This window comes from Quercus lobata, chromosome 11 (assembly GCF_001633185.2).
Source record: "Quercus lobata isolate SW786 chromosome 11, ValleyOak3.0 Primary Assembly, whole genome shotgun sequence".
NCBI classification, from domain to species: Eukaryota; Viridiplantae; Streptophyta; class Magnoliopsida; order Fagales; family Fagaceae; genus Quercus; species Quercus lobata.
Window position 1 is genome coordinate 17,859,844 of NC_044914.1, and position 63,545 is coordinate 17,923,388.

Below are 63,545 nucleotides of genomic sequence, written 5' to 3' on the forward strand. Positions count from 1 at the left end.
TCATATGGCCCAAACAGTATTTGGTTTGCTCACATGTACCGATGTAACAATCTATGTGTCACATTCCATCGGGTGGATCAATTTATGCTTAGCCCAAATAATTATACGTCAAAGGACCCCAAATATGACCCAATAACAAGAAGGCCCGGCAAACTCAGCCCAAAGTCTCACAAGCTTATCTAGATGTGATCATGTGGACAGATTCATCTGTCTATATTATCTAGGCTAAAATGGCCCATTAGCATTAATTTTTGAAATATTTAGCAACAGAGCACTGTTTCGGAAATAATTAGGGAAATACCACTTTTTCGGGCCCTATAGCGGCGTTTTCCTGCAAAATTTTTTTATAAGTCCCATAACAGGTTCAAGGGGCCCTATAGTGGCATTTTTAATCCCTATAGTGACGTTTTTGGGCCCTATAGCGGCGTTTTCCTGCAAAAATTTTTTTATAAGTCTCATAACAGGTTCAAGGGGCCCTATAGTGGCGTTTTTAAGCCCTATAGTGACGTTTTTGGGCCCTATAGCGGCGTTTTCCTGCAAAATTTTTTTATAAGTCCCCATAACAGGTTCAAGGGGCCCTATAGTGGCGTTTTTTAAGCCCTATAGTGACGTTTTTGGGCCCTATAGCGGCGTTTTCGGAAAAAGTGGTATTTCCCTAATTATTTCTGAAACAGTGCTCTGTTGCTAAATATTTTAAAAATTAATGCTAATGGGCCATTTTGGCCATATTATCTATGTGAACTATACTTTTCTGATAAAGTAAAATTAAATTATCTTTTTTTTTTTTTTTTTTTTTTTTTTGAGAATGAAAATTAAATTATCTTGGTTTCAAGCGGAAGCAATAAACTTGGTCTCTATAAGATTCCAATTTTCACCATATACATTAATAGGAATTGAGTAAGCAGGAAAAACTTGAAAAGGATTCATAGAAATGAACATCTAAATAAATATAGATTTGCTTTAATAAGTAAAATAAGCACATATTGTTAGCCACAATATTTTAAAAAAAATAGCAATATAAATCAGGAATTAACAAAAAAGTAGTGCTTATATAATTAAATAACTGAATGAAATAACATTTAAAGTAAAAAAAAAAAAAAAAAAAAACCGTTGTTACTCATGGATTTGATTGAATAGAACATATCACTTATTTCAATCCACTTAGGTCCATTTTGGTCTATTTTAGTTCACTCGGTTCATTTCAATGCACTTACTTGAGAATGAGAAAAGATAGAGTCGCGTTGAGACTTGAGAGTACCTACTCTAAATTCAAATTCTAATAAAAAAATATAAATCTGAAACTGGTTCCAAATTCTATTAAATTTTAGCAATTTAATCTCATATTTGTTCCACATATATTTATGAATCAAAACTCATTTCAAACTCATTTTTTTATTTTTTATTTTTTATTTTTTTGCTTTAAAAGAGACAATTTAATATTACTTATTGTTTAAGTTCTAAAACACTATTAGATCACATTCAAACCTTAGAATCACTAAATTTAGTCCTAAGACCTAACATATATTGCTTGATACTAATCTATAATTATTTGTTGAACATTATGTGGTTGTGTCTATCAATTACTATTACAATTAGTAATATTTAAACCATCTATAATATTAATAATCCAAAGAACATTCCGATCATACCTCAAAGACTAAGAGAGAAATAAAGAAATGGTAGATAAAGTTTGTCATAAATAAATTATAATAAGGTGAAATACCTAATAACATGTTATAATCAACCCTTAAATAATTGTACTCACTTAATAAAATAAAATAACTGTAATTCATGTATTTATTTATTAAGTATTAGTCAAAACTAATATCATTTTGCAAGGTTAACGTATACACTCGAGAAACACAACGTTATCAATTCTTCACTAATTTCACTACAATGGCAGACAATGACATGTGTGCCCAAAGCCTATTCGTAGAGCCTAAATGTGGATAAATTGAATATGTCTTGGGGGTGGATAATGAATGTCGTACAATTTCGTCTATTAGTTTTAATTTGATCAAATTTGTTATTTATGAGTTCTTGATAGTTTAACTTGTAATACCCTGCATATTACAACTTGAGAGTTTCACACACATATACACTTAAATTAAATTAGAGTAAAATCTTTATTTTGTATAACAAAATATTACTATTGTTTGAATCTTGAAGTTATATATATATATATATATATATATATCACTTTGAATAGAGGTTTGTGTATAGGGTAATATTCAGATAAGGACCCGATGAGTGTAATCTTGAGTTTAAGATAGTTTTGTATATTATATTGTTTGCCCATTGAATTGAAGATCTTGGGTCTAAGAAAGGTTGATATATAATAGATTTTAATTCAAAAGTAGGTGCAATGATTACGTCAAGTTGCCTGCAAATTTCATTCAAATATAAAGTTTAACTTAGGGCTGTCCAGTGACCCAGACAATTCGACCTACCCAATCGTACCCGCCCGACTCGAAGGTCCGCGGGCAGCTCTGAATGCAAAGCTTGGTCTGTCACGGGTTGTATTTTAAGAATAACTAAATAATCGGTTCAAGTTTTGGATTATAAAATATTTCACCCAAATAACTCGAACCGACCTAATTATGAATGATTATGTGGCTTCGGTAATTAGGTAACATAAAGCATGAGCAAAAATAAGTTCTGACTTTTTTGGCACAAGTTCCCAATTTTCAAATACAACGTTTAAATCAAATCAAGATTCAAAATCTACGGTCACAGTTACACTCTACAAACTCATTTGAGTCATATCAATAGACTCTAGTACAGACTTATATCAGTGATTCAGGGGCACAAATACCAAATTTACAAATCGACTATTAAAATCAAAATTAATAACTAAATCAAACGGTCACAATTAGAGCTCAATCTTTTGATCTGATATCTCATATCTCTCAGACTCACTCTCTCTAATCTCTTCACTAGTTTACTACGAAATCTTCACTCTTCACTCTTTAAGCTTTGGTCTTCTCACCAATGAATAGACTAGACTCTCAAACTCTCAATTCTCACTTTGCCTCTCTCTACCCCAAAGTCCAAACCCTACCTTCTCACTACAAGTTCAAACCTAGTCGCTGCCGCCACCAACACCCACTCCTCTCCCTACCGCCGGTCTATATGGGTTGAAGAAATCGTCCTTGTTTTTCCACCCAACTTAGTTCTTACTCCAAACTGTTTAAGGTAAATATTCTCCTTTTCTCATCTCTTTTTTTTTTTTTTTTTTTTTTTTTTTTTTTTTTTCTCTCATTAATTTGATTTGTTATGGAAATCTATTGTTAAAATCAAATAAACCCAAAGTTTTATAATTTGAAACCCTAACTAAAAAAAAATTGAAACCCTAACCATTTTACTTTTGTTCTTTGTTCATTTGTTTGATTAATTTTGTTCCTATTTTAATTTTATTTAGGAATTGATAGTTGTCCAAGTGGGGTTTTCAGTCTTCAAATTTAAGACTCTAACACCTGCAATTTCTTTATGGTATGATTTTTTTTCCCTTTGTGTTTTGTGTTCAAAGTTGAGATTGTGTTCTTTTTTTTTTTTTTTGGTTAGAGTTGATGCATGTTATTTATGCTGTTGTGATGGTTGTTGTTATCATTTTGCTGTTGTTGTATAATTAATTTTGAGCATCAATGTTTTTGCTTTTATTATTTAATAAAATTTCAAGCATCATATTGTTTGTATCTGGGTTCTGTTTAATTTCGTGTTTTATGTTTTGTGTTGTGTTGTGTTTTTTTTTTTCTTTTTTGCATATGTAGGATATTGTTTTTCCTTTTAGGTTTGTGTGGTTATTATAATTATTAATTGTGCTTGTTGTTCTAGTTTGCTAATATTTATATTTGATTTTTTTAGGTCATGGAACCCTCCACTAATGTACCCTCTATCCAAACATCAGTTGCTACACAAGCTAATGGTTCTACTGCCACCCAGGCTGATGATGCTACTGCCACCCAAGAGGTTGCTGTTGCTACCCAAGCTGAAGCTGCTGATGCTAAGTTGCCCACAGTTCCACCTAGCAAAGTGAGTAAGACTACTACTGATAATGGTGGGAAAAAGTCTGTAGTTTGGAATCATTTTGAAAAAATAAAGGTAGAAAAGGGTGTCACTAAGGTTATATGTAATTATTGTCAAAAATCATATCATGTTGATAGTAAGAGTTGTGGTACTAGTAATTTGCTAGCTCATATGCCAAATTGTCCCAAGAACCCTAATAGAAAAGATCTAGTTAAAGAGCAAAAAACCTTAGCTTTTGAAACCAAAAAGAATGGAGAGGAAGAGTTCCAACTTGTGTCAACAACCTTTACTAATGAGGCTTCTAGAAAGGCACTTGTTGAAATGATTATAATTGATGAGTTACCTTTTAGGTGCATTGAGGGGTATGGGTTTAAGAAATTTGTAACGACGTTGCAACCTAAGCTCCGTCTAAAGGATATTCCATCTCATCAAACTATGGCTAGAGATGTGATTGACATTTATAATAACGAGAGAGAGAAGCTAAGGAAATCCTTGAAGGGTTGTAGAATGTCTTACTACAGACACGTGGACTTCTATTCAAAATTTGAATTATATGTGTCTCACATGTCACTTTATTGATGATGCTTGGAAGTTGCATAAGAGAATTTTAAATTTTTGTCAAGTTGAAAACCACAAAAGGGAGACTATATGTAGAAAGATTGAGATGTCTTTGTGTGAGTAGGGTATTAATGGCATATTCACTTTGACAGTGGATAAAGTTAGCTCAAATTTAACCACAATTAAATTTTTGGAATGAGATAATTTTAGAAAATGAGTTCTTGCAGATGAGATGTTGTGCGCCCATATCCTAAATCTCATTGTGGGGGAGGATTTGAAAGAAATTGATGCATCTGTTGCTAAGGTGCGTGAAGCTGTGAGGTACGTGAAGTCCTCACCCCATAGAAATCAAACTTTTAGCAGTTTTATGGAAAAGTTAGGTATAGAGACTAAGAGTCTTCTTTGTCTAGATGTACCTACTAGGTGGAACTCAACTTACTTCGTGTTAGAAACTGCTGAAAATTTTGAGAAAGTGTTCCTTAGAATGGACTTGAAGATAATGGTTATTCGTTGTACTTTAGGACCAAGAAAGATAGTAGTGGTTTGGGATCTCCATGTATGAGTGATTTCCAAAATTTTAGGGCATTTGTAACTTTTTTGAGGCCTTGTATATTACTTCAGTTGCCTTCTTTGATGAGATCTTTGTTATTCAGGAGAGTATTTCTCATTTAGTTAAATCTCAAAACTCCCTCTTGAAAAACACAGCCACAAACATGCAAACTAAATTTAAGAAGTATTGGGAAGAAGGTGATAAAATTAATCATTTTTTGTATGTGGCTGTGGTTCTTGATCCATGAAAAAAATTGAGGTTTTTGAAGTTTTCTTTTTCTAAAATTTATGGGAATGCAGTGGGGAAAGTGATAGTTGATAAGATGAAAGATCTTTTAATTAAGTTGTATAATTTTTAGTCTTCTATTCATTCACCAAATGTGCAAGAACCAAGTAAAAGCGAGAGGACATAAATGGAAGGTGATGCTAGTGATCCATATGTGATGGTTTACTCTCGATGTGAGCATTTCTTGGAAACTGAGCAATCTGTAAGTTGTATTAATGAGGTTGAAAAGTATTTAGTTGAAAATTGTGATGGTAGAAATGATGTGAATTTTGAGATATTGGAGTGGTAGAAGGACAATTCTAGTAGGTACCAAGTGTTGTCCAAAGTGGCTAAGAATGTGCTGGTTGTATCAATTTTTATTGTTGCATCTGAGTTAGCATTTAGCACCGGAGGCCCCATTGTTGATCAATTTCGAAATTCTCTCTCCTCTCATGGTTCAAAACCTTGTATGTGCACAAAATTGGCTTCAAGCCACAATTCCGATTTCTTATCGCCAATCAAGGGATGTGGTAGAGGCATTGGAGGAGGAATTTCATGATTTAAGTAATATGTTTAAATTCTAAAACTTTTTGTCTATTAATTCTTATTGAATGTCTCATGTATTCAAACAAAATTTAATCTATTGTATTTATTTCCTTTGTTTTTCTAGTTTTAAATCAACAATCAATATCAAATGCAACAGCAAGTACTAGCTCAAGCAAGGGTTCTAGCTCAGGCAAACGACTCTTAATTAGTATTGATGATTGATAATTGACTTGGTATGTTACTGCATTTGGCCCCTTACTGTTATAAACTTGTTGTCATTTCTAGTTGGTCTTGTATTTGATACTAATGTATTATTTGTTAAATATTTTTGTTTATTATAGGAGGAATCATTTATTTTGCAAAGGAGGCAGCCTTTTGGGAACATTTTGGAAGCTCTTTTGGATGTTGTTTTTCTAACAATACTCAAATCTTAATGCTTATTGAAAAGAAATCTTAGTCCATAGGTTTTCTTTTGGTGAAAACCACATTTTCATCCCTAAATTTTCACACAATTCCCACTTTGGTCATTATCTTTTATTTTCACTGCTTTTACTCCCTATCTTGAAAAATGCGTCTCGTTTTTGTCCCTACCATTACATCAAAGACGAAAAATACACATGTGGCAAACGGCATAAGTTAAAAATATTGAAATAATGTCCACAAGTCTCCACGTGGCTTTCCTGCCCTTCAGTTAGTCACATGGCACTCATGTGACATTCTTTCTAAACCAAAAAACCCCAATCAACTAACAACTTTACCCTAACCTCTTACCTGTCGCTCAAATCACCATAAACCACAAAAAAAAATAAAAATAAAAATAAAAATAAAAAACCCAAATCAGCAAGCATAATCACTAACCTCTTACCCAAATAGTTTTAGAATGATTGTAGCAACTCTATGTTTGTGAAAGGCACGTTGCAAAGGTTCTATCTCTATCTCTCTCTCTCTCTCTCTCTCTCTCGTTATAGTCATGAATTCTGACTATAAGAGTGAGGAGCTGCTTAGCCTTGATGAGAGTTCATCAAGCAGTGAGCATTCTAATGATTCAAGTGATGGTGAAACCCCTACTGCTGAGGTTGACAATTTTATTAGGAGGAGCAGATATCCAATCTTTAGGCCAGTAGCCAAAGCTGAGAACTTTAGGCTTGAGAAGGATATGTTGTTCCTCTCACCTAAACAATTTAAAGATGCTATGATTGATTATGCAGTCCATGGTGGGTAGGGTATAAAATTTGTGAAAAATGACTTGGTGAGAGTAAGAGTCCGATGCCAGTCAGGGTGCAAGTTTGTTGCCTACCTTGCAAATGTGCCAAGGGAGAAGAGTTTTAGATTGAAAACATTGAACATGGAACACACATGCAGTAGAAGTTATAGAAACCTAAGGTGCATAGCATCATACATTGAGAGGAAGTTAATAAAGAGCGTTAGGAGACAGCTTGACATAAGGCTCAAGGACATTCAGGATGCTATGCATAAGAAGTATGTGGTTGACATAAGTGTAGGCAAGACAAGTAGGGCTAGAGAGGAAACTTAATATGCTGTTGATAGGGCCCACATTGCACAGTTCAACCAGCTGTGGGAGTATTGTGATGAGTTGAGAAGGTGCAGTTGGAGCACAGTATTGATGAATGTGCATACTTATAATGATGGTAATTTGGCAACTGAACATGACCTGGCAACTAGGCTGCCATATTTTGAAAGAATCTACATCTACCTGGAGGATTGCAAGAAGGGCTTCTTGGCAGGGTGCAGGCCAATCATTGGTCTAGATGCATGCCATCTGAAAACCAAGACAGGTGGTCAGCTGATGTGTGCTGTTGGCAGAGATCCTAATGATGAGTACTTCCCCTTTGCATATGCAGTAGTCAAGGTTGAAACCAAGGACTCTTGGACCTAGTTTCTTAATTTATTACTTGCTGACATAAGAGATGGCAAAAGATGGGTGTTCATATCTGATCAGCAGAAGGTCTGGTTTCTTAATATTTATTGCTTGCTAAGTTAATATTTATTGCTTGCTGAATTAATATCTATTGCTTTACAGGGGTTGGTGAATGCCTTTGTTAACAATTGACCACAGTACGAGCATAGGATCTGTTGCAGACATTTATACAATAACTTGAGGAAGAATCATCCTGGTGTCCTTATTAGAGACCTTTTTTGGAAAGCAACCAAGGCTACCTATCAGCAAGCATGGGAGAGGGCAATGAATGAGCTAAAGGATGTGGTTGAAGATGCATTCAAATGGCTGCAGTCTCATTCAACAACTATTTGGGCTAGGAGCATGTTCAAAAGTGATGGCTAGAGTGACACAGTCCTGAACAACATATGTGAAAGTTTCAACAACAGGATACTTAAGTTTAGGAGCAAACCTATAATCACCATGGTAGGCAATCTACTTAGCTTCAACACTTTCTCTTATGATCTATAGACCTGTGTGATTCATGAATGATTAATTCTCTCTTTCTCTCTATGTGCTTGCAGCTTGAGTGTATTAAGTTATATCTGATGACTAGATTTCAAGCAAACAGGCAAATGATTATGAAGGAGGAATTTGAGTTGTGTCCTAAGATAAGAAAGAGATTGTATAAGGAAAAGTTGGCATGCAGCAAGTGGCTAGCATTTTGGGCTAGTTGTACCAAGTTTGAAGTGAAGAATGGGCTGGAGAGTTTCACTGTGGACTTGGAAAAGAAGAGGTGCAGCTGTAGGAAGTGGGATATAACTGGCATACCATGTTACCATGCCATTTTCTATATATTTTTCAACAAGGAAGATTTTGAAAAGTATGTCAATGCTTGCTATAAAAAGACTACCTACATTGATTGCTATGACCCCATTATAGAGCTCATCAATGGCCAGAATATGTGGAGACCTAGTGGACTGCCACCTATACAACCCCCTATCAGGAGAAGACCTCCTAGCAGGACTAAGAAGAAGAGGGCATTGGAGCCTGATGAACCTAGAAGTCATAGAAAAAACAGAAGTGTGGGCATCTCAAAACAATGCAAGGCATATGGGAAATTAGGCCACAACAGGAGGAGCTACAAGGGAGAAGTAGGAGGGAACTCCTCCCTGCCTGGGAGTGCATCCCAAGTCAGCAGGACCACTAAGAGGGTAAGTATACTACTTTGACTTAGATATCTGTGTTATTTTGTTTTTCAGTTGGCAGCTTATTAATTGTTATTATGCTAGTGTTTGTGCTTGTGCTTGTGCTTACAGGCAGGCAAACAGCCCAGCCGTAGGCAGTGCACAACCAGGCTCCAATGCTCAACCAACTGTACATAGGGCACAACCAAGCTCTACTGATGATGTGACCACAACTGCACCTCCACCACCCACGGATAACTAGTCCAATCCAAGACCAAAAAGACAGAGAAAGAGAAGTGCATTCACCACTGAGACCTTGAATGCATCTAGGAATGCAACAAGGTATATGGCAGCAATGAGATCTGCTGGAAGATAGCAAGCTGAAGCAGGACCTTTTTTTTGCTATAAGTTGATATTGTTATGTAACTGCCAGGACAATTGGCATTTTGGTATACTTATATAATGACTGACAAAATCCTTTTTTTGTATGAATGTGCTGGGTAGAGTTTGTCCCATATTTTGTAATTATTGGTACACCAAAAACTGTCATTGGTGTTAATTAGTGATCATTAGTATTTATAGGTGGATATACTTGGTGTCAATTGATGTTAATTATTGTCTATTTATTGGTGTTAATTAGTTCATTAATATTTACCTTTCTCCCGTTGTTGTGATGAATATTTAATTCATGTACAGTTGAAGCCAGATTTGTTTGACTGGCATTGGGGGGCTATTTTGTTTTTAATGCTATTTTGCAGGTGCCCTTATATGATTCAACTATGCAGGTCTATGATTATGTCAACAGTAAGAGAGAGCTTTGTTTATTTGGTCTATCAGATATGACTTTTTTTTTTTTGGTTTTCAGCTTCATATGCAGAGTAATATTGAGTGCACACAAGGCGCAAACAATTCACAACAATGCAATAAATTGGTATACAAGTTATACATTAATTAAAAAGTGATGTTCCATTGCTAAAGTTTCGGATTACAGAGAGAATTACACCAAAATTTATACTTTTTTCCCACTAATACATACTAACACATACCAACACAAATTCAGGCCAACACATACCAACACAAAAATTCTACCAAAACCTACCAACATACACCAAAATTATGGCATTTTTACACTAATACCTACCCACCTAATGACCCATTTTCCCCCCACCTATTTCGCCAACCAAAAGAAGCATCAAGCAGAGTAGCATCTCACTTATCACCAGAGACAGCCCCAGGTAGATGAGCAGCCTCTTCTCTCTCTTCTTGTAGCTTGCAATGTCAGCTTCAAGGGTTAAAATTTTGCCTCTACTCCGAAATCAGCACCTTGCCATGCTCGCAGATTTCATCATCACGCCATTGAAAAAATTTACACTTGCGTCCAACCTGACACCCAGGAGCCAAATAAAACCCATTATATATTCAACCAAAATCATGAAAAACAACAACAAATAGTATTGGCAAAATTTGGTCACAGCCAATCCAACACTTGTATTAGCAAAATACTAAAATCCTTGAAACTGAAAAAGACCCACTAAAGAAAATAGCTATAAAATAAGAACCCAATAACATAATCCAATAAATGTTCCATAAAAACAACATCTTTACAGTCAACAAAGCCCACAAAAAGTTCCTCTTTCTCACTCTGTTTTTTTCCCCACCCAGAAAATCAATAGAAATTTAAAAAGTGTACAGAGATAGATTGTGTATGATTGGAAAAAAGAGAGATAGTGTATTATATAGATACTAACTTACCCAGTAATTTGGACACCCGTAGAACCTTCTTCTAGGGTTCTCAAGTGTCCACAAAACAACCAAAACGGATTTCTCAGAGCAAAAACATTAGGTTGGGCCCCTTTTCCTTAAGCTTCCACTCGATGACATCGAGCTTGATTCCATAAGAGCAGTTGTGAGCGAGGAGCTAAGTTTGTGGCGAGGAGATGAGTTTGTGGTGAGGAGCTTAATTTGGGGGTTAGGGATTTCTAAATTTGGGGGTTAGTTTGTGGAGGAGCAGTTGATTATAAAGTCACGTGAGGGCCACGTGACCTCCTATAGGTGGGAATCAGGCTAACTAAAGGGCGGGAAAGCCATGTGGAGACTTGTGGACATTATTTTAATATTTTTAACTTATACTGTTTGCCACATGTGCATTTTCCGTCTCTGATGTAATGGCAGGGACAAAAATGAGACGTGTTTTTCAAGATAGGGAGTAAAAGCAGTAAAAATAAAATATAGAGACCAAAGTGGGAATCGCGTGAAAATATAGGGGCGAAAATGTAGTTTTCGTCTTTTCTTTTCTATAAGTTCTAGACTTATTAACTATAGAGTATTTGTCATTTAATACTTTGGAAAAACTATTTTTTGGAAATACCTGTGGTATTTCATAATTTTAACTAATTATATTGATAGGAACATTATATAGCCAGCAAGCTTGCTACCTTATTGTTTACTGCCTTAAAAACTTGCAGTAATCTAATTGTCTTCTCTGCCTCTATGGGTTACTAAGTATATATCCATTTATATATAGATGGAAATATTGCAGTGTACTCTTATCTGTTGCTTATGCTAGCTATGGTTGACTTATTTGCTGCTAGAAATATTACTTATTGTGTGGTTGGCAGGTTTAACATAGGTGTTAAGATTGGCTTTTATGCCTCTGGGTTTTCTTGAATATATATGACTTGTTGTATTGAGCTACTGGCTTACTGCCCAAGTGCTTGTATTGTGTGGATGTTTAACAAATCATAGATGGTAAAAGTAGGCATGTTTGTGTGTTGTTATGTTTTGCTATTTTGTCCAGTTATACATTCTATTTTGTTGTGTTTATTTTTTGGTAGTCAATGTGTGGCTATTTAACTGGTCACACTTCACAGGTGGTAAAAATAGGATTTTGTGTGTGTTGTTAGTTGTGTTATGCTATTTTGTCTAGGTTTTACAACCTATTTTGTTGTGTTTATTTTTCGTAGTTAATGTGTAGATGCTTAACAGATCACAAGTGGTAAAAGTAGGCTTATTTTGTGTGTGGTGTTGTTAGGAATCCGGTGGTTCCTAATGAAAATGGATAGGAATTGTAGGGAAATTGATTTAATTCGAGGTAGTTACCCTTCATAGAGAAATATTGAGAGAGAGATTAAGAAAGAGAGATATTAAAAGAGAGAGAGAGAGAGAGAGAGAGAGAGAGAGATACACTAATACACTAAGCAATTGGTTTATTTTTCCATGATGAAAACGTGATTACAAGGAGGTATTTATAGAACCATAAAACTATTCTATTGGCCCACATGACCTTATCCTAATGGTCCTATTATTCCCCATGTACGTTAATAATTCCAACATGTGCTAAATGTAATTAACATGCTTGGAATTGTAACTAACTAACTAAATCTACAACAATTATTATCCATATACTTATAGCATTCCTAACATTTCCCTTCCCTTGAAAACACCTTGCCCACAAGGTGTTGTTGTGAAATAGCATCTTCATCAAAGAGGATCTTCCAATGGACCAATAACTTAGTGACATTTTGATTACCATATTCATACATTTCTCTTTGGCAAGCAGTCCCATGCACATGAAGATTTCTTCTTCGTAGATCTTCAAACTTTACTCGAATTCTTAAGCCTTCAATGGTTCTTCAATCTTCAAGGTCTCATTGGTTCTTTGAACCTTGGAATGTTCTTGTATCCTCAAGATCTCATTTGATTCTAGAACCACTAAAATTGTTAGCGCTTGCATCTTGGATTCTTAGATCACCGACACTTGGATTGACAATTCTAAAATCATAGACTCTTGAATGGAAGCCTCCATTGGTGCATCAAGAATTGGTTTTGGGAAGATCATCATCACCTTCTTTATTGGTTCTTTGGACTGAACTTCAAGGGCAGCATATACATGCATATCATCATCCACTTTGACAAAAAAATCAACATTCCAGCTTGCAACAACAGCAGTAAATTCTTAGAACTTGATTTGTTCTTCAAGTTCCATTGAATCAAGAGATTGTAACTTCTCATTTGTCATATTCTCAAGACCCTCTTGTAATCTTGAGACCTCTTCAACTATGGCCTTGTTAGATTTAGCCAAGGCCTTGACCTTCTCTAAAATGGCATTGTGAAATTCATACAAAACCTTGACATTCTCTGAAACTTTATTCACCATTTGCTGTAATTCTTTCCAAAGTCCTCTTCGGTCACATTCGTTCGTATCATGATCGACGGCTCTGATACCAATTGTTAGGAACCCAGGGGTTCCTAATGAAGATGGATAGGAATTATAGGAAAATTGACTTAATTCGAGGTAATCATCATCCATAGAGAAATATTGAGAGAGAGATTAAGAAAGAAAAAGATTAAATGAGAGATAGAGATGCACTAATGCACTAAGCAATTGGTTTATTCTTCCATGATGGAAATGTGATTATAAGTAGGTATTTATAGAACCATAAAATTATTCTATTGGCCCACATGACCTTATCCTAATGGTCCTATTATTCCCCATGTGCATTAATAATTCCAACATGTGCTAAATGTTATTAACATGCTTGGAATTGTAACTAACTAACTAACTAAATCTACAACAGTTATTATCCATATACTTAGAGCATCCACAGCAGTGGAGCTAAATTTTTAGCAATTTAGCTCCACCAAAAGTTACTTTATCTATTTTACCTACACACATACTGCAGCAGTGGATCTATTTTAGCTTTCAGCATAATAAAATAATATAAACATCACAATAAAATATTATAACTACTACAATAAAATAATATATTCCACTACCAAAAAAATATTACACCACCAACCTCAACCACCTCTACCATCAACCACAGGCACAACCACCACCAACACCACCACCACCACCACTACCACTACCGGCAGTCCACAGCAAAAAAAAAAAAAAAAAAAAAAAAAAAAAAAAAAAAACCACAACGAGCACAAGCCCACGGCCACAAACACAAACACAAGTCCACTTGCCCACAACAGATTGGAAAACATAAACACAAACCCACATCGGCGCTAGGCCTCGTAGAGAGAGGGTGGAGCTCGGAGGTTCGGCCTTTGAGGTGGTCGGCGCTGGGCTGGGCTTCGATCAGCGATCGGTGCTGAGGAGTGGTTGACGTTGGGCTGGGCTTCAATCGGCGATCGGCGCTGGGCAGCGAGGAGTGGTCGGCGCTGGGATGGACTTCGATCGGCGATCGGCGCTGGGCAGTGAGGAGTGGTTGGCACTGGGCTTTGGAGCAACGGACTGAGCAGAGAGGTCGGTTTGATTAAAATGGAGGACTGGAAGAGGAAGAAAGTGGAGACACCGGAGAGAGAGAAAGAAAAAGAAAAAGGAAAAAATATTTTTTTAATAAAAGAGGAGAGAGGAATTTAATAAAATAATATTTTTCTTTTAGATGTTATGAACAGTGCACATCTATTTATAGATGTGCACTGTAGTAATGGAGCTAAATTTTTTAGATTTAGCTTCACTGCTGCAGCAAGGTTTTTGGGTTTGAGAAGCTAAATTTTAGTATTATAGCATTATAACTACACTGCTGCAAATGCTCTTATAACATTCCTAACATGTGTTGAGCTATTTTGTTTAGGATGTTTATGTCCTAGAGGGGCAATGGATTTATAAGTAGTGTAGTTGCTTAATATAAGTTTAGCTTGAAGGCCCACTAAAAAAAAATTATAAGGGAGGCCCAATCTATTTTATATGAAAATTTAAAAAATATGACATCCAAGTAATTTATAAAACTACTAAAGTCCTTAATTTGGGCTAAAAAAAGCCGAAAAAATTAAACTAAAATAAATTTCAATGAAGTCTAGAAAATTGGCCCAATCTGTGGCCTAGACTTGGCTAACCGACAACTCTGACTTGCCCAACCGATGACTCGAAACATTGGGTCCAAACCGACTATTTAGTCAAATACAGGTCCAAAATCCAACCACTCGACCCAATCAGGTTGAGTTTGGTTTAGGCTCAAACCCGAACTGGCCTAACCTGTGGACAGGCCTAGTTTGACTCTAAAGGTGGCCATGTACATGGCCTTACGTTTTCAATGGGGATATAAAATCCTAGGCCTAGAATATATTGGCTTCTGCCTTTCTCATAGCTATATGAGTTTAGACCTATACAAGGAAACATTATTGCTTAGAGAAACTTTGCATCAGTGACAAAATGTTATTAGTTTACCAAGTATAATTCTCTTGAATTAGTTTGTCATAATTTGATAAGCTTTATCTGGGAAAGGTATTAAGTAATTTCCATGGTTGATTTTAGGTCCTATTCAAGAGTGTTTTGAAACTATTTGGAAGGTCTTTCAGCTGAACTCTCAAAGAGATTCAAATGTTGTAAGTAATTATGCATGACATGCACAAATTTTGTTCATTAAATTCTTAAAAGTTAGTTTTTTTATTTTATTTATGTTTTAAGCTTATGTTTTCAAAAGTTTATCAAAAGCATTTTTATACTATTAAATGAGGAAATTCGACTTTTAAATAAGATCTTGAACCTTTGTCACTTATTTTAAAAATTGCTTTTAAACAAAATTATTTTTAGAAACAACTGAATTTTTAATCTTCCTTTTTAAAAATAGGTTTTTATTTTTTAAAAATCTATTTAAAATCAAGTGATTTTCAAATTTTGTTCCTATTTCTCCAGAAGGTATTTAAAATGTTTTTTTTAGCCAATCGAGTTTACAAACTTATGAATTGTAAAATAATTTTATAAACTCTTCAATCGTTATACATTCCCTAAAGAGTCAAGCATCTCATGATTTATGCTCAATTTGACATTGTGATCTACCATATGTTAGTGTGTTTTGGAATGACCGTTAATATTATGCAAAATATTTTAGTTTTGCATAAACTTTACTATAGTGATATGTGAACCGTTGAGTGTTTTTAAACTTGATCAGATATATGTGTGAACTCAATCACAGGGTTATTTGTGAGATTATGTAATGAACCCTCGCCAACAAGGGTTAGATATTGGTGTCCACTTACTAGATATGTGGCTCTTCCCATCCTTTAGAATTTTTATATTAAAGTTTTGTAAAGAATGGTATCAATAGAGGGCTTGGTAAAGTGCAATATAGGACTTGGAGTTCTTAAGCAACTTTATTAAGGATTGACATTATTTATAGGTTTTTAAATATCTCAATTCTATTTTAGATAGTTATGAGTCTTATGACATTTAGTGTTTATTTTTGTTTGTCCAAATTTATGAATTGTAAGTTGTAAGAGGTTTATTCGAGAGTTTATTCATTTGGAGTTTTTTTTTTTGTTTTTTTTTTTGGCTTTATTCATTGGGAGTTTTATTATATTTGAAGTCAGTTACTTTTAAAAGAAAAAGTAATTTTTATGAGGTGGCGATATCCTATTGGCGGTTGAGATAGCAACAACAATAAATAAACAAAATGGGTCTTATCCAGATTCACGATGATACCGTATTTGTTTCGAAGAGTTTCGATAATCCGTGAAAGCCTTTGCCACTTTGCTGTAACCTTTCGCCACCTCCACCTTTACCTTTTCAACAAAACTCTGTCAAAACTTTAAGGTTTAGGGATTTCATTTCCTAAGAATTGAATTCTCAACCCAAAAAAGAAAAGAAAAGCAAAAGCTTTGAAATCTAAAAAAAAGGAGGGGTTTGAATTTGATTTGATTGGGTATGGCGGTGCTATTGGAGGAAATCGTGCAATCGGTGGAGATGTGGCTGAGCCTTCTGAGGAGGGAGAAGGCGGAGCAGTATGTGGACCCGAATCTCGACCCGGTTCTGTTGGTTCCGGGTATCGCCGGTTCGATCATGAAAGCGGTTGATTCCGGCAACGGTAAGGAGGAGCGGGTTTGGGTTCGGATTCTCGGAGCCGATTACAAGTGCCGCTCCAAGCTCTGGTCTCGCTACGATCCCTCTACTGGTAATAATCTATATATAATCCTTTCTTTAAATGTATTTATTTATTTGCATAGATTGATAGATTTTTCATTGTTTGTGGACTCTGATGTTGGCATTTCGAGCTCAGATAAATTGAATTTCACAAGACCTAGAAACCCTAAATTGAATGTTGTGAAAATTCATGATTTTCACAACATTCTCTGTTAGACAACTTTTGAGTTTATTATTAGGGAATAAATGCGATTGCTTTAAGTTAAAAGCAATTACTTTAAGTTTGTTAGGGAAAAAAACGAGATCGCTTTTAAGTTTTTTAGGGACTAAAAGTGATCAATTTTAAGTTTTTTAGGTACTAAAAGCGATCACTTTAAACTTCAGGACTAAAATCACTTATGGGCTAAAGTTTAGGGACCGTGTATTTTAGACTTAAAAAGATATATTTTATTTCATGTTCATAGCACATGTATTGGAATTGGTGCATTGGGTGCGATGGCAAGTGCGCTCTGTCCAAGCAATGTGTTGTGAATTTAAAGTGAGGAGTCAACCTCAACAAAAATTGGGGACACATTTCCTAAACAATGCAAAAATGGAAGCCTTTGTGTACTGAGTATGGACTTTTTGTTTTTAATAGCAAGTGTATACCTCCTAGAATGCTGTCTACTGCTAATTGCTAAGTAAGTCGACAAATGGTTGTACGCACCTGCACACAAATATTCAGTACCGTATTATAGATGTTTATTGTGCTTTGCATTGCTGCAATTGCTTTTATACTTCGTAAATTTTTTATATGAAACAAGTAAAACTGTGTCTTTTCTAGATTTTCTTACTTTAAAATTTCTGGTGGTTTTGGATAATGATGTTTATTATATGAAACAGGTAAAACTGTGTCTTTGGATCCGAATTCAACTATTGTGGTTCCTGAAGACAGATTCGGACTGTATGCAATTGATTTATTAGACCCTGACTTGGTGCGTTATGTATCATGACTTTGTATTACATTTACATTTAGTAAAACAAAAAGGCTTTACAGTCGAATAGCTTACTGTCTCTAACAATGTTAACCTTTATTAAAACCTTGAAGTAATAGCTAATAAGTGTTATTTATGTACGCTGAATTGAAAAGTAAAACAGTTGGTAAAATTTTTACTATGGTGGGATGTTTCTGTTTTATTAACCAAGTATGCTGTAACTGATGAAAAAGTGAACTACTTATGGATTTATTATAGTGTTTTGTTTGATGCAGATCATTGGGCGTGATTGTGTTTATTATTACCATGACATGATTGTTGAAATGATCAAGTGGGGTTTTCAAGAGGGAAAAACACTTTTTGGATTTGGGTATGATTTCCGCCAAAGCAACAGGTACCTGCTAAACTGCTTGATAGATGTAGTCTTTATAATTCTTAGTGCTGTTATTGTTCTCATGCCCCCTCAGTACATGTCCTATGTGCTTTGGCCTCTATAAGTTTTCTTTCAATGAAGTTTATTACTGATAAAAAAAAACAGGAGCCTGCTATACTGCAAATTTAGTTGAATGCAACAATGTTACGAATTTTATGCACTCTTACAACCTGTTTCATACTTCATGACTTGAAGTTTCTATTGTTATCGGATCTTCTTTGATCAAAAGTTCTGAGAGGTCTAGCTGGCCTATCACAACCTTTTCTTTTCAATATTTTGCTTTTGCACCCATGAAAAGAGGGGGGAGGGGGTTATTTAGCTAAGAAAGACAAGGAAAAATTCTAAGGAATATTTCTTCCTACTGGCAGAGGAAACTGATAAACTATCATTTATCCCATAAGCTTAAGCTAATAGGAAAGGGTGGATAGAATCACTTAACTATTGTTCTAATACTCACATGTCCAGATTTAACATCCTGTGTCACTCATCATCAATTCTTGCTTCCTTGTACTGCCATTGATAGCCATCAACTTCACAAGTGGATTAGTTCCACCAAGTGGTGAACGTTGCCAGTTATGGATGATGAAGGCAACAATAGATTTATTTCCATTGTCTCTAATTGATACATCAAACTTGAGTTTTCAATATGCTTAAGGAAAAGGATTCTTTCATCCTTGGAACTCCACTTTCTTTTGTGTTTGCTCTTCTTCAGGACCTGTAAAGAAAGATATATTATTTACTTAAAAGTTGATGTTCTATGTGCTGTTTCTCCCACGATAGGATATGATTATGAGTGTCTATGTTGAAGACAAGTTAAATACTATGATCCCAAATTCTGTCTTTGTTGAAGCCAAGTTAAATTCTATGATCCCAAATTCTTCAACATCAAACAAGAGGTTTTTTGCATTACCTTAGTGTATCAGCTGTACTAAGTTTTTGCTGCAATCGACTTACGTCCTGTCTCAATGTTCTTGCACCCAATTAACAAAGTTCTTGTACGAACGTGATAGAGTTGGACCCATGTGCTTCTCTCTTTTGAAAACTCTGAAAAATTATAATCCTAAACATCTGAAGGATTCTTCCTCCCCTGCACAAAATGGGAACTCCACAGGAACATTTCCCTTTAAATAACTTCAGCTTCTAGTTGTGATAAAGACTTCAAAACAATCAAACAAAATTAAACACATGTAAACCACAACTACCATGTAATGCCAAAGTTGTGATTCTTGTGAAAAGCAAGAAACATAGAGACTGATGGTAGTTCATTATATACACACTGGATGGAGCATTCTACTAATGAAAAAAATGAAATATTAAAATGTTCACATGTCTTGCACAGTTGTACATATAGATATTGAATTGAGGTGGACTTTAAATTGTTTTCATCTTTTATTTTTATTATTATTATTATTTTTAATTGTGAGACCTTTTTGTAGAGTAATCTCGTATCTGTCTGTAATTAGGCTGGATTCCTGATGCATGAAGATCTTTTTCTATTCTTGTGAGTTCATGTCTTTAACTTGTCTATGCTTTGTTTTTGTTATAGGTTGCCAGAAACACTGGAGCGGTTAGCTGCAAAACTAGAGTTAGTATATAATGCTTCTGGAGGGAAAAAGATAAGCATCATAAGTCATTCTATGGGGGGTCTTCTGGTGAAATGTTTCATGTCCCTGCATAGCGATGTAAGAATCAACATTCCTTTTCTTGAATTATTCTTATTTCTTTTCTCCCTTTCCATCCTATCTCTATCTTTCTCTTTCAAGTTTTGGTTATTTCTTTCTTAGCTGGTTGCTTTAGTTTTGCTGCAAGGTAAACTCTCCCAATCTTACGCACTTTGTTTTGCAGATTTTTGAGAAATATGTGAAGAATTGGATTGCAATTGCTGCACCATTTCAGGGTAAGTGATCCTATATAACTTGAACGCATTGGAGTTTTGGAGCATATTTATAGTAGCTATGAGACTATAACTCCTAGCTCCTTGATACATGCAGAAATCGGGAACTTTGTTCTGTTAAAATTAAAATTTGAACACTTGATATTCTCTTCTCTGTAAGGAAATGGCTTGACTTTCCTCCACTTTCTTGGCATGTATTGCCTAAATTTCAAATTCTAAGAGTCAAGCCATTCTTAAAATATATATATTTATTAAAGATGTGGAACCTCACCAAGGCAGGGCCCTTTGGACCCACCTCTTGGGGAGTAAACCACGAATAAACGACCCCACTAGCCAAAACCGTGCATTAGGTAATCCAGCAAAATTTCTAGTGGGGATCGAACCCAGACATCTACTGCTCATCCCAAGCCTCCATCTACTAGGCTGCATCCTGATGGATCAACCCAGACATACCACTAGTAGCTACATGACTAATAGCTGACTTTGGAGGATCACCTTGGAATCGTTTGTAGGACCATTTGCTGAAAGTTTTAACTTTATTAGCATGGTTTAATCTTCTAAAATCTTCAATCAATTTGTTAGTCAAGGTTGAGCTTCTAAAAACTCCTTGTAGTTTCGTTATAATTGTTGGTGTTAATTTTCATCCCTACTTCAATGGTGTCAGAAAATATACCAAAGAGTTGATTTTAAATTAAGAACTTTATCAGTCCCATTAAAGCATTGTGTGAAATTGTCCAACAGGTGCACCTGGATATGTTACGTCTACCTTTTTGAATGGAATGTCATTTGTTGAAGGATGGGAACAGAATTTTTTTATATCCAAATGGAGCATGCACCAGCTGGTATGAGCCCCTTACTTTTGGTATTTCGAATTACAACTATGTTGGGACTTCCGGTTTTGTTTGCGTTATTGGGATATTTTGATTTATGACTGCTTATTGAACTTTACATTGGCTACTTTCGTGTTAGTGTTGAATATTGTGCAATAATCTCTCACTAATTCTCTCCTTTTGAATCCTTTTATTTGTTTTTATATATATATATATATATATATATATATATATATAGGAATGGGTTCAAGTTACACCTGAGATATCTCTAAGCAATGTTACACCATCTAATTAACTTGGTATTGAATTCATATTTTGGAAATCGAACCGTTGAATTACATGTTCTATATGTTTTTAACATGCATGCCAATTTTCAAGCCAATCAAATGTAATTTATCATTTGATCCATAAGCTCATCTTTTATAAATTATTATAAATTACAAAAACTTGAATTTAAACAATTGATTGATGACATGGCTATTGATTTTTGATCATCTTTAAATTTTATAAGCATGGAGAATATACAAAGATAATGTAATCCAGCAGTAGATTTATCAAAATTCACATTTAATTAAAAAATATTGGATGGTGTAACATTACTTAAAGTTACACCAGGTGTAACTTGAACTTAATCCATATATATATATATATATATATATATTACTTGGTGTCCTTGTTTTCATCTCTACATGACAACAGAAATTAAGTTAGAATGTGTGAATCGTTAGGATTGTCTAGTAGGCCCTCCTAAAGCATCATTATCTCCAAGACTTCAAAGAGTCCAAATGATCTTAATCTCCAAAACTCTTGATCCTCAACTCCATTATATGGGAAATTAGAATTCTACAAATCAAGAAAGTTATTCAAAGTTTCCAATTTCCAATCTCAAGTAAATTGAGGATTTCAGTACCGCTCTCCTCTATCAATTAAGAGGCAACTGAATCATTATTTCCACAACCATGGTAAAAAGATCAGGGAAGAGGTATTTCAGTGAAGAATCAACTACACCATAAGTCGTATAAAAGATGAACCAGTGTGCCATCTCCAATAAAAATATTTTTTTTCTTATTGTGGGATGTGAAAGGTCTATTCTAGGTCCTTTTCCACCCTATTAGATTTGATTGATCATTGTACTTCTTAAGAGTTTTATACAGAGCAAATATGCTATATGTTCCTTGCTTTTGTATTAGTTTAAATTAGGGAGCGTGTATTGGACACTTACATTTTTATTTACAAAATAACACATTAAATCGCCCCTTTAAAAGTAGGATCTTCTAAGGTGGAGAAACAATTTAGGACAGTGGGAGCATTTGTTTATAACCATGTGCTTCTCAGTCCCTGAAATCTGCTCTATCACACCCTAAGCTTTTTCAGTCACTAAATGCTGTAAAATATGAGTCATTCTCTGGCATGCGTGGGCCTGCAGGGTTACCTATATTTTGAGGTTTTAGTTTTGCTATTCATTTTGTTTTCTCTAGAGCATTATATTGTAATTTTTGTAGGAACATTTAAACATTTGGTGATAATATTCATTCAGTTTTTCTGATTTTGAGTTTTTGACTGCATTAGTTGCACTTTTTTTTCTTCTTTTTTTTTCCTTTTTCTATAATGGTGGCTTTGAAAGGTGCGCGCGCACACACACACACACACATATATATGTTTGCAATCACCGAGGTTCTTCAGATTATATATTAACATGTTGCAATTTTGTCAGCTGATTGAATGCCCATCAATATACGAACTGATGGGTTGTCTGGATTTTCATTGGCAACATGTTCCTGCTTTAGAGATCTGGAGAGAGAAGCTAGACAGTGATGGGAACTCTCATCTTATCCTAGAATCTTATTCCCCAAAAGAAAGTATAGAAATTTTTAAGGAAGCTCTTTCGAGAAACAATGTAAGCCCTGAACTCTTGTTGTGCCAAGTACAGATTAGTGAAGTTTGTGGTAACTTTAATGTGGATTATTTTACTTTCTCATGGTTTAATGAAAAATGAAACTTGTCATGTTTGGACTTTGGAATATTTTTCAATTTTTAAAATTGTAAGTCAATATTTTAGTTGAGACATTTCTTTAGATCCATGTTCATAAAAGGTGAGCATTACAATGGCAGTCACTCATCGTAACCCTCTTTTTATTTGAGCTTTTATCCAGTTGTGCAAAATGATTGACAATTTTTAGAGAGCTAACTATGGCCCTAGATAGCACCAAGTGGAATTAAGGGTTAAGGTTGAGTTGAGAATTTTTAGTTGTCACATTCTTATAAACTCTTTATGTTTTCTGTTATGTCAAGTTGTCAACAAATTATTGTAACATATGTAATTTCAGGGTTTTCTTGTGATTAAGAATTGGACTTGGAGCTATGGTTGCCACTATGTATCTCCACACAGTTTGCTTTGTGCTTTCTATATATTTGTTGTTTGTATTTTCACCAAGGAAAATAAAATAATGATGAGCTTTGCATTAACCATCATGTTGTAGAAATGCCACCTGTGGAATATTATGATTGTTTTTTTTTTTTTTCCTGTTCTTATTTAACATTATGCTGAAACTAGATGAAAAGAACTGATATTGCTTACTGGACTTTATGCATTTCTCCAGGTCAATTATGATGGCAAAAGTATTCCCCTACCATTCAATTTGGAGATCTTGAAATGGGCTAATGAAACACGAGAAGTTTTATCTTCTGCTAAAGTTCCTTCTCAAGTTAAATTCTACAACATATATGGGACCAATCTTGAGACACCCCATAGTGTCTGGTAATATCTCCACTAAATGAAGTGTTATGGGTTTATTGCAGTCAGAAACTATGGTTATTGAGAAATTTATTGTGGAATAGAATCTTATACTAAAACTAAAATACTAATATGCTGCTATGTTCTTTTGATACTGAGTTTGGTTCATTTGATCTCTAAAAGTTATTTACGATGCAGCTATGGAAGCGAGGAAACTCCTGTTACTGATTTACAAGAACTACCATTTTGCCAGGTCATTATCTACAACAAAATTTAATCCGTGTTGTTATTTGATTTCCTCTTTTGCTGCAAGTTACTGTTTGTGTAAGAAAGCTAACTTGTGTTTGCATAATTTCAGCCTTCATATGTATGTGTGGATGGTGATGGGACAGTTCCAACAGAGTCAGCCAAGGTATGCCAGATTTTCTATTTGATCTGTTATGATTTCATGCCATAGATGATCCTTTTAACACAGCTTTAACAGTTGGTATTCACTGAAGTATCTCATTTATGATTTGTGGTGGCTGCATTTTTTGTTGTTGTTGTTGTTGAATTTCCAATGCAGTGAGGGAAAGCACGTATCCTTTTTACTCTGTTAATTCTGTTTCATAGGGTTAAACATTTATGCACTGACTTTGAAATGGTGGGAGTGAAATTAGCTAAATTATTTAGCCAAAATAAAAGCTACAAATAATAAGTGATTATACCTCTTCTTTGCTGGTCCAAAGAAAGGGATTATTTTAATTTAGAGAAGAGAATAGAAAAAAGCTGGGTGGGTGGGGAGGGGAGGAAAAAAAATTGTTTGGACCTCCACATGGCATAAAGAACAAATTGAAATGAAAAGAGATGAACAGGGAAACTTACACCTTGTTAAAGGAAAATATACATTAATTGAGTATGAGCTAGGATCATGATCAAGCTCTTAGATATAATGCTTGGATAATGAAATCTTTCTGATTTCTGTAGCAACGTTTTCATTACCTGGAGTGTTAACCATATAATAAATTGGATCAAAAATCTGAGAGTGATAAAAAGCTGGATGAATAAAAAAGGAAATTCCTTGAAAGTATTTATGATTAATAAATGAAACACAAAAATAGAAAACTAAAGCTGACATTTCATTAGTAAACATTTTGAAATGAAGAAACCAAGCTGGCATATCATTATTCGCCTATTACATAGGTTTGTGTTATATGCATGCAGGATACTAATTGGTTTCACAGTTCAGACAATATATCAGATGATTTGACCAACTTATTAAAAAAAAAAAAAAAAGTAGATTAGACCATTGGTTTAGCTTTTATGATTTCCAGGAGCAGTAAAACGTGGAGAAAAAAAACAAGGAAAGTCTTTGAATTTGATGATTTGTACGAATGTAAGATTCTCTTAAGGACAATATGACAAACTTAACTTGATCTTCCATTGCCTTATAATAATTTGAAAAGGAGAAATGCAGCTATAGTCTCAACTCTCAACTATGGCCTTTTCCTGATAAATTTTAGATTGACAATTGTGAATTATGAATTGGCGATCTATATAACCTGCTTTTTCTTCCCTTATAGGCAGATGGGCTTAATGCAGAAGCAAGGATTGGAGTCCCTGGTGAGCATCGAGGAATTCTCTGTGACCATCATGTATTTCGGATTCTTAAGCACTGGCTGAAGGCAGATTCAGACCCTTACTACAACCCTATCAATGATTATGTGATATTACCCACTGCATTTGAAATGGAAAGCCACAAGGAAAAAGGCTTACAAGTAACTTCTCTTAAAGAAGAATGGGAAATCATCTCAGAAGACCAAGTCGACCAAGACAATATGGCTGATACAAAGCCTATGGTGAGTTCCATATCTGTTTCTCAAGTGGGAGATAATCATTCTCCACGGGCTGAGGCTTGTGCTACTGTTATTGTTCATCCTCAAAATGAGGGCAAGCAGCATGTTGAGCTGAATGCCGTAAGTGTGTCAGTTGATGCATAAATTGGTTCCCATTGAACCATTTTATTGAACCGCAAAAGGTGAAAGTCTCCTGTATAGTCATCTGTGAGGTTAAACTCTTGTATATCAGGAATCTATATGTAATATATGTGTGTGATATGTAAATATATATGTACAGACTAACAAGATTAAAATTCATTGAACTTTCTTATCGGTTTATTGAAGTTGTTGAACTGGACATGTTTGGGTGTGAACCAGGAAGGTGGTTTACACGAATTAAAAGACATGAAGTTCAATGTTGTGAAGGTCTTATTCTAGGCCCCTTTTCATGCAAGTTCTTGTAGTTCTGATGTCTCTTATTTTCTCCACACCTGCTTTCTATTTTAAGGCACTCGACCTTTTCGAAGGCCATGGTGAGGCAGTTAATTTTGGAGTGTGAAGTGGGAACATAATTGGATTGATTTGGATGTTCAATGTGGCTGTCTAAGCACGAGAAAAATATTTGGACACACCCACAGGAACACAACTTTGTTAGGCTGTTATACTGAAAAATGTTGTAAAAACATTTGACGTCAGCGGTTGTTAAAAAGTTGTGAAATTGTTGTCCAAGAAACTTTTTTTTTCTCGTGCACTATTTTTTGTTCCCGTGGGTGTGTCCAAATGTTGTAAAACTATTTTCAGTGGGTGTCAACAAGGACATCGATTTTCACTACCGACATTTATTTATTTATTTATGGTTGAAGCTTGTATTTAATGTATTTTTTAACTGAACACGATATGATTTGGATAGGTATCTAAAACTAGGTGTCTAGTTTTGGACAAATATTCGTATCGTATCATGTCCGGTGCAAAAATGCACTGGACACAAGCCACTGTATCTTTGTTTAATAATTGTTGGTCCAACATTCTAGTATACCTAAATAAAAAAAAGAGGGTGAAGAAGAGGAATGGAGATATGGTCAGGTGAGATTGGCGGCCGCTACATGTGGCCATTCAGCCATAAGTCTTTGGTCGATTTAGGGTTCCGAGAAAAACAAAGGTGGAGTAGGAGGATGAGAGGGGCTTGGCTGTGTGGGATGAGAGGGGCTTGGCCACTATATCTTTGTTTAATAATTGTTTGTCGAACATCCTAGTATACCTAAATAAAATAAAAAAAGAGGGTGAAGGGGATGAAGAGGAGGAATGGAGATATGGTCAAGTGAGATTGGTGGCCGCTGCATGTGGCTATTCAACCATAAGTCTCTGGCCGATTTAGGGTTCTGAGAAAAACAGAGGTGGAGGAGGAGGATGAGAGGGGCTTGGTTGTGTGTCGTCTGGGTTAGATTGAAATAGAGAGGTGATGTTCTTGCTAGTTTGAGGTTGCTAAGGAAAACAGAGGTGGAGGATGAGAGAGAGGAGAGAGGCCATCTGGTTTAGATAAAAGAGACGCTGTTAACATTAGATGAAAGAGACTCTTGCATATGTGTTTCTTTATCTATTTGACACCTGTCCCTATTTGCAGTAGTCGCTACAAGCTCGTTTGGAGAAAATCCCTATCTATAATGAAATGGTGTTATAAGTGTGAGGCGTGCCTTTCTTGGATGCATCAACAACAACAACAACGTGAAAGAGAGGAATAATCCTCCATATTAAGAAAAGCACCCATATTCCAAATGGATGGTCAATTGTATTTTCTTCTACACAAAACATTCTTCAGATAATACATAAACAACAATTTTGAACTAAATTACTTGCAGCTCAACTGGCACCTCCTGGTATTTCTAGTTTTTAAAAAAAAGGAGTTGATATATATTAAAGCAAAGAATGCACACTAGTAGCCTTCAAAATTGTGATGTTGACTATATCAATATATTATTTCTTATGAAAGTCGAAGGGGATAATCAAAGTTGATTTAGTTGGCCTACCATCTGCTAAACCAGAAAGAAAAGTATCAATTAAACAAAGTTAATTATGTAATCAACTTAATCATACAGACAGCCAAGGGAAAGTGATGAGCAAGTGGCCTCAAAAATATATATTGAACAATGAGTGCTGGAAATGGGATAAATTTCATCTTAGAAGTTTTAAGGAATGGCCAATTACCAAAAAAGGCCTCCACTAGTATATAGTATAAACAAGCCTTAAATAAACACAAAATGTTAAACAATAACCATAAAATATTTGCAGAAAGAACAATGATCTAGACATTCATTCTCTTTCTATTTAATCCGTAAAATAATCTCTAAGATTTCAACTTTATCACAACATTGTAGATATCACTAGGTCCACTTAATCAAATGAAAATTTTTGAACATACAGATAGGATCCCATCTATATCAGAGATTCAGAATATGAAATTTTCATTTGTGCTGGAAAATGATTTCACATGTAAGCTGTGATTTCTTAAAAATTTATGGAGCATGCAGCTATGAACAATCAGATGATAACAGAGTCAATGTTTGCTACACATTTCTTCATATACTATATATCACCAGGAAGACGAATTAATTGGTAAACGGGATTAATTTTAGTTCAAGGAAACATGAGAAAGTACGAACGTCCACCTAGAGGCAAGGAGGTAGCATTTCCTTTTGTGTGTGTGTGTGAGTGTGGTGATGAAAACCAACACCTAGCAAATCTCAGTATCCACAAATCAAGAAGGGAAAACATCTCCTCAGTGAGCCCATAAACATGGAGCTTAACAGTGCAGACAAATAAAAAAAAGATAACATCATCATAAATCTAGACCTCATCAAAGCTCAAAGCATTAACAAATCAAGTAAGGAATCCCATTCAACATCTATTTAAGGATATCCATGTGAACATGGATCTTAACAATATATTTAACTTGAAGGCAACTCAGAATTTCAAAAGTTTCTAGTGTTCTCTGCAGCACCAAAAGGGGGAAAAGGGAAGCAGATCATGAACCTAGTTAGGAAATGTTACTGGTCCCTCAACACTGTTATTCATAAAATGAACGCATTACTTCCATTACCAAAAAGTAGAAACATTATCTTCTTGATTTTACTCTTCAATTGACAATCATTTAACAACCATATAATACCAAATTACAGCCTAGCTTAAATTTGCTTCCGTTGCAGCATGGCTCCACTTGGAATGTTGCATATTATGATATTAATCAAATAATGCATCCAAATAAAGCCTCACTTGGGAAAAATAGTTGAAAGTGGTAATGTCAACCATAAGATTGTAGCTTCTCATAAATATTTCATAAATTTTTTGATAATTTGATAGTTACAAGAGGGAATGGCGGTTTTAAATCCTGACTGTCTCAGTTGGACATGCTAAGAAGTGTTAGCTAAACTACGAGGCTCTTGATACTTTATTAATAAACCACGAAGCAAAGCTTAACAAATTCTATTCATGTACAGGAACAATGCTTAATCAAGCAAGAAGTGAGCTGATTCGTGATTAACCAAAAAGAACAAGAGGCAAACACCAACCACAAAAAGGCCACCATTTTTAATCTGTTTCTAGGAAAGGAGGCACTTAAACCCTTTTTTTAAAGAAAGTAATTAACTCTGTCAAAAAAAGAGAAGTAATTAACCAATGATTAAGATTAAGAGTAACATTTTAGAGGAAAGAATAATGAAAGAGGTTCACCAAGATGAACCCATTCAACGCAAGCAACAAATGTTAAAAAAGCCCTAAAGGATTCACTAGGTTGAAGGTCCAATGGACATCCAGTACATCTGCCAGCGATAATAATCAGAGATGAAGAAAACAATGACCCGCCTGAAGAATCAAAGACCCACGTCCCTAAAAACTCTTATAAAATTAAATAAAAAATATTGTTAAACCAACAAATTTTCCACTATTAAATAAAAAAGAGTATAAGTTCATGGGCCATCAAAATTCAAAAGTCTGCTCATCTTGAACATATTGCAAATTTTGAAGCAACTAAAGTAAGATTCTCAATACAATAGGAGTGGAGCAACTCCACATATTAGCATAAACTGATCCAATCCCATGCTTAAATATAAAATTTGAGCTGATGACAATAGAAAAAAGCAGGAACAGCTATGACAAGTCACACTTCTTAACTAGTCTCATTGCATAATTCCACAAAAATATACCATGGGTGCTAAAATAAGATCTATTAACAATGTGATTTAACCAGAAATCACTTGCACAATGTTCTCATCAGTTTTTTTTTTTTTTTTTGGGTCAATATGATTCCCGTCAATATGGGATTAAAACATTATGTCACCACCACCTTAGGAAAGGAGATACCATTTGTTCTAAAGACAATGAATCACAATAGACCAGAGCTCCAATAAGCATAAGAAGTGTAACAAATTAATGATCTAAAGTTCTAATAAGTTGTCATAACTCATGTGCAAGTCCATGACAATAGAAAAAGGAACCAGGACAAACATGCTTAGCAGAGCTGGAATTTATCAAAGCTGGACAAATGCAGCATATTTGTGCTCAACTGCAAAGGATAGGATCAAGTCATCGTATAAAGAAGGCAAGCACAGTGGAAGATCATAAACATCATATATGAAAATCAGAAGAAAGGTCAAAAGAAACCTCTTAACAGGAAAAATTGCAAGGCTAGTTCCAGGCAATTGATATTTCAAAGAATCTATTTCAAACTTCAGATACGTAATGTTAATGAACCCAGGACATGAACTCCCCTAGCCCATTTAAGAAAATTGGAAATCTTTAATCTCATCAATAATCTAGTCAATCACTAAGCACTTGATGTGTCACAATAAGAGTTGTACTGAACCAATGAGACAAATTCGATAAAGAGAAAAATGTCAGGAAAGTCAAATAACCATATATTTTATTAGCCACAAAAAGCTTATGATGCCACAATAGTCAATAATTTTGGATGAAAGAGAACAAAATATGCATACCAAAATTTCTTGAAGAAATATCATAATACATTAATCAGACATGAAACAAAAGGAAAAACAGCCAAAAAGCCTATGCAGCCACATTAGTGGCAGAAGAACCTTTTCTAGATTTCATGGAATAAAAGAGATTCAAGACATCAGCATGGTTACGAATGTAGACTGGGCATTTGGAAAGGAAATTTTGAGCTTCAAAATGCCTTCCAGCCTTGAAGAAGGCTTCAAATGTACGGAGAAACATGGATGTCGCTGGAAACCTCTTTGAAGTCATTTCCTTCAAAAAGTTGATAGCATCATCACCAGTTCCAGACTTCGATACATACTCAATAAATGGATCCACAAAGGGTGGGAACCCTTGATTTTTCATCAAAACCAAAAGACTTAAAGCATTTTGAAACCCACCCTGAACCAACAACTTACTTATCAATTCTTTATATGTAGTATGCCAGGGCTTCAACTGTTCAACATTCACCAGCCCAACAAGAAGCGTGCATGCCTCTATTGCCCTGTTTTTTTGGCAATAAGCGTTTACCAAAATGTGGAATGCATAACCAGCAGAAGAAACTCCCTCTTTTTCAACCATCTGTTTGAAACAATCAGAAGCCTTGTCAAAATCCCCAGCTACACAATGCCCCTCAATGAAAGATGCCCATGTCCTATGATCTAGAGTGGACCCAGATGCTTCCACATTCTCCATAAGTTCACTTGCCTCATCCTTTTTACCAGTGCTACTAAGCTGAAATGCAATTTTACTCTGTAAATGACCATTAGCCACAAACCCACCTTCTTTCATTGCTTTCAAAACCTTATTGCACTCTCCAAGTCTACCAACACTGGTTAATGACTTAAAAACTGCACCAAGCATAGAATTTGTCAACAAATTCCCGCTCTTGGTAAAAATCCTCACAACCCTCGAAAAAAGACCCATATCCAATTGTTTACCAACTGCTACTTTCCTCAATAGAAAGACACAACAATCCTCGGAAGGCTGATTTGCACCAGCCATGGAAAAATCATACAAATCCACAGCATCCTTAATCATTTTCCTCTTACAAAACCGCCCCAACACCTTAACAAATGTCTCCTCCTCCATATCATACCCATTGCTTCTCATCTCATCAACAACTTTCCAAAACCTATCGATACAATCTTCCCGCCCCAACACCTTGGCCATAGCATTATAAGTCCGCTCATCGTGCTTAAACAACCCACTCTCCTCCACCCATCTAAAGAAAATCAATGCTTTAGTTGGCTCCACACCAACATTTTCCAATACCATCTTAACCAGATCGCTTGAATACTCAATACCTAATTCCCGTATCTGCCTTTCAACATCATCACTCCACACTTCACTCCTAACTATCTTACACAACTTGGAACAAACCTTCTCCGCCGAATTATCCACTGATCCAGAGGCATACACAGCCCTCAATTTTTCAACATCACCACCCAACCCATCCTTTTGGAACCTCTCCAAGACCTTATTTTGCACGCCCTTGGATATCCCATACCCCTTTTTGTTCATAACCCCAACCAAATCCCAAAACTCCTTAACAAACCCATTAACACCCAGAATCCCCAGCATCAAATTATATGATTTAGAGCTGAGTTTCTGACCATAACTCTCCAAAACCCAATCGAAAAACCGCTTCGCCACATTGGGGCTCGATTCGAGGTTCCCCAGAACCCTCAACACCAATTCATGACTAATCACAATACTGTTCAGCTCTAACTCTTTCCTAATATCATCCACACCCACAGTAGGTTTCGCAAAAATATCAGCTACAACTATGTGAGTGTGATCCGTGTCTTTCTCTTCAATGGCTTGTTCAGGCTCAGACGAGAACCTACGAGAAACGGCGTCTCTATGGTTTATGAATTGGGGTTTTTGTGAAACAGTGGTGTGAAAGAGTGAAGTGAGAGAACGAAATGGTGGAAGATTGAGATTGGGATTGGAGAGTACCTGGAAATGCGAGGACGAGTGAGTGGTATTGTGAAGCTGAGATCGGAGAATGTGGTGAGGTCGTAGAAGCAAGCGCCATTGGTGTCGCATGGTTGCTTTTTAGGGTTAGAGAGAGAGAGAGAGCGAAGTGTTAGGGTTTAAGAAAGATTGGATTGGGTTTTGGTTCGCGAGCTACAGTTGCTAAATTTAAGTGCGGGGAGTTAAAAGTGCAAGCTAATAGCCAAGACAAGTCATGGTGGTGTGTGTTACAATGCGTTTTTCGCTTGTGCCAGACTGCGAGTCAGGAGGGGTATAAGATTTTTTAAAAATAAAAATAAAAATCCCTATTCTATAAACATTTTTTTTTTTTTTTTTTTTGAGAATGTTCTATAAACAAATTAGTAGACTATATAGTCTACTAATTTGTTTATAGAATATTGAGATTAAAGTGGAATTGGATAGAGCAGGTGAGTTTTTTTCTTTTTCTTTTTCTTTTTTCCTCTAATTTATTTTTTATTTCTTTAAGTCATAGCTCCAGATTTTTAAAATTTCTTTTTTGTAAGCAAGATATTTTAGGTTTTAAAGTTAATTGAATAAATTTCTTTGAACCCTAAAATATTCCTTCACTAAGAAGAGCACATCCATGCAAGAGGTAGTTTTTCTTTTCCTTTTTCTGTGATCTTTTCTATTAGTTCTACTTGATGGTGCGTGATTAGATTTAGGATGTTTTTTAATTTCAATTTATGATGTTATTGCTAAGAGTTGCATAAACTTAGTTAAAATATGTATTTAAATAATTCTCTTGTTGTTATGATTTTTCTTTTGAGTTTCAAAAATCTGCTCATTAATGAATCTTTTTTTTTTAACTAAAAACAAATCTGTATTTTCATTAAATACAGATCTGAATTTTTTACACTTCAAAACTGATCTATATTTTCATTAAATACATATCTGAATTATTTTTACACTTCAAAACTGATCTGTATTTTCATTAAATATAGATCTAAATTTTTTACACCTTAAAACAAATCTGTATTTAAAAATTAATACGTTGAAATTAAAATTTCTATATTTTACAATGCTTCTATTTAAATAAATAATAAAAAAAACATATGTTTGTGCGTTCAAATGAAAAAAATTACTTATTTTTATGTTTATGTTTATTTGTGGATTATCAAAAAAAAAAAAAATGAGGAACTCGAAAGAAAAAAAGAGCATTACGCTCAAGTTTAGTATTTACAAAGAACTCAAGCTTGGTAAGCTCAAGTATTGTGTTCCATGGAACTCGAGTTTACCAAGCTCGAGTTCCATGTGGCATTTCTTCAATCAAAAAATCCATGTTAACACAAATTTTTTTTATGAAACTCAAGTATTTAAAACTTGATTTACAAAGCAAATTCGAGTTTCAAAAAAAGTAGTATATTGCTACTTATTTTGTAAACAATGGTATGTTACTAATAATTTCCGCGAAAAGTGATAAATGGCCAATTTGGCCATAATAGATGTCTTTGTGTGGCCAAGATTTAACTTCCTCCTAGCAGTTGAACACTTGTTCGTAATTCCCAACAAGATAAACATAGAGATCCTCTTGAAAGTACGGAAAATGCTAAAGGAATACAATATACAAAGCGGCGTCCTACATGGAGTATATCACACCAGCAAATTAAAAAATAAGTACATTTCTGACTTCTATTTCCAAAATTTAAAAATTCATTATTTCATAAAAATTTGAAGTAAAATTAAAATTTTGATTAAATTAAAAATCATTACATCTCCATCTTCTATCTCATCTTCATCAACTCTTGGTAATACCCAGAATGAACCCCATTCAAGCACAATAGTGGAGTTGGAGACGAACCAGTTGTCCAAAGCCTTGATCTCCCCATGGCCTCTCTCCTAGAATATAATAATTTGGTTTTGTCTAGTCCAGAATAGGTTTATCATATCAAAATATGCCTAAAAATTACTTTGTAAGAGGCTAACATCTGTGATTTGCACAACATCCATAAGTCAAGACATGCAAAAATTCAAACATTCATTGATTAAATGGATTGATTAAATGGAGGAAGAATATCCCCTTGATAATTTTGTTAGGATTGATAGGCTTGAGAATGTTCTTATGAAGGAGAAGAATGTTCTTAAGCCAAACCTTCACAATTTTAAGAAATATACTTTTAGATCTTGATATTTATGTTTTTGTTATGTTTTTTTTGTGTTTTTAACGGTGGAAATACAAAGGTGGGTAACAGGAGCCTAATAGAGTAAACCTCAGATGGACAAAATGCCAACTTTTAAATTACAGGTAGGCAACTTAAAATTTGGTCGAACCACATATAGGTAAGTTGTAATTTATCCTTAAAAATTTATTACTTTTACAGTCTTTTACTGTTGAAACATGGCATGGATTGATTGGTTTTTTAGATTTCCTTTAGATTGCTTATCGGGCTAAGGTTGGGATCAACCCACTACTCGACTCGACCCTCACCTCTTCGTTGGCGAACTCTCCCACACACTACCAATTGATTTTTTTTTGGGAGAAACGCACTATCAATTGATTGATTAGCTAAAATCGTCTACACCTCACATTCAAGTGGACAGTCGAACATCATACGAGTCCCTAGATCTGACACTTTAATAGATTTGCACATCCAAACTCCAAAGTAAAAAATACACATCATAAATCCAAATTTGCACACCTAATGACAAATGACAAAATCTAGATTTACACATCATTCTTATCATAAAGTAAAACACAAAAAAGATGAGAACACAACCGCAAAGGACCTAGCAAAACGCAAAAAACCAATAACCCACACCAACCTTCAAATCTTTACTATTCTCATTGTTTACTTGTATAATGCATGTAATATGTAGTTACATCACCATCACCAATTGTGCATTCCCTTAACAGAGAACTATAGGTACCATCACAACTGCACTTGGATATGAGTTCATGGAATTTCCATGTGGTTCTAATAATCACAAGAACAAAGTGTGGCTCCCAACTTGGTGGATCTTTTTTTCTTTTTTTTGAGAAGGAACTTAGTTGAATCCTTAAGCTACAACCCACGATAGGAAGATGATGTGTATCTGTCATGTGCAACGCACATGACTTACTTAACCACACTTAAAGTAATTGTGCACAATCATTTTAAATGAGTCATGTGCATCACACATGATTAGGACTCATCTTCCTATTGTAGATTGAAGCCTAAGGCTTCAACCAAGTTTGTAGTTAAACTGTTAACGGATTATGATCCTTGGAGAGCTAGTTGGAGGTCGTTTTGGTCGTGTTAAAGAGAGATAAAGCTGCGGAACTCAAATATACACAACATCCCAGCAACGCATAACCATTAGCAAAAAAATTGAGGCATTTACAATGTGGAAGCAATGCATACATAGTCAGTGTACCAATCATATGATGTTGTGCCGTATGTAGATTCTATGGTTATACTCTACAAAGATGATACTTCGATTTATGCCTCTAACATGAGCATGTAAGGATCTTGACCTCCACTGAACTTCATTAACACGCTTCCAGAACTACTACAGACTCTAATTTGTCAAAATCTGGAGGTATTATTTCGAACCCCGAGCTGTAGAGCATTAAAGTCTTGAACATCCACAGCTACATCATCTTTCTCTAGATCATCGGGTCACAAGCCAACCCGGTTTGATTAGAATATCTTGCTTGAAGTTGCGACCTGTGACAGAAGTCGACTCACCCTGACGACGAAAACACTGCACAAGAAAGGATGTAGTTCTTATCATCAATCAAACAAGGATGCACACACTTAACCCTTGAATGTTAGAAGACTTATACTGGATGGTCACAACTTCTATGAAATTCTAGATTAATGAAGTATGAACTGGTTTACTTATTTCTTTTTTCTGTTTTTTTCCTGGTTTACTCAATTGTCCATGTATGATGTATGTAAAGAATACTTTGATCAAAAGCCATGAAGACAATGGATGGGGAAAATATTTTATCCCTACAACTAGTAAGTAGTAACTACTAGGATCTAAAGGGATGAAGTGCATTCCTTTCCCTGTGCCCCATCAGCAACCAAATGTTTTGGAAAATAAAGAATTTCTGCAGTGAAATCCTGAAATTCAATGCCCCATACTATTCCAGAAATTCATCCTCATTGAAATATACAAGGTCAATATCACAAACCTTGTAACAGACGATGGTATCATCTGGGTACATTGCAAACAGTTTAGTTCCAAGTCGGGCATGACAGGAATCACAAAGGCTCTCATCATTGATCTGGACATGTCTTGATCTTTCCTCCAATCTTGCTAACCTCGCATCGACGTCTACAGCACGGGACATATTACGCACGATCTGAAATATTCATTTAGGCACAGATCAAATTAAATACTTTACAACAGGCCTAATTTTGTTTTATTAGTAAGTTTACACACCCAATTGGTTTTGAACCCACAACCTTACTGTCCACCCTTTCCTGAGGGGGAGGAAGTGTGTGCTACAGTAAGTCTGATTTCAAAGAACCTGACTCAAACCTGTCCCTCTGATTCGGTAAAACATGTGGGAGCAATTGTCAAACTAAAAAACCAGGGCAGCGATGAACAACATTACTGGTTTTTTAATATTTTGGGTTTGGAAAGTTCTGTAAAATATGGAATTGGTTCTAGTTTGCTGCTTTGCTTCAAAATCAGTTTGCACATGTTTCCATGAAAACCTAAAATGCAATTAACATATAGTTCAGCAAACTGAATATGGAGCACAAATACTTTGATCAGGTTTTTATTGATTTAAAACCAGTTTCGATCTTCTCCACAACTTTAAAAAAAAATTAAAAAAAAAAGAACCAATTTGACCAAATGATTAAATCTGACAAACACCCCCTAATGTATAGCAAATGGAGCTGTCAGCCTGTGAACAACAGGAACAAGCACAAGTGTGCACACACACACATAGATGATTGTAAAGGTAGATCATAAACTATGTTGACTTCAGTTATACTAATACCATGGCTTTATAGTAGATCATCTTGCTCCCATATTAATTTGATCTACTGCAACGACAGTGGTTTGAGGAACCCAAATAGATCTGGCTTAATGTCACCCATAATGCAATGTAATTCAATGAAGGCCTAAAGCAATGAAGGGGTTTAAAGGGATATGGATAGAATAGGTGAAAAGAACCTTTATCATTTCATGTTGTTACCTAAGGCAGCAACAAGGCAAATCAATGATTGGTTAATGTAACTATGATTAGGAGAGCAAATCCACCAAGTGGGTTTTGGACCATATAACCTCACCCTTCACCCACACTTGAGAGAGGAAGAGTTGTTATTTGAGACAGGGCTCATTAGTAATGTTCAAAGACCAACTAAAAGATAAACCATGCTGTTACATTTACGAAGGAACCACAATAAAGCTTAAAGATCAACTAATGCAACTATGATATGGAAAAGAACAAGACTGAATATTCAAAAAGGTCAGCGACATTTGTTACTGTAGTTCATGATCCTATTGTCTCATCACGAGAAATCTCAAATTCAAAATAAATTTACCTGCCCTTGACGATGATGATGAAGGCGAGCTCTAAACATTCTCAATATTGTCTCAGAGGCTAGTTGGAGGGGCATATCTGGAGACAATTTCTGCCATATAGGAAGCAACTTTTTGGTAAGAACATAATAGCTTAAAACTCCCAACCAGACTTCTAAAGCAAACAAACTTCATAATCTGTTTAGATCCCTAGATTTGGCATTGTATTGGACTTTGGATTTGCTATTGGAGGTTCCAATGCCAAATTGTTTAGATGTCTAATAAGTTTGGAGTTGGCATTGAATTCCAATTCCACACAAAAAGTAAAAGTTTGGAATCCACGACATTGTATCATGCGACAATCACTGTACATCAAATTCAAATTGTGTATATGGATTCCAATTTCTTAACTATGTATGCAACACTAAACTTTAGATGGCCTTATGCATTTATTCCTTTCATAGTTTACACGTAAGTTTAAAATGTTACATAATTCCATAGCCCTATAATTGGCCGACTAACAATTCAACCAACAGTTGATAAAACCAATTAAAAAATGAAAATTAGCTATGTCAGACTATCAATAAAAATAAAAACTAAAATCACAATAGGGCCACATAAGTTAATCTAGAGAATAATAACCATGCAATTCTCCCATTCTTATTTGAGCTTTCCCATCAATTTAGAATATAGGAATCTAACCTTCAGACTCTAGTACAAAAATTCCATGACTTTGCATGCTGAGCCCATTTTCAACCCTAATTTTTTCTCTCTTTAGCATGAACCCTAAACATTTTTAAAACCACATCTTCTTCTTCTTCTTCTTTTATTTATTTATTTATTATTATTATTTTTTTTGATAAGTAAAACCACATCTTCTTGTTATAACTGACCACCACAGTGTTCAAAGCCTCCCAAATTCCTTTAACTCCCTTTTGTTCATAAAGCAAATCTGGCCATGATGGCATATTTTTTTACTCAGTTTATTAATGAATAGAAACCCGCTTCCCCACCAGGCTCTTATAAGAGAAGGAAGTGCTATTTGGTCTAGAGCTCATTAACCCCAGAACCCATACCATCTTAAAAATAGAAAGCCTGAATATTTACCGAGTTTGAATAAAACAAGCATAGATGCCATCATCAATTCATGCTATGAGGGTTCCATCTCTACCTTGTATAATGTAATGAACTAAAATCTATGGAGGGGAAAAAAAGACATCATGGATTTTTCATCCATTGGCTGGGGAAAAAGGGGGGGGGGGGGGGGGGGGGAGGTGGTTTATAATTAAAGGGTGTGGCCTTACTAAAGAAAGCAATGTGTAACATGCAATAGGAGAAAACTTCTGGTCAACTAGAACCTATCTTTGTTATAAAACAGGATCTTGAAATACTCTACGAGAATGAGGGGCAAGATAGTTTTATCCAACTCCAGAAATCTTCTACATTAGTAGTGGTAGTAAAAACGGATGGGTCAATTAAGGAGATTATAGAGAATAAGACTCCAAATATAAAAAATGATGGAAAAGAATACATGTGGCCGCTAGAATAAAATGATGGAAATATTAATCCAAAAAAAGAAAGAATAAAATGATGGAAAAGATTTTTTTTTTTTTTAATAAGTAATAAGAATAGTATTAATCAAGAGGAAAAAACGAATAAAGCAAGTACAAGGTGTTCATGATGGTGAACACAAGAAAAAGCAACAAACAACAACAAAGATTAAAAAAAGCAGCTTAGGTGATAATACTAAGAGAAGAAAGAAAATGATGGAAGAACAAGTCGAAGAGCCCCAGCACCTAGTCCAATCAAACAGAGTACTCTAGCATAGAGCTTGTAACTGAACAATCGATTTCTCTTTAGCCTCAAAAGAGCGCCAATTTCTTTCCATCCAAACAACCCACATCAAACAACAGGAACTATATTCCAAATGTCCGAAGAAAATTTCCCCAACCAAAAGCTCCAACAAGACACCAAACAATCCACAAACCTGGCATGACCCATTGGATCCCAAATACCTGTAACATTCGTACCCACAACGAGTGAGCTACAGGACAATGAAGGAGAAGATGACCCATAGTTTCCTCATTACAATAACATATACAACACCGATCGCCAACCCAAAAAAATTACAACTAGACTTGATTGTTATTGTAGATAAAAAATCAATGTTTGAAGTAAGAGGTATTAGTAAGTGCCTAGTCACCTATAATATAGTTCTCATATTCCGGAACAAGTTATAGACGAAAACAATGGATTTGCACTACTCTATGTGACAAGTTTCTATAAATGATTACACTCTCCAATCTTTCTCAATATGTAAAACCAGATGTGAGAATTTTTTTTTTTTTTTATTGGTAAGCTACACACACCCTAATGGGTCTTGAACCAACGACCTCACCCTCCAACCAATTATTGTGGGAGAAAGAAGTGTCAATTGAGCTATAGCTCGTTGGCAAAACCAGAGTATAAGCTTTAAAGTCTGTAGAAAGCAAAACAATTCTTAAAGCAAGAAGTGAATAATGGACAAACAGGTCATGTATGCTTGTGACTGAAAGGGGATGTAATACCTCCAAAACTTGCAAAGGATCCAATGATTCTCCATGATTGTGTAGAAGGCGAACAGCAGCCTTAAACATTGGCTCCTTACCGTCTTGTGGATCCAAATACATATCGAGTAACCTGAGTCATCATAAACAAAGAAAGGAGACAAAGTGCATTAACAAAATGCTACACACTTGTTTTATATACACAAATAAAAAATTTAGGGAGAAGAGAAAAAAACCAACTGCATATAGGCATCTGGTCTGCCAATCTCTGCACAATACTGTTCAGCTGCTTCACTATCTTCCAGTTTCCTGAAAGACAAGTGTACATTAATCACATATATCCAGCAATTCACTTCTCACTGACAACTTTTAAGATAACATGAAACTCACAAGCTGGCACGTGCTCCTAAACCATGAATGTTTAGGGCTTAAATTCCTTTATATTTTCAAAATTCCACAAAATATACCCAACAAAGCATTTATCTAAACTAATGCTAATTCAAACCACGTCTCTCTTTTTTCTTTTCTTTTTTAATTAGTAAACTATACACACACCAAGTGGGTCTTCCAGCCACAGCCACAGCCACAACCACAAGCAGATCCTCTGCCTATTCTTGGACAAGAGGTACCATTGGAGCATGGACTGGGCATGTTAGGAGACTGCTAGATGTTATCTCATGATATACACAATTAAGAATGAAAGAACAAAATTCTTCAGCAGATTTACGCAATATATATATATATATGTATAGAACAGAAACACAGTTGCATTGAATTCAACTCTGAGGTAAAATGCTTAGAAAGCTATCCGCATTCACACAAAAAATATTGTAACGGTTTTCTATCCCACAATATTGTAACGGTTTTCTATCCCACATCCTCAAAAATCCCACCACTATTACGACCTGATCAAAGTGACATTAGCTACAATTCTTGAGAAATAAAATTTAGAAGTTCAACGCTTTTTTTGTTTTTTTTTTCCCCTCTGTAATGCATCTTGCAAGAACAAGGAAATTGATAGACTATACATCCAGTGCCAAGAGCCTTGTAGCTTAGTATCATAGTAAGCTCTCCTTTATTAGGAGAACCAAAATTTGAATCCCCTCTCCTGAGTTGTAACTATTAAATTATCAAAAAAATCAATACACCCAGCCATGGAAGCTAGACCACCAGCCAAACAAGCAGAGGTTTCTCCTGATGTCTCCAATCTTAGTAGAACTTTAAGGCATTGGTTAAGGTTTTAGAGAAAAAGATGAGAGGAAGAGATTTGAGATACCATGCACACCAACATGAGGCAGTTCATATGGGACAACATCTAAAGGTCAATGATCAACATGTCAATTCCACATACCAAATAGAGAAAACAAACGTGATAAACTATCACTAATCCCAAAAGCTTGAGCTGATAGAAAATTGTGAATTTAATCAATTATCTATTATTCTGACACTACACCCCACATATAGGCCCATACTCCCCATTAATAAAGTGGGGCCCAATAAATGGAAGTTTTAAATTTTTAAATGGGAGGAAGAGTGAAGAAGACAACGTTCAAACTTAGGACCATTTGCTCTGAAACTATGAAAAATAATTTTTTTTTTATACAGGTAAATAAAATTTCATTAAAAACTTTCACTGATCCCGAAAGCTTAAATTGATAGGAAAAGGTATAATCACTTATAAACATTATTTGAGAAAAAATGCATAAGACCCATGTAAAACAACTTTTCTCCTATCCTTCTGTAAATGATGGCAAATTTTTTTCCCCCTGAAGTAATTAAAAAACATCTGCAATTTAAAAACAAGACTAAAGAATGTAGTACAAGAGAAGCCACTAACTGCTGTAATCCAATTAACGAGTTATCTCAGAAGTAATAGCTTCAGCTTAATTACATAATGCTTAGTACCCTAAAACTTATCTCCTGCCATTGGCTCCACATAAGACAGAACAGGATAAATTCTTTTATTGAAATCTTCTGAGTGCAGGACACAAGTATTGTGCCCTCAGGTGTCTTACACGCAAATTTTCATATACGAGAAGTGCCTATTAAAAACAAATCTAAAACAAAATTGAAATGGAAAAGTAAAAAGACTGTAGTTAAAATTTGAAACTTACAATGCCAAAATTTGGAGCACTAATGCCTCTTGACCCAGTTTTCTGTAAAGAATTGCCTGTCAAAGTCAGGAATAATATTTAGCAATAAGCAAAGACCATTTACCATTTGGCACTAAAAAAGTATCAATGCCATTCATGCCTGACCTAACAACAGTTTGAAAGAAATAATGCAAATCATTAGGCAGTAAACGATCTCAATAGTACATAATCAGAAGATTCAGCCAAGTCAATGGGCAGAACCAACAACAAAGTAATTATAAGAGTTCCAATGGACCTTTTCCAACCATAACTCCGATCCTTCAATCAAGTCAAGAACTTCCTCTGGATCATACAAGTCTGAAGACGACAAAAATATCTGCAGTCTTTCTCGAAGTGGACTTTCAAAGATCGAGTTCATTCTATTATCAGAAATTACTGTCTCATCTACCCTTCCAATGTCACTGTTTTGATAAGTATTTTCAGCTTCAAAGGCTTCAATTGCTGATTTGGCAAGTGATAGAGCATATAATGTATGGAATTGAGTATCATCACAGTCCTGATCTTCAATCAACCACTGGAGGTACCTGCGAAATTAAAAGAGGTGAAAACAAATTCACACTCTGAAAGGCACATAAAATAAGAAAGAAGCTTCAGAAGCATAGGGGGGAAAAAGGGGTTGAGAAAAACATGAGGAACAAAATTTTGTAACAAAAATAAAAGATACCACATAATTGTGTTATGAAAGACCTGTATTATATATAGCTTTGAAATAATCTCACAGATGAGAAAAATAGACTTATAGAAGAGCAAACTGTACCGTTAGTTATATGAATCCTTTATCTCTTACTGTTATAGATAGTCAAACAACACTACCTGAACGGTAACAAATTTATGGCAAGGACACTTCAGTTCTTAAAGACTATAGTTGCATGACTTATAATTTTAGGTCATACAACTATAGTCTTCAATAATTTAATGTATAGTTCAAGAAAAAGACGTCTTATACCCTTCCTACAACCTTAAAAATATACACCTTTTAAATTGAATTTGACATGAATTTCAGCTGTATCAAAGAATATCCTAGGAGTTTCCATATATATAATAATTAAAAAAAAAAAGAAAAAAAAAAAGAGGAATATCCTAGGAGTATTTGATATATTTTCCTTTCTTTTTTGTCATTCAATATATGTTACACACAGATAAGGCTCCCTCTTTTTTCTTTTTTTCTTTTTAAAATGAAATTTTATTAAAAAAAGAAAAGGGAAGGTCAAGTACGAAGATGTTAATCAATACCTTTCCAAATACAATCACAAAGACAAAGAATTGAGGCTACCTCATCAAAGTAACCTGCTACATGCTCATGATAGATGAGAAGGGCAATTTGAATTAGTACTATTTTCTGACTTTCCCTTCATATATCATTTAAGAAGGCATACAACAAATTCTGGACCGCATATTGGTGCTCTGACACCAGTCCCAGAGTCTATGGATCTTCACAATTCATATAATTTAGCTGCTCTCTTAAGTAGGCTGGATATCATAGCCCCATATCCAATCTACAAGTTTCTTAATGAAAAACACACAGCCACAAAAAAAAAAGGGCCTTTTATATTGAAAAATTGAACAACAGTTTTGACAGCAAGGTTTCCCCCCTCCCCTTTTTTTGGATAACGAGTGAGAAATCCAGCCTTGGCCAAGGGCTACCCAACAAGCTTCATTTTTATTTTCTTTACAGTTTTTTTTTTTCAGTCTTTACAGTTAATGTTTCTTTACCAAAAATCAAAATCAAAATAACAAAATAGAAACTGTAAACAATATTAACAAGCAGCATTGCATGTTTACAGCAATGGCTAAAGCTTATGGATCTGTAATCGGGCAAATAATAACACACAAAAAAAAAAAAAAAAGGAACAGAAGTAATTAACTTTTTACCAACATAATTCTTATTTTACAAGTATAAATATGATCTATTAGCTTTAGTTCCAGTGGGAGCTTTGTGGTCTATCTATCATCGTTTTACAAAGCTAAAAAAGTGAACAAATCAAAATGAGAGAGATCCCAAGCAGGTGGAAGATGAGAGGTTGAGCACCCTTTGATATAAATAACTTCATACAATTATACTGCTGCAAAGCTGGGGTGCAGTGTATGTGATGAACATACCTTTGAAAAATTTCTACCTTTCTTGGATCAATTGCTGAAATAACTTCATCTGTGATAAGTAATGAAATAATATATTAGACCGGTTACAACAAAAACAAAAAGGAAAGGAAAAAATTTACAGAGGCCTGCAGCTAGCAAAATTTAATGAACTCTTTTTCCTTTTTTTCTTTTTGAAATGATGATATCTGTATTAATAATTGAAGTGTAAAACAATCTAGGATGACAATTTAAGCATACAGGCTACATACTCAACTGCTGCTAAAAATTTTAAAAATAAAATTAATCCAAGAAGTGACACAAATCAGAGGGTCGACACTCATCTTGCTACAGCCAAGAAAATAAAGAGATGAATATGCAACCTTTATCTTATTGAGTTTTGTATTTAGTTTGGTGGGTCGCCTGTATAAAAATATTAGCAAAAGTTTTGGCCAATAGACTTAAGATGGTGTTAGGGAAGTTAGTATCTAAATATCAAAATACTCTTGTCCGAGGACGACAGATCTTAGATAGCTAATGAGTGCCTAGACAATAAATTAAGGGACAGGATACCTAGAGTGGTACTCAAATTGGATATAGAGAAGGCTTATGATCATGTGAAATGGAGTTGCTTATTGTGGCTATTAGAATGAAACGTTTGAGCAGTTGTTGCTGCATTGCACTATTGCTAGGGAGCTATGGTCTTTTGCATTTATGGCTTTTGGGGTACTTTCAGTGATGCCAGGCCAGGTCATTGATTTGTTAACCATCTAGAGATAGGCGTTTAGAAGTCATCATAATAGGGTTGTGAGGTAAGTACACCACATTGCATTATGTGGACCATATGGAGAAAGAGGAAACATTGGATCTTTGAGAACAAAGAGAAATCCATGCAAGATATTTAAAATAGCTTTTTGAGATCTTTGTTCAAATATTTTTTTTTGGGGGGGGGGGGGGGTGTGTGTCTTGTGTGTTTGGACTTCATGAGTGTCTGTTTATAATTCTTTATGGGCACTTACATTTGAGCATTTCTTCTTCCTAATAAATTATTCTCCTATCCACCCCCCCCCCCAAAAAAAAAAGCTCCCTACATTTAAAAAATAATTATATATTGGTACAACGTGATGCTTACAAAAATTTTCACTAAAGGATTTATAAAAAGAAACAAAGAGGAAAACCAGTGCGATGTGAAATAAATTTCCAAACGTTGCAAAACACAAAATAGGATGGCATGAACCACCTGTGATATCCACATGAGAAAACACAAAATTATTGGCTAAAAGCCCATAGCAGGAGAAAGAAAGATTGGCACCCATTTGAATCAATATACACATGCATATATTCATACGTGTGTGCGTGTGTAATAAATATATAACATCAGAACCAAAGTTCATCATGAGATGACCATTCTTATAGGGATGGGGCCCACCTGGGGAAAGTTGATTGGCTCTTTTTTCTGATGTTAAAACTTGAACAGCAAGCACCTGGTTGATATCAGCAACCTAAAAAGAGACATCGGGAAGATCCTGATTAGCCATTAAGTACATCAAGCACATTCATTATTAGGCTTTCTTCAAAGATCACCAAACTTGTATAAGAAATGCGCATACCCATCCAAGATGTTGTAGAACCAAATCTTGATCAGAAGATTCCTCAAGAATCTTTGATGCCTCAACTGCAGCAATCTCCTTACTGGAGATACCATTATTACTGGTATCCTGTATGTCATTCTCCAGAGTGGGGTCTTTCCAGAGACCAGTTGAATAATTCCTTGCCAAAACGCGCCAAATAGCAAGAGCTTTTGAGCTAATCCCTTTACTTGCATAGAGGAAGGCAAGCGTCCGTTGGTGGCCAGAGTCATCTAATAAAGTTTCCAACTCCTCCTGCACCGTCCATGCAAGTTGACCGGTCATCCTTCAAGCAAGCTCCAGACAACGGACTCTGTTTTTCAATGCATTGGAATACTAAGATTCCAGTGTACCACCAACCTCACATATTGCATTGTCTTGAGGTCTATAAAATAACTTGATCCAGACCCAACAACTAAACAAAAATGCAATGTTTCCAAATCCATAACAATTTTAGATGGATCTGATGGTCAACCCTTCCAGTTCAAACCCTATACTGTTTTTGAAGAAAGCGCCCCCCCCCCCAAATTTCTCTCTCTCTCTATCTCTCATAATTGTTTGTTTTTAGAACATTAGCATGAACACAGGTTCGAATTCAGGCCACAGGGACCAAGCTGATGAGACCACTGTATAGTTGTCTGATAAAAGAATGTCAGTTGACTTAATCTCCCTCTTCTTTTTTCCCAGTACACTACTGCTTAATTGTTTTGTGTTCTCATTCTTAATCAAATCTTATTAAAAACTTCATTTCGTTTGTTTGATTTACAATATACATCTTAATGGAAAAGCCAGGCATAGCTTGATTAGTGGTTGAAATCTAAAACTGTGTAAGAAAAGCATGGATCTAGAGTGACAAAATTAGTTTTTGTTTGTGATCTTACTGTTCGTTCAGTCACTTCTTCCTAGGATTTTCTTATCTAATAAATGTGAATTTTCTGATTTTACTTTCTTTTTGTTTCTCCTAGAAAAGGTAACCAGAATAACTGAGAACCATTTTTCTAGACAAGTAATTTCAGAGAACTTTTCTCATCCATTTTCCTCAAAATTCTATTTTATTAGAAACCATAATTCAATGTTTCCAACTTCTTAATGCTCAGGTTTTCTAGTTCTTCTTTGACTCCCCTCAACAATTATTTACACATGAAGAAATCAGTTTTTTTTTTTTGGAAAGGGGAGGGGGGGATGCGGTTCTGTCATAAGTCCCCTATTAGTCTGGACAAATAATGAATATATTAACTTAAGAAAGCAAAGGATATACAAAATGTATGTATGTGTGTGTGCTCAGACAGGTCTGTGTGTGTCATATGTATATATTGGTACATACCACGATACAACTGTTTTCTGAAGATGCCAGCTTTTCCATGTCATTAATACGATTTAAAGCTCTATAAAGGTACATTAATAGTGTGTCAACTCCCTCTCTCACTGGCAATGTTAACTCTTTCTCCTGATAAACTTCCAAGTACCTATAGTAAGAGCAATAGAGTTAAACAATGACACCACTGCTCAGATCAGATCACATGCCACAAAAAAAAATTAAAAAATTAAAAAAAGTATTAAAACAGTCTGATGAGGGGAAAAAATGTGGATCATTCTTCTCTAGAATGCTAGCATAATTTAAATTGAAAACTAGATAATCCAATACCTGATCCTGCACCACCCTCCCCCGTTTACTTTACCCCATGGCACTGCAGTGGTTAGGGAGAGAGGCATGCTGCAGCAATTACACAAGGAAAAAAGAAGAAGACACACCAAGTCAAGAAATGTAAGCACCTGATAATGTTCTTGATTGCTGACTCCAATAAATCAGCTCTACTTGGTGGATTCAAAAGAAAATCATCATCTATTAAAGTTTCTACACCTGCTTTTCTCAGGAAGGTAGCTCTTTGGATAGCCAACAACCCATCATCTACAACATCTTCAACAGGTTTAGGGGGTGGATGCAAACCCCAATATCGGTTTCTAGGAACCTGAAAGTATGGTATCATCAATTATTAGGCAGATATTGTATTTTTTATTTTACATTTTTGGTTTTTTTGAGTGAGTTTATAGTTAGCATAATCAATGGTATGAGGTAGAAGCAATCTTTGACAACAGGGTACGTACGAGTAGACCAAACATAGACATTAGAAAAGATGTATACCAGCAGTGACCAGCGATTTGGATCTCGCATTATAAATGGAAATATTTCAGAAGGCTGCATTGTCTCTGACTGCAAAAAGTGATTTACTGCTTCCTCAAAATGCAGGTCAAACAGCAATAGAAACCCCACTTGAGCATGAACAAAGGAGAGCATATCCTTTGACAATTCACCATCACACTCAAGTTCCTCCACCAAGGCAATGGCTTCTTTAAAGTTCTTCTTTCTCAAAACGTCTTTGATTTGTTCTTCAGAAGGTAATTTACGATAGCAAATAACCTAGTAACCATTTAACATGAAACAGGAGAATTTATCAAGACCCCTCGAGAACAGAACTAAAAAAAAGCTATTGGTTAAGGCATAATGTGAACATCTAAATACAACACAACTTGTACCCTTTACATAACAAAATAGACCATCAATTGTAAAAATGGGTGAAGCCCCATCAAGCTAGATTTACATACCTTGTTGGGTGTTGCAACAGCAACAAGTTTCCCACTCCCAACTTCCTCATCAGCAACAACGCTAGCTCCAACTCCTTCCCCACCAAAACTTATCGATTGAATACACCTACCCGACTTCTTATGATACACCTCCATCTTCCCATCCCTCACAACAACCACATAGGAAGACATCTCCCCAATAGAATCCGGTCCGCCACGCCTGAACACCAAGCTCCCACCAACTGGCCGGCCGTGTTCATCGACAAGAACACCCACATTGTCCACTAACAACAACACATTCCACTCTTTCCACAATAATTTGAGCCGTGGCGGGGTAGACATATCCGGCAACGTAAATATAATCCCGCTTTGTCCCGTAACACACGAAAACAAACTATAACCGTTAACCGTACCAACAACTATGGAATCATCAAGCCACACAAGTGTGATAACCCCATCGATACATTGAATTTCTTTCAAAACCACGAGAGAACCGTATACGCCATTAACGTCAACGTCGGTTTTGTTCACTCTATTGCCTAAAACGAGCTCTACAAGTATCAATCTTTTACCAATCACAACTGCGAAAACGAAGTGACCTAAATTATTAGCTTCACTCTGTTGCTGCTGCTGCTGCTGTTGTTGTTGCTGTTGTTCGGATTCTTTGATTTTCAAACCGTTTGATCTGATTCCACCACTCAACCTCTGTAAAAGCCGTTGACTCGCGCTCGCGTACTCCGAAGAAGAAGAATCAGCGGTGCTGTCGATGAAATCCGTACTCTCGGTTTGATTACCAGTGCTACGAAATCGCCTGGTGATCGCGGAGACTCCTTTGAAGAAAGCGAGCTTCTTGGCGGGCTGTGACAGAAACGAATCGAGCAAGAACAGAGATCCATCGGAAAGAACGAGAAGCTTTGCGATCTCGGGGAGGACGATAATGCGATCGATCGGGGAACCATCGGCGACCGTAATGGCTTGCAAAAAGGAGGTGGTTTTAGGAGAGGATTGGAGGAGAATTAGGGTTCCGGCGAGAGTTCCGATGTAGATAAGGGTTTGGGAATCGGAGACGGTGGAGATGGCGAGGGATCGGGTCGGGGATTGTGAGTGGGTAGAGAGGTCAAATTGGGTGAGTGGTTCGAGAACGGTTCGAGCCCTGGGTTCGGGCTCGGGCTTCGCCATGAGGTCCGTTCGAGTTCGAAAGTCTCAATTTTGAAAAGAAAGAAACAAAAATTGAAATATTGCTGCTCTTTCAGTCAATCTCAGTGCTCTCTCTGTCTCCAACTAACAAGATCCGGTGACAAATGGATTCGGGTATGGGTCGGTTTTTTCCCCCAAAATACTATTCCCTCTCATCGTAGGAAAATTTGGAGATGACTTTGGGGAATGGAAAACTTTGGTTGTGAAGATAGAAATGTTGTTTGTATAAGTTTACTATTACGTACCTTTATTTTATTTTTATTTTTTTTTTGGGCATTATGTATCTTTATATTAAATACAAAATTTTCTTTAAAAAAATACAAATTATAATTATTATAATAAAATATAATAATAAATAAAAGGACACAGCATTGATATGGTTGGGTGTACAACCAAAAAAAAAAAAAAAAGTGTGGGTGCATCCAAAATAAATTAATTAAAAATAAAAAAGAGTTGTAACATATAAAGGCTTAAAATACTTGTGAAGTAAGGGTAGTTAAGTAATTTGACTAAAACTCACATTCTCCTCTCTATTTTCTCACTAATTTGTAGATACTAGTCGTTAACCCGTGCGATACACGGAAAAGCTACCAATTTTTTCCAAATGATGTGACATTAGGTTTTGGAATTCAACATTGATTCTTTGGTAGCACATTCTTAATTTTCAATTTCATTTATTTGATGTCTTCCACTAAATATTGAATGCATTCATTATATTTAAAAAAACTTTGAAGTTTAGATATTGTTTTTGAATTCCTCTTGATTTTAAAGACACAACTATTGAATCTGAACAACATACCAATGCAAATATTAATCACTTAAAATTCAAAATAAATTATTTAAACATGATAAGTTACAATTCAAATTAAGTCTCATGAGTTTTTTAAATGTAAAGAGAATACTACAATATTTAGAAATGAAATGTATATAGACAAACAGTTAACGCTATGCTAAAAGAAATCCTCAAATAACTAAATATAAGAGTTTAATTCCTCTATGTTTCAATTTAAAACCAAATTGTGCATAAAAGCAACAAAATTTCCTTTGTTCCAATACGTCTTTAGTATCAAAATCACAAATTTTTTAAAACCAAATTGCTATGTAGCACGGGTGCGTTTCGGGATTCGGGTGCGGGTGCAGGACTCGGCAATTTTTGAAAAATGTGGGTGCGGGTGCAGCGGGACTCAGCGATTAAAAAATTATTAAAAATATTTTTATTTATATGTTTAATATATTGCTAAGCATACTTTTTCACATTATACAAACATATACCAAATTTAAGAGTAATAGTAGATAATAACTAAAACATGATTTTCATAAATTAAACACAACTCACAAGATTGAAACTAAAACATTCCATGATATTTGGAAATTAAAATACAACTCACAAGTTTGAAATTAAAACTAAATAAAAGATAATCAATAAGACAATCAAACACCAACTTCTTCATCATCAAGATCAATGTGAGGAGAGGAGCTTATGTTTTGGCGTTTGTGTGAAACTGGGCTGAAGTAGGGTTTAGAAATAAGTCAAAACGGTGCGTTCTGCACCTTTTTTTTTTTTTTTTTTTGAATTTCGGCTTGAATCGGCCGCTTCGGCCGATACGGCCAATTCAGGCCCGAGTCGGCCCGATTCTGGGTGAATCGGCCCATGTCGAAGCCGCGTCGGCTCGCGTCGGCGAAAAGCATGTGGAATCCACGTGGCACGACGCGGCGGGACGCGGCCAGACGCGCGGGCAGCGGCGTCCCCTGCGCGTCGCCACGTCCCGCCGCGTCGGACGCGGGTGCGGCACCTCTGGTGCCGCATCCGTGCTTCATAGCCAAATTGTGTATAAAAGCAAAAAAATTTCCTTTGTTCCAATATGTCTCTAGTATCAAAATCACAAATTCATTAAAACCAAATTGTGCATAGAAAATCTTAGAGATTGAAAGACAACTTTAAAGTGTTTTTTGTATCTTCTTCCTTTGTTGCTTTGTAGTAGTCCCTGAATATGCCCTTTTGTTTTCCTTGAGTACAGATGTTGGTGTGAGTTGCACATTGGTTTGAACATCAAGTTTTTGAAATTTTGTACAATCACCATCTTCTTCAATTGATAAGTTGTTGCTACATTCATTTGAAGTATCACTGATGTAAACCTAGCAATAGAATAGGTTGAGGAATGTATTACAACATATACATCTTAAATATCATATTTGTAATTTTGCTAAATTAAATAATACTTACTTCTGTCATTTTATCAAGCTGAATTGCTTTGTCAGTTTCTTCAAAAGAGTCAAAAAGTTTCTTGATAGTAAAGAATTCCCATCCATAGTTGAGATTAAAGTTATTTAGTTGTATTTGGAAAACAAATTGTTTTCCTTTCAGATTTTCTATTTGCACAGGAAGGATGACTTCATTGGGCTCCTAACAAAAGTAACATTTTCAAATTGTACATTGAAATAAAGTAGTAAATATTAAATACTAATTTTATATTCGACTTTCTCACCTCTAAAGATTTATTCAAAAGGTCTTTGGCTGATATGTTGTGTAATTTTTCTGCTTCTGAATCAAATAAAATGAATATGGCCATTCCTAAGCTATCTTTAACCTTTAATTGAATTCTATACCTGATAAAAGAAATGACATATATAATGTTAATATCATATTATTTGTTGTGTATTTTAATATAAAAAGTAAACATTTTCATTTTGTGTACCTTGGGATTGGGAAGCATGCCTTTTTCTTGCAATTGTCACACCATAAAAATTCATCTTTTGAGTTTACCTTTTTACGACATACTTCGCAAGAAATAAAGTACCAACCATAACGATCTATGTCAATGTTTATAATTTTTCCTTCACAGGTAAAGATCGTTTCCTAGAAATTGAATTTAATATCAATCAATTTATAATTTTATAGTTAAATTTTGTAAAAGCAAGTCTAAAGTACAAAAAGCAATGTTAAGGACACAATGTTATTGTTGAAGGTATATTTTTTTCTTACCTTATTATCAGAGTCCCACATAACTTTTTTGATTTCACTTATAGTTCTTCTGTTGATGTTCATCTCTTCTTCAATTGATACTTGTGGTTTGAATTGCTTGGGCATTTGTATTATTGGTTGGTTATTTTCCACCAGTCTATTATATTATATAAAGATATTAGACATAGTATTGTAGACTGTAAATATATTAAAAATGTGAATCCAAAACAAAGCACTTACTGATCTTTGAATTCAGCAGTCTCAGGAATGTCCAAATCAATATAAACTCTTGTTCCACTTGTTGACGATAAGTTATACTCTCCTGGAATGCATAGGATTCATTAGGAAAAAAAGTACATTGAAGTTTCACTGAAATGATTACTGTAATCAGTGAGAGGTCTAGATTAGAGAGCATAGTATGTTGTAGACATGTACAATACAGAGGTAAATAATCCAACTTTGCTATGGTAGATAGATGCTAAAGATAATGACACTTGAGAAAATGTTTGTCACATTTTGAAAACCAATGGATCCTAAAAACCATGCTCTTGAAACGGATTAAAAAAAGAAAGAAAAGAAAAATATCTTTCAACAATGAAAAATGTAAAGGGAGGGAATGAATCTCCCAACAGTAAGTGATGAATACCTTTTTAATTCTTATACATTGAAATGATTATTCTCTGCTCAATAATTTAGAGACAATTATCTTGATTCATTGGATGCTTACATAATAATTTAGCCAAAATACTTTGTATTTCAAACAATTGGATGATTTCTTATGTAGTTCAGAAGATGGTTATAAAGAGAATTAGAAAAGAGAAATGAACTTGCCTTTAAAAGTCTTGACAATCAAACATGTAGCAATTATGATAAAAGGGCCTGGATTTTCAGTAAAGAAGCTCTCCTCAACTTCATTTGCAACTGATCCCCAAAGTGTAAGCTTTATTTCATGTCCTCTGTCAAAAATTTTCAATGTTACAGTGTAAGTTCATATAATATAAGTGCATGTATTGATTTATCAAAAATAAATAAAGAAATAAAAAGTGCTTGTATTGAAAATAATTTCTTTTTTTAAAAAAAAAGACATACTCTATAGTCATGACATTTATGTTTCTCATCGAGACATTTGATCCTTTGATGCAAGGTTGCTCAATCGGTCCAACACTAATCACATTTGCAATGATATCTAGGCATTAGAAAGATGTGGATGTAATTATTTTCATATATAACAATAATATAATACATAATTATTAATAAATTTAATATAACGCATAATATATATAGAGATACCTGATAGCTGGACATGTTTATTAACGCGTTCATGTATTTTATTGTAGTCAACAAATTCGAATTTATGACGCGGTATATCAACATCATCCTCCTTTATTTCCTTAATGCTAGTTTTCAATGTGAACATGATCTTGATGTCATTGTCTACTAGTCTATACAATGCATTGCCATCAACCACTTGAAAATAAGAGAGTTCATAAAATTTTCCTTCTTGCAGAAGAGGCTTGAACTTTTTAGCAATATTATTTTTAATGATTGCATGTATTGAATTATTCTGCAAGTAAAGTGCATTAGTTTTATATAGATAGAGTTCATGGTATATATAATGATCAAACAATATTAAAAGCTATAGAAGAAAAACAAACCTGCTCATCGATTAAAATCATATCTAAACTAATAATATCATTATTTTTTGAGTTGATTGCATTCCACATCCTTGATATTCTGACCATGACTTTCCAATTTTCTTTGTGTTTGTCTATACAAAGCTGATTAAGGAGAGAATATTGCATCATCTTGGATCCCTACCTGCATAGATTAATAAATTTGAAAGTTTATAAAAATTCTCAACTCGATTTAGATACTGCATAGAATAAAACAAAACAAAGCAATATAACAAAGACATCAAAAAGTAATTAGCTTATTAAAGATAGAAAATAGTAATTAGCTTGTATTCAATTATGTTATAAACATGAAATTTAACAAAACAGTAAGCATATACGAAGTGCATAAATCAATTTGGAGAAGATAAACAGAAAAAAAAAAAATATATATATATATATATATATGAAATTATGTTACCTTTATTAGTTGGTTTCTTGAGTCAAAGATTGGTAAAAACTTCTTTATACACAATATTTTTTGTTTCAGACTTTTTTTCAGTGTCATCGTTAATGATGAGGAATTTTAGGCCATTTCTGCTTGTAACTCTAGACACTGCAACGTACAATTGCCCATGACTAAAAACAGGTTTTGGCAAATACACTCCAACATGTTTCAATGATTGTCCTTGGCTTTTATTTATAGTCATTGCAAAGCACACTGAAATTGGAAATTGTCGTCTCTTTAAAACGAATGGCCATTTTGAATCACTTGGAGATAATGTTATTCTTGGAATGAACACACGTTTGCCTATATTAGTGTCAGTTATGATTTCTGCTTCTATCACCCATGTAGCCAATCTTGTTATTATGAGTCTTGTTCCATTACAAAGACCTTCATTCTGATTCAAGTTTCTAAGCAACATTACAGGCAAACCTATTTTTAATGTCAGTTTATGGTTTGGCAATCCTGGAAATCTCAACGTGTTCAAAAATTCAACAATATACAGGAGATCTTGGTCAGGAACATTTGAAGAAGCCTTGCATATAGAATCTGAACTTAGATATTCATGAACTTCTCCATTTAAGGATGACACAATATAGTCATTTAGTTCTTCTACAACTTCATTTGTAGGGGCAAGAATTGCCCTATCCTGTAGGTAACTTGGATCTGTGTATTTATTTTCCAAACCTGGATATGTGTTGTCAATAATATCTTGCATTGGATTCTCTGAAGGTTGGATAATCAAATCACTTGGAATTGAAATGTTGTAATCCCCATCTCCTTCTCCCAATTCACCATTACCTATTTTAAGAATCCACTCACTAAAGTCCTTTATAGATGATGTTTCTATTCCACTCATACCGTTCTGTAGAAGTCTCATATTTGTTTGGAGTTTAAAGACATTACAATCATTCCATAGATATGACTTGCTAATTGAGGATTGGACTATATCTTCTCGTCTTCCCTTTCTCACAACTGGAAGTATTTGTCGAAAATCACCCCCTAGAACTACAACTTTACCACCAAAAGGTTTTTCAGCATTTTGAGGATCTTCAATTTGTAGTATATCTCGTAACGTGCGGTCAACAGCTTCAAAACAATTCCTATGTGCCATCGGTGCTTCATCCCAAAGTATAATACTTGTTTTTGAGAGAAGTTCCGCTGCTTGTGTTCTTTGCTTTATGTCACAGGTAGAGTCATCATTTACATTAATTGGGATATGAAATCTTGAGTGAGCAGTCCTTCCACCAGGAAGCAACAAAGCAGCAATTCCTGAAGATGCAACAGCAAGAGCAATTTTGCCTTTTGATCTTATACCAGACAGGATGGTTCTATAAAGATACGTTTTACCCGTTCCACCATGTCCATAGACAAAAAACATTCCCCCTCTTTCAGTAGCAACAGCTTCCATTATAGAATTGTAGATTATTCTCTGTTCATTGTTTAGGCTAGAAATTAGGATCTCATGTTCTCTTTTCAGACTTGATACATCATACGACATTTCTTCTTGAATAAGTCTATTCCCATTCTGAATAAGATCCATATTTGGCTGGGGCATTTGTGGATAATCTCTAAGTGATCTTCCATATTGTTGGAGGATTTGTTCGATTTCATACAATCCATAATTTCTCAATTGGTCATCTGATAAAATTAGTTCTTGGAAATGGAGGATACGCCTTTGCCTATTTAGTATATCTTCTGTAATCAGTTTCTAGTTGGATTCCCAAAGACTTAATGGATCAGCTACCTCACAGAACAATAGCATTGTAACAAATAGTTGACGCAATTGTTGCCCACTGGCCCAATTCAAAGCTTCAATTAGGGAATCATGCCATTCTTTGTCATCATCAAGAAGTCCAAGTGCATAACAGGCTTCCTTATAAGTTGGATAAGTAACATCATTTATAGTCCTTAATTCTTTAAAGTTTCTTGGACCTTTGACAATGTTAAGCAACATTCTCAAATAAAACCTTTCACCACTTGAAGGATGTGTGTAATACACTCTTCCAATACAATATTTAGATTTCCTTCTTTGCCATTGCTTATCATTACTATGCCATACCCATTTTGTAGGAAATTCAGCATAAGTCAACTCTCGTGCATCTTCAAAAGCCTCATTTGTTTTCATCCATTCTGTAAACTTTGTTTCTTCAATACCAGGTATATTTAAAACATTATCCAAGCTTGTATTTTCCGGATAAATGATAGGATGTTCGTCTTCCAAATGAAAATTTAATCTTTCAACAGGTGGATATCGAAACTGAATTGGAAATTCAAATATTCTCCAACATGATTCAGAAGCTGAAATATATCTACAATCCAAGTATGCTTTTGTCTCATCAACAACAATTTCGGTCTCTTGTCCATCACTCCTAATATTTGGCAAATTCTCTTCTACAACAACTGTTGCTCTATCTGATCCCTTGTTTATATATTTAAACAAATATTTGATCGATTGAGATCTATTACACCATTCTACATTCAAATGGGATTGGTACTTCACCAAAAGATCTACATTATAAGGTACAACATATCGGTTATCCAAAAGAATTCCGTTCTTCTCTATTGTTTTTCCATCATTTCTCCTTCTATATACTGGAAAGCCTTCTTCATCAATTGTTGTTTCTTCATAAAATCTTTTCGGAAAATGTTTTGTACATTTACCATTCATCATGCACGGTGATTTCGGATTTGCAGATCCACATGGCCCATGCATCATAAATTGTTTTACAACTTCATTAGCAACAGGATCGTCATCTGGATCTGGTATCTCAGCCATAATGATACCATCAATGTCTGTTGGACTTGGACACTTATCCTTTGGATCCAAGAATAGAAGAATATGTGCATGTGGGAGTCCTCTTTTTTGGAATTCAATTGTATACACAATAGCAATAACTCTTCCAAAATGAGATTTATGCCTCAAATCATGTAATAGTTCATCTAATTTTATCTTAAAAACCCTTGCTACAATATCTGGCCGATCCTCATATTTCAAGCCTTCTATAAATTCTAAGGAATGATTGATTTCTGACCATTTTGGATTGCAAGTAAATGTAAGAAATAAATCTGGGTAACCTGCCCATCTACATATCGCCATTGCATCTTGATAATTTTGAACCATGTACCTTGGACTTCCAGTAAATGAGGATGGTAGGACTATTCGTTTGCCTACGGTAATGGGATCTGTATCACCACGAAGAACGGCATCTTTCAAACCATAGTACAGCTCTGACCTTAATTTTTTTTGATTGAATCTAACCCATTGTAGTCTTTCTTCTTCGATAGAAGTGTATGCATCCACTATAAATTGTTGAAAAAGCCTCCTACCAAGCAACAATGTCTTGCCCTCATGAAAGCGTTGTTGAAGCCTACAAGCATAGTATTCTCTCATTGTTATTGATTCCCTTTTTCTAGAATTGCTCCCATTCAAATTCCTATAAGGTATACCAAGCATATACCCATCCTCACCATACGGAAAAAGTAATGGATATTGCAATGCCATAAAGCTTGGATGAGTTCCATTTATACGTTGCAATCCTAAACTTCGATTCTCAACAATAATATCTCTATTAGAACTTTCAATATTAAAATCTCCAACAATAAGAGCAGCTATCTCAGACGTTACAGGTAAGTCATATTGCCTTTCATCAGAATTGCGACTTCGTATTAAACGAATTCTGACATTATGTATATCTGATTCATCAAATCTGTCCCTGACCATTCTAAAACATTTAACCAATTGGTTACACTGGTCTAACATTTCCATCAACCCGGTAACAATATCTGGATCCACATAATTTCTATCATCTTCACGTATAACTGCATCAATTCTATTTTTAACTTCATTATCAGTTTCATAAATATAAAGCTGTGCATACTTAGGTTTTTGGCCATGGACAGGAAGAAGTGATCCAATTCTATGATGAGTTTGACCATTTACACGAAACACATATGGACCAGAACCATTATTCACTGATCTATCAACATTACCCCCCAAAGAAGTGAAAGCAAAGAGAGAGTTGTAGATTCTTATCCCTAGTTGAAAGTTTATTGATCTCTGATCACTATTAATATTGAGTAAGTTTCCAAGAAAGGGTGGAGGTTCTTTCAATAGAGGGAGTTGAACTCTTCCTTCAGAACAGCACAAACTAAACTTCAGTTTTGTAGGCGTTTTTGATTTTACAGTTCTCTCTTCATACCAAAGTTGAGCTCCACAATGCTCACATACTATTGTTGGAGGTCCTAAATCCAATGGTTCCGTAAATTTTCCTATGACAACAAAAACAAAAATTCACTTTTTCTTCCTAATTTTAGAACTTTTTTGGAAGAACTAAAAAATGTAACACTTACGTTGTTTTCTGCTTTCATCATTAATGCTATATTGTCTACGTCGAATACTCCTTTCAAATGGCTCGTCATTTCTTGTTCTTGTTTGGCCTAGGTTACATACTAATTATGAGTTTTTTAAAGAAAAATATTTTTTTAATATGTCAATATCATACCCCTTCTATTTCTCTTTTCAGATAAAATTAATCTTCGTCTCAATCTTGCATAGAAAGCAGAGTCCATGCTTGGGGAATAAACTAAAAGCAAAACATTCACAAAATTTTAATTCATAAATATAACTATATAGCAAAAACATATATTACAAATTAACATTTAGATGTTATAGAAAGGTGAAAAATTGAAGAAAAATATAGCATTCACATACTAACTTCAGAATTAAAAAAACATAAAGATATGATTATTTGATAAAATTCTCAAATTCTCTCTACAAACATATTACCAATAAATATACAATAAACAGTACAGAATAAAAGAAATACTGGTAAATACCTGACTTTCCCGATCTTGTGGTTGTATTACCAAATAAGCAAGATATCAAAATTCTAAATCCCTACCTGCAAAACCAATAGAAGACAATGATAAAAGCAGATTTAAAACAGCAACCATATGAACACTATTTAGGAATTCTATCAAACTCTTGTGAGAAGCCAATAACAAAAACATATGTACAACCAACAAACATCATTATTATGTACACATATATACAGCCAACAAAAAAAAAAAAAAAAAAAAAAATTCTTGACACACACAATGATAGTACTTGATTTTTTTTTTAATAAAAAAAATAAGGATTGGTATTTGGCACTACTTGGGTTTTTTTTTTTTTTTCTTTTAATAATCAATAGGGGCTTATATTATTCAAGAAAAATTGTTACCAACCGGTTTGACAATTGCACTTATCTCTCATGAACTCATTGTTCATCATTCAGTAATTAAGTTTTGGTTTTTTGTTATATTAAAAGTAAACTCAGAGTTTTTGAAGCACCCTACTTCCTGTAAGAGAGAGCATAATTTTTTTAAATTAGAAAAAATAGAAAATAAGGATAACAACTCTTATGAAAAAAAAAGAAAAAACAGACATTTTATTTAATCCTTTATAAGTAACTCGTTAAAATAATTTCAAAGCAATGATTTTTTGAGCATTGAGGGTGATTAGTCAATAATAATTTTCAATTCAAAGGATATTGATCAATTTGAAATAAGAAGGAATATCACGTAATTTAAAAAAACCTTAAGGGAGATCATGTAATTTTTTAATGTAGAAGGTGCTAGAAATTATTTGAATGCGACATAAACGCATCTCACTTAACAAAATGTTATGATACCTTTCATTATGTTAAGGGCCATTGATTGTAATGACCGACCTGCATAAGTTTTGTGAAATTGATTTTAAAAGTGAGCTCAGTAGTCAGTAGAGTATGACTCAGCCTTTTGATTAATTACAGCCCAGTCCAGTTTATTTACATTATGATGAAATTACATTAAACTATAGAGGATCATAATCCGTAATTTTATAAAAATTACGGATCCACATAGTAATTGAGCTAAATTCTCAGATAGAAGATTCTCACCCAAAAATATATATATATATATATATATATATATATATCCTCATATAGAAAGTTAGAATAAATTCTTATAAATCAAAACTTGAATTTAATTTGATTACAATGATTTTCCCCTCAAAAAAATAAAAATAAAAAATTGACCATGATTGTGTAAATTACTGCTAATTAATTAGATTGGTCCTTAGCTGAGTCAATAAAAGTCAACCAAATGTTCGGTTTGTATAAGTTCACCAAAAGATTTACCTAACCAATTATTTATTTTTTCATGAGATAAATATTTGGATGGATAATTCAAGAGACCTAATCTCATCTGCAATTAGATCTAAAATTTAAAAAAAATAATTAAAATTAAAAACACACACACAAATTTTGAGTCAATGGATTAATGAAAATTTCTTGTCAAATAAAAAATATTAATTATTGAATATCAAAATGTGTAATATGTTATTTTTGTCTTAAGAAATGCAACAGCTATAAAATTTATGCTTAGTAACCATTGTACTAATCAATAGAGGCTTATATTATTCAAGAAAAAATTACTACCAGCCGGTTTGACTATTGCACTTCTCTCACGAACTCATTGTTCTTCATTCAATATCTAAGTTTTTTGGTTATTTTTTTTATTAATATTAAACTCAAAGTTTTTGCAAAATTTATTTCTAGTTTGTTTGATTGCAAAATTTTTCTGGAGAGAGATGAGGAGGTCAAAATTTTTCTAGAACTGAATTCATTGTGCCTAAAAGAATGTTTCTGCAAGGAATTTACTTTCTGTCCCTAAATAAACATGATGAAAGTGGAAATCCTTGCAATAATGGAATGAAAATCTGATTGACATGCTTCTTCAGGCCATTATAAGAAATGAATACATGGTATTTTATCGGAAAAACAGCCAACAGATTAGTTGACATAGGACAAATTAAATTTGTCCATGTGTGCTTGTAGTGGGTTTAGGATTAGGATTAAATTTTTCTGGAGAGAGATTCGGAGGTCAGGTCTACTGACAATAATTAGTACACGAATCCAATTCAAATGTAAAAGGACTCAATTTCTTAACGAAGATCAAATTTGTCATATAAACGGGAACAAAAATCGTTTACTTAAGAGGGGGAAAAGCTGGAAAGGAAAGTACAAATGAAAAAAGACGCTTGCTTAAATTTAGCATCATCAATGTGTTCTTAAAGTACCAGCAAACATTTACTTAAGAGGGGAAAAAACTGGGAAGTACAATCCCTGAAGTATATATTTGTCTCTCCCTATGTATCTTCCATTACTATGTGCAATAGCCTTCAGCCTAGTATCTATAGGTCAATTTCAAACTTAGAACTGAATTCATTGTGCCTAAAAGAATGTTTCTGCAAGGAATTTACTTTCTGTCCCTAAATAAACATGATGAAAGTGGAAATCCTTGCAATAATGATGAAAATATATAACCACATATCAAAAAAATTAAGAACCAAAGGGGGATTATCATAAGAAATAATTGTGCTTCAGAATTTAGAATTTAATTTAGGAAAATCGCTTGAGAATGGATCTGGAAATAATAAAAAAAATTCAAAAAAAGACAAAATTATAGAAAAAGCAAAACATAATAAAGAAATAAACTTTGACATTATCTCAGCTTTAAAGTTTTAAACTGAACCGTGCCAGCTCAAAGCTTCCATCAAATTAAATGGACAATTTCAATATTTAATGGTGGAGTACTGAAGAATTCTTCGAAGAATATCTCAATCACAAATTAATAGAAAAATAGCCTTAACTTAAAAACAAAAAACATAAATAAAAAGAAGAAGAAGAAGATGAAAGAAAAAAACAAAGGTGATTTATGAATAGCATACTTGATTATCAAAAGCAAATTCCTAACTTCAAATTAAATGGTTGCATGTTCTCTAACTCAAATTCCTATATCACAACTGCAAATAATTATATAAAATTGATACAAACTATGCATAGACAATCAATAAGCTCTGTTGCTGGTCTTTAGCACTAAGATCTGAATCGCATCATAATCATAACTGCATAATACACATAATTAGATGTCAAGGCTTTCTAGGGCTTCACATATATTTCTTTAGGATCCTCTACAACAATCGTAGCAATGCAAAAGCTTTTTTTTTTTTTTTTTTTTTAAAGTACCAAGCGTGAGAAAGTAGAGACAATCAATACTTGCCATAGAGACTACAAACGGAGAAGAGAGAGAAATAGTAGCGTGAGAGGAGCAGGCCTCAGCCAACAAACATCATTATTATGTACACAATATACAGCCAACAAAAAAAAAAAAAAAAAAAAAAACTCTTGACACACATATATTTGGTACTACAAAAGATGCAACCAAATTTGTGAACA

At 34.6% G+C, this 63,545-nt stretch overlaps 6 protein-coding genes across 7 annotated transcripts; 2 read left to right on the forward strand and 4 right to left on the reverse strand.

The window, feature by feature from the left end:
* Window positions 1-6,914: 6,914 nt before the first annotated feature.
* Window positions 6,915-9,290, forward strand: LOC115966500. Its single transcript, XM_031085725.1, has 5 exons — window positions 6,915-7,162; window positions 7,307-7,442; window positions 7,509-7,814; window positions 8,426-9,055; window positions 9,111-9,290. The coding sequence occupies exons 1-5, from the start codon at window positions 6,915-6,917 to the stop codon at window positions 9,288-9,290; spliced, it is 1,500 nt and encodes a 499-aa protein (XP_030941585.1).
* A 7,193-nt stretch (window positions 9,291-16,483) lies between these two features.
* LOC115968670 (lecithin-cholesterol acyltransferase-like 4) lies at window positions 16,484-26,034 on the forward strand. Its single transcript, XM_031088128.1, has 11 exons — window positions 16,484-16,929; window positions 17,781-17,872; window positions 18,148-18,266; window positions 19,852-19,987; window positions 20,151-20,202; window positions 20,941-21,041; window positions 22,744-22,926; window positions 23,630-23,787; window positions 23,962-24,016; window positions 24,122-24,175; window positions 25,326-26,034. The coding sequence occupies exons 1-11, from the start codon at window positions 16,683-16,685 to the stop codon at window positions 25,740-25,742; spliced, it is 1,614 nt and encodes a 537-aa protein (XP_030943988.1). The 5' UTR covers window positions 16,484-16,682; the 3' UTR covers window positions 25,743-26,034.
* Window positions 26,035-30,464: 4,430 nt separating this feature from the next.
* LOC115968741 (pentatricopeptide repeat-containing protein At3g02490, mitochondrial-like) lies at window positions 30,465-32,786 on the reverse strand. Its single transcript, XM_031088236.1, has one exon. It carries the CDS (start codon window positions 32,613-32,615, stop codon window positions 30,636-30,638), a length of 1,980 nt encoding a protein of 659 aa, XP_030944096.1. The 5' UTR covers window positions 32,616-32,786; the 3' UTR covers window positions 30,465-30,635.
* Window positions 32,787-35,828: 3,042 nt separating this feature from the next.
* LOC115967801 (vacuolar sorting protein 3) lies at window positions 35,829-50,402 on the reverse strand. Of its 2 annotated transcripts, XM_031086947.1 has the most exons (15): window positions 49,032-50,402; window positions 48,571-48,846; window positions 48,201-48,397; window positions 48,073-48,141; window positions 47,752-47,893; window positions 46,410-46,682; window positions 46,229-46,301; window positions 44,824-44,872; window positions 42,959-43,247; window positions 42,685-42,740; window positions 40,811-40,879; window positions 40,592-40,703; window positions 38,048-38,137; window positions 36,682-36,852; window positions 35,829-36,245 (listed from the first exon to the last, which is right to left on the reverse strand). In XM_031086947.1, exons 1-15 carry the CDS (start codon window positions 50,187-50,189, stop codon window positions 36,153-36,155), a joined length of 3,117 nt encoding a protein of 1,038 aa, XP_030942807.1. In that variant the 5' UTR covers window positions 50,190-50,402; the 3' UTR covers window positions 35,829-36,152. The 2 variants fall into 2 exon arrangements, with proteins under 2 accessions (XP_030942807.1, XP_030942808.1); XM_031086948.1 differs by lacking the exon at window positions 48,073-48,141.
* A 4,880-nt stretch (window positions 50,403-55,282) lies between these two features.
* On the reverse strand, window positions 55,283-56,842 carry LOC115966501 (ATP-dependent DNA helicase pif1-like). The gene has a single exon (XM_031085726.1). It carries the CDS (start codon window positions 56,840-56,842, stop codon window positions 55,283-55,285), a length of 1,560 nt encoding a protein of 519 aa, XP_030941586.1.
* A 153-nt stretch (window positions 56,843-56,995) lies between these two features.
* Window positions 56,996-60,240, reverse strand: LOC115966502. Its single transcript, XM_031085727.1, has 3 exons — window positions 60,189-60,240; window positions 59,790-59,870; window positions 56,996-59,556 (listed from the first exon to the last, which is right to left on the reverse strand). Exons 1-3 carry the CDS (start codon window positions 60,238-60,240, stop codon window positions 56,996-56,998), a joined length of 2,694 nt encoding a protein of 897 aa, XP_030941587.1.
* Between the last annotated feature and the right edge of the window lie 3,305 nt (window positions 60,241-63,545).

Bases quoted from the DNA above. Each gene is read 5' to 3' on its own strand.
- LOC115966500 (XM_031085725.1), top strand. From the start codon at position 6,915: ATGAATTCTGACTATAAGAGTGAGGAGCTGCTTAGCCTTGATGAGAGT. The intron at 7,443-7,508 runs GTAGGCAAGACA...CACATTGCACAG, and splicing joins AGTATGTGGTTGACATAAGT to TTCAACCAGCTGTGGGAGTA. The intron at 9,056-9,110 runs GTAAGTATACTA...TTCAGTTGGCAG, and splicing joins TCAGCAGGACCACTAAGAGG to CTTATTAATTGTTATTATGC.
- LOC115968741 (XM_031088236.1), bottom strand. From the start codon at position 32,615: ATGCGACACCAATGGCGCTTGCTTCTACGACCTCACCACATTCTCCGA.
- LOC115966501 (XM_031085726.1), bottom strand. From the start codon at position 56,842: ATGCCCCAGCCAAATATGGATCTTATTCAGAATGGGAATAGACTTATT.
- LOC115967801 (XM_031086947.1), bottom strand. From the start codon at position 50,189: ATGGCGAAGCCCGAGCCCGAACCCAGGGCTCGAACCGTTCTCGAACCA. The intron at 48,847-49,031 runs GTATGTAAATCT...AATGGTTACTAG, and splicing joins CTGTTGCAACACCCAACAAG to GTTATTTGCTATCGTAAATT. The intron at 46,302-46,409 runs GTATGCGCATTT...GTCTCTTTTTAG, and splicing joins TTCTACAACATCTTGGATGG to GTTGCTGATATCAACCAGGT.
- LOC115966502 (XM_031085727.1), bottom strand. From the start codon at position 60,240: ATGGTTGCTGTTTTAAATCTGCTTTTATCATTGTCTTCTATTGGTTTT. The intron at 59,871-60,188 runs GTAGGGATTTAG...TTTTGCTTTTAG, and splicing joins GTCTTCTATTGGTTTTGCAG to TTTATTCCCCAAGCATGGAC. The intron at 59,557-59,789 runs GTATGATATTGA...TTGTTGTCATAG, and splicing joins TGAAAAGAGAAATAGAAGGG to GAAAATTTACGGAACCATTG.
- LOC115968670 (XM_031088128.1), top strand. From the start codon at position 16,683: ATGGCGGTGCTATTGGAGGAAATCGTGCAATCGGTGGAGATGTGGCTG. The intron at 16,930-17,780 runs GTAATAATCTAT...TATATGAAACAG, and splicing joins TCGCTACGATCCCTCTACTG to GTAAAACTGTGTCTTTGGAT. The intron at 18,267-19,851 runs GTACCTGCTAAA...TTTTTGTTATAG, and splicing joins GATTTCCGCCAAAGCAACAG to GTTGCCAGAAACACTGGAGC.